Source organism: Takifugu rubripes, chromosome 18, assembly GCF_901000725.2.
Source record: "Takifugu rubripes chromosome 18, fTakRub1.2, whole genome shotgun sequence".
Classification (NCBI taxonomy): Eukaryota; Metazoa; Chordata; class Actinopteri; order Tetraodontiformes; family Tetraodontidae; genus Takifugu; species Takifugu rubripes.
Window position 1 is genome coordinate 8,622,407 of NC_042302.1, and position 68,512 is coordinate 8,690,918.

Consider the following 68,512-nt stretch of genomic DNA (forward strand, 5'->3'; position numbering starts at 1 on the left):
CTTGTTCCTCTGTAGAGGGCAGATCTAGAATATTACAAAAAATCTACATAAATGCCCAGTCTGGCAGTGTTTGTGTAATTGAACAAAAGCCAAAACCGATTTTTAGACCACTTTTTGGGAGAGAGTCGGCTATAAAATTTCCACTAGCTGTATCGCCTAACATGTCATTTCTAACGTAGGATTTAATAAGCCAAATAGCACCGTTTGAATGCTGTATATCTATTTTGACTTCTATTTTTGAGCTCATCTTAATTAGATTCATATTTATTTCAAGCAACCATGTTACCCATAATTAATCTCTTCTCTTGTTTTATAACTCCGTCAGTTGCATAAGACCCGCACGGTTGTGCAACCCTCTAGAAAATACGGGTTTGGGATTAAGAGGTTTATTATGGGGTTCCCAATTGAATGCAATGATGGGATTTGAGAAATCTCAGCGGAGGTGCTTTCCTGGTAGACGTCTGAAGAGGATCACTGGACACTGTGTGGGTGGATAAAGACAAAAGTGTGCGCACAGTAGTTAACAAAAGGGAATCCCTGCGAAAGAATTAGTGCTGTTGCTTACTGGAGCACTGCTGGCATCACAAACCTGTGCGCAGGTTTCAATGGGAGCTTACAGTCTTTACAGATCAGAGAGTTTCCAAAGATATGACATCTGCTTCTGAAATAGGAGCCGCAAGATCCTGCGGCTTAAAGAGGCAGGTGATTCAGGGATAGGTTTCAGATGCTGTCCTACCAGGACAGGGTATTACCGAGAAACAGCCACGGTGGCCTTTAATTCACAATTCAGCCTGCTGTGAGTTTTTGAATGAGGTTGTCATGGTGAAGTGGAAAGTTGAAGGCCGAGACGCGACCGCAACACTGCCGCCTAGTGGTCACAACATAAACGCAATTTGTGTTCCATTTGAATTCTCGCTGTGGTTATTTGCATATATTTTCATTTCACAGAAGAAACACGTGAAAAAAGATAAATTTTATCTGTCAGCTCAAAGGCTCTACACATTTCTCTCAGGCTGTTTCTCACAAGTGGAAAAACTGGCTCGTGATCAGAGGATGGACAAAACTAGGACGGAAAGGTTGGTTTGCTGAAAGTCCTGCATTTTTTTGTGCGTGTCCATGTCAATTAATGTACGTCTGAGTGGTCCGAGTAAGGATTAATAGCCGGAATTCCTTTGTATGTTTTCATTTTGTTGGTTCTGAGTTACTAACCTTCACTTAGAATACAGGATACAGAATTTTAGTCAGCTTTTTCGAAATATTTCTGAACGCTTGGTTATTAATTATATCACGGTTATTTAGAGCCTAGAAAATATGCTATTACTGCTATTACTACAACAAGAACCACCGCCAAAACTAATTAGTAATAATAAAAGTGAGAAATAACCATTTTCTCTATGTAGAGTTGCAGGAAAAGAGTGACAGCCTCAGTTATTAAAAAAAAAACAACTTTAAAAGTTCACTGTGCAGTGTTTTGTAATTGTTCAGAAAGGTACATCTCTTCTCACTGTTATCCAACTAGGCCTTTATCCCTCGTCCTTGGTCCTATTCATATTTGTACTGCACCTTAACAAGAAATTCCTGATCGTACAGCAAAACTGCGCACTGAAATTGTAGTTCTGATAGACTGCGGAATTCATTTAAATGTGGTCATAATATATTTTCTTAACAATAAAAATACTACGGCTGTGTAGCATGTCAGAAATATAGTTCATGATACAATACAGGTGATTCTCAGAAACGCGGATTGTTGAACCGACTGCGACACGATTAGAGGATGTAAAATATTTTCTTACTAATATTTTAATTGGTTTACGACAGCTAATGTAAAGCCATTGTTTACCTTGAAATGAGCTAATGCGGGGGGCTGGCCACAGGGGGGCGCTAAAGAGGGGGCGTTTCCACTACGTCACATGTCCGCACCATCCTTCGGAGTTGACGGCCCCTTTAAGAAAGCAGCTCCGGTTCTGGCTCTGGTTCTAATCAACAAGCGACGAAGACGACCGAGCTGGTACCGACAAAGTCTGGGCCGAGGAGGCAGCTCACCTCAACCGGAGGTCCGCAACGGAGGTTTTTCCACCGCCACCCCCCCAGCGTTAGACAGCGTTGCCTTCTTAACCGGAGGAAAGAGACTATATTTCGTCTGTGTCTGCAAACGAGCGGATGTGGCCGGGATGGATGCACCGATTGAGCGGGCTTCACCGTGACTGGCGCCCGGAGCAGCAGGTGTACTGACGGATAAGAGGACCAAAGGCAATCTCGGGGTTCATGAAACTTTGCTACGATTTACGTGCTGGGTAAGAAGCACATTTCCCCCCCCTTTTTTTTTTTTAATCCGATTTGCGACTATCTGTCGCCAGAGTAAATTAAAGGTATTGGCCTGATTGTGGCGAGAGACAAATCTGGGTTTAAATGTGGGATCTGCTTCTGTTACAGATAAAAATAAGTGTCAGAAATGCGGCTGAGATGGGCCTGTTGTCAGCTGCAAGTCAGTCTTTCTGCAACCCGAGTCACGCTTGCATGAGCGATCAGAGCCCTTTTCAGCATTTCATCGGTTGGAATTGGGCGCAAAGTTCGCTTTTTTAGCATCAGTTTAGTCTTGTTTTACTGTCTTCATCAACTCTTAATATTTCGCTTTCTGACAACTGCATGCAACAGCAAACACGTGGGTTTGAAACGTGTTTGAACGGTATTGACAGTAACGTATCCTAAAACTTTAAAACCCCAAACCCCAGCCATGCGGACATCTCCTGAGCTTAATAAATGCTCGTTTATCGTGGATACCACCTTGTCCTCCCGTCCCACAGCAACTGATAATTTGCTTTCACTTTGCTCTCAGCCATCATCACTGAAGGAAGGGACAGATTGACCTGTTGTTGGGCCACTATTGAGTCCCAGTTTATGCAACTGCTCGGTCCAATAACCCGAGCAGAGTCGGATGGAAGCTGCAGCGAGGACAGAAAGAGCTGAAACCCCAAGGTCCAAATCACCCAGGACACGTGTCCTTCCTGGTGAAGACAGTGGAAGACGGAGACGTCAACAGGTGGCAGCCTGAGAGAAGTTGTCTGCACAGAAGCCTTTATCTTTATTTTCCTGCAAAGGGACGCTTCGGATTTAAAGCTGTCGATCAAAGTCACAAAAGTGAATCGATGAACTTGAAATTCGGCATAAAAGCCTTTTTGTAGCAGCCGGTTTGTTTTTATCACTGATTTCATTTTCAAAAAGGAAAGAAAAACTCTTTAGTTCGTTTCTCTAAAAGCTTCCTGTTTATCGTGTGTGTGTGGGGGGGTGACCTTTAACATGTCTTTGCATGGAAACCTAGCCTTCATGATTTATCCTCGTGGGTGGAATTGAAGACGATTCTGTTGTATCTGAACGATGTTGGACCTTTCTGTAGCGCTCAGGGTCCCGACTGTCCGTCGTCCACTGTCGTTGGACCGTCCTGCTGGAGCTCCTGCAGACCGTGTTCTAATCAACGCGATGCAGTTTTTCCACTGCTCCCAGTTCCCGTTCATGCATGGTTGAGGGGCATCAGTTGTATTCAGGGTAATTATAGAAAGAGCTACTGGACCACGACCCTTCGGTGTGGACATGGCCACGGGCGTTGGACAGTAAAGAGCACCTGACCTGGAACTATAGTAGTGTTGCTGCCCAGCTGAGTGTATGTTGCCCGTCGTTTGTTAGAGCCTTTAATAATGTGCAGGAAAGATCAACGTCTTGCTTTTTAAATGCAATAATCGCCTGTTACGTGAGTTGTTGTTTATTTTCTGACCCTACGAATATTCCAAGATCCTCATTGATTTTCCTGCAGTTTCAATGTTAATAACCCTTGAATGGAGTTTTAGGGCCAGTTTTTGCTGCTGCAGGTGGTTCCTATTTTTGATGAGTGAGCTTTAAACAGGAGGGACGGTGGTTTATGGCAAAGGCTGCTGTGATCCAGCGTAACCTCCTGCCGGGGGGGTCGTTAGCAGAAGCTAACAGTCATGCCAACGACCAGCGGACACACAACCGCTCAGCTGCTAAAAATCCAACATTTGCGTGGTTTTGTTGGTCGTCCGTCCATCGACGGGTTGAATCGGTGCAACCTGGCGGAGCTGCGGCGCCAACAGGCCTGATACACAATCAGGGGGCCATTGTGAGAACAGACGTCCCCCTAAGCAGGTGTGTGGACACAAGCAGTGGTGGTCAGTCAGCTGCCACTCGGAGTATTCTCACGCTTTTAGCACCTTATTGGTGTGGATTTTCAACGCGTTAATGACCCTCTGTCTGCCTGTATTGGCTTCCATTGGAAGCCCCAATGGGGGCGTTAATCCTGCTTTTACTTTAAATAAAGGGGAGCTCCGTAGTTTAAGAATTGTTTTGGTTCTGTCAATATTCAAACAATGTCAGCAACTATTCTAGCGTTTCAATCACCAAAACCAATAAGTGGGCTCGGCTTTGGGGCGGTTAAAGGACAAATAAACTTCCCTGCAGTTTTAGTTTGTGTCCTGGAGTCTTGCATCCAAGTGCTGTTGTCCCATAAAGTCCTGTTGTCCCATAAAGTCCTGTGCTCTCTGTCTCCACAGGGTTGCCGTCCACCATGTTAAGGTAAAGCCCAGGTGCGCGGTGTTGACCATGCTAAAGCGCCTGGACAAGATCCGCTTCCGAGGCCCCAGGACGCGAGACGACTTCCCGGATCTGGCGGAGTCGCCGCCCGCCTCCGACAACGAATGTAGCGACGACGTGCAGCCGAAACCTCGGACTGTGCGAGACACAGAGGACCTCCTGCGAGACCCTGTGAGCGTAGTCCTGCGTTTTTATTTAATTATCAAAACACAATACCCAGAAAATGACTCTGATCTGGAGTCAAGACCGATCTCTCTAATTTGCTTGTATTCCAAGGAGAACGCCTCGTTAATGGAAGACGAGGACAGGAAAAAAACATTTATATGATAGAGGAGAAAATTAGATTGAGCTGGCAATAAACAGGGGAAGTGGAATCAGCGGCGAGATGGAGAGACGGGGGATCGTTGGAAAGAAAAATGGATTAAAGGAGAGGAAGTGATAAAGGAGGTTAGAGGACCGGAATGGTGCCTCGGATGATCGGATCTCTGGAGGAGAGGACGGTGATGAAGAGATGATTTCCAGATGTCCGCGTGTTCCTATTGCGTCCAGTGAAATATGTGTAAGCGTGTCATTACGTCTGATGGCCTCGCAGCGAGGTGTAATGCTGGTGGATCCATGCCTGGATGAGAAACATCCCTCTTCTGGATCCTCTCAGTGTTTAGGTGAAAGTCTTATTGTGCAAAGGCGGGGGAAAAAAAGCCTTTTTGATCCTTTTAATTTGGCGATCTACCCCCGTAACGTGTCCTGCGAGGGCCCGTAATTGCTTGTACGCGTTCTGCCCCCATAGGCGCACCAGCGCGGGAGCCGAGCTGGTGTTGTGAGTCTGTGCGTGCGCCAGTGTTTGGCTGCACGAGCTCATTGGGGAGGCTTCTCCCACATCATGGCACTGATGAGTCACGCTGCTGAGCCCTAAAATAGATCCAGGCTGGCTTTTATCCCTGCTGGGACACACACACATGCATGTGCAGCCACATACACCATGCATGTGAAACATGCGCTCTATTTCCTGAGACGGAATCATTATTTTGGTCGATGAGATCATTGATTTGGGTGTTATTTTCACACCTTCATCACCCCCTGTATTAAAGGAGGACATGTTTCAGCCTCTCCTGCTACATCAGAGCCTCCCTCGCCGTGTTTGCCGTGGTTTCCCACCTCATCATCCATAATAAAAGATGGGGATCTTTGATGCTTCTGATGGAATTAGGAAGAACCAGATGTTCAGAGGGTGGGGGTGGGGGGGGTCTGTGTATATGTTTAGTTTCTGCTGTGTTGCCCTTTTGAAAGAGCATCTTTGACACCGTTTATCCAAAAGGAGCCCCAGGTTACAGCCTCGCTGCCTGTTGTCTGTCCATAAACTCTGGCTGCAGTTCAGCCTGTTGCTCCAATGGTTGGATGAGCGATCGGGAGAGAGGGCGGCGACGTGGAGCAGCGACCCATTAAGGAGGAATTGTAAAAGGCTCCGTCTCTCCTCTGAGCTCAGACGCTTCTTGAATGTGGGTTTGTTTTTTAGTCTTGGCGGTGTTTCTGTTGCGCCGGATGCAGCTAGAATTCAGTCGACGTAGCATGTGGTCCTCTGCAATACACGGCGGTTGACCCCACGCTGTTGCGTAAGAGCGTCACATCAGAGAGGAGGGGGTGGAGTAGGGGTGCATAGTAATTAATCATCTGATAATTATGCTGGTCGTCGAGGCTTGACACACTCTGATAATCAGGAGGTGGGGATATTACATAAGGTGCACTTCCATTATCCGCCATCTTTAAGCCAAACCAACAGCAATTTGGATGATTCTTCAGTCCAAGCAGGGACAATTAGAATCTGGACCCTTCCAATGCAGCAGAACCTCTCCTCACTCCCAACGTCCGCTCCTTTCATCTCCCGTCTGCCTTCCCTTCTTTATCCTCCCGCCTCTCTTTAATTCTTTGAAGCGTCCTTATAGTCAGGGACACCCTCTGAGTTTCAAGTGTCTCCCCACCAGCCCGTCCTCTAAAGCTTTGGGCCGTCTCCCAAAGCACATTTTTTCAGGTCAGTGACAGTTTTTTTCTCTGTCATTCTCCTTCCTGCAGAGCCCGAGACGTGTCTACAGAAACCATGCTGCTCTCTCTCTCTCTCTCTCTCTCTCTCTCTCTCTCTCTCTCTCTCTCTCTCTCTCTCTCTCTCTCTCTCTCTCTCTCTCTCTCTCTCCTCTCTCTCTCTCTCTCTCTCTCTCTCTCTCTCTCTCTCTCTCTCTCTCTCTCTCTCTCTCTCTCTCTCTCTCTCTCTCTCTCTCTCTCTCTCTCTCTCTCTCTCTCTCACTCATTCTCTGTCGAAGCTGCTGCAGCATGACTCGTTTTTTTTTTTTTTAAAGGACCCTGGATGCAGCCTTCCTCTCGCACAGCCGTCACTCGTCCCCTTTCATCCCTCCTTTCTCCTGCAGTCGTCACCTCTTAATCATTTCCTTCCGTCTACGTTTATATATGGCGATGTTGCTAGATAAGCGTGTCACGGTGAAAACCCTGTTGTCAGTGCTGTGACTCATCACTGAGGCTCCAGTCAGAAGACGGGGATTCTCTCTCTCTCCCCCCCCCCCTCGTCTCACTCCTGCTGGACCTATTCAGGAGAGGGGACGTTGGTGTGAGTCACGCTAATGTTTGCATCGGCTCTAAAGGATTCCGTGCTTATCTAATACACGTTTTTTCTGAATTTAATCCTAATTACTTTTCATCCCGTGACCTTTGTTCTGCGTCTACATCTGTGTCAGTAAGTTGTGTGTGTGTGTGTGTGTGTGTGTGTGTGTGTGTGTGCAGGCGGGTTCGGGGTCTCCCACCATGGCTGCTAACAACCAGGACTTTCAGAGGTCGGAGTCAGACAGACTCAACGAGGTTAAAGGTCACTTGGAAATAGCCTTACTGGAGAAGCATTTCCTACGTGAGTATGCATTAAATCCCCATTAATCCCATCCCTTTAAAAGGTTAAAGTGCCTTGTTTATTGTCGTTTATTTATTAAGAGTTGTGCTACTGTGATGATGTTGTGGTTGCTGCTGTGACCTTTACTTCTGGTTCCATCTGTGACCAGCCTCAGACTCCTCCCACTCTACTCACACTTGTCACACCAGTATCCTTTACTGGGATGCTGGCTGTCCTATACTGCGCGGGGTATTAATAGTGTGCAACAGACTGTGAAGTCCCCCCCCCCCCACTGTCCAAGAGGGTGGGAGCCTGTGAGTGTGGAAAAGAGTACCTCGGGCTGTTTCCTTTCTCTCTGCCTCTGCTGGAGCTGCAGAGTCGGGATTCTTTGTCATGTGGCCGTCGTGCGCTGTACAGTAGATTGGCTCTCCATTCTTGGAGCTACCTTCATTTTTTCTGTCTCTACATCTCATCACTTCTCGTATCCAAGTGTCTGCTTGGCAGAACCTGCTGAAGTAAAACACCTGAGTGTAGATGCACTTTAATAAAATATGCCTCACCATCAACCGTGAGGAAGCTGGTTCTAGATCTTCTCCGTGTGAACTCTCGCAGCCTCCTCCTGCTCCATTATGCACTTTTCTCAGTTTTGTCCACCTCTAGTTCTGTTTTCTGGAGTAATTGGACTCAGAACACTGGTGCATGACACTCCATTACCACCTTATGGAGTCTCAGACTGTCTGCTCCGGCCCTCTGCTGTGAATTCTCTTACTACAACTTTCTTTTCCTTCTTAATTGTGTTCATGCTTTATTTTATGTGGACTCTTTATTGTCAGTTACGTGTAAGTGGTTGCATTACATGCTCGGCTATAGTTACTTAAAGATAAAGAGATTAGTCACGGGGGACAATAAGTTTGTTGTTGCAAGATGTTTGGGGTTTATGTGTTGTGTAACAGCCTTTCTGGAAAATGCATAATATATGTACACAACATGTTTTGAAAGGACAAGCCTGATTAACTCCAAGGAACTTGTGTATTCAAAGGCATATGTTTCTCAATGTTGGTAGCATTATTCAACTAATATATATGAGCTATATATGAGTGACTATAAGCTTGTTTTTTAATCCTCTTTAAGGTAGCAGAAATGCATTCAGTGGCTGGCGACTCCTTCACAATAAAAGCCTCCAAGTGGTTTAAAAAGGTGCAAAACCATGAACATAACAACCAAAAACACCCTAAATATTTCAGGACCGTGGATAGAGGCGAGTGCACGGTGGTCTGCTTTATTTATTATACTGACACGGCCTCGATTGATGAGATGTCAATAATGTTGGAAAATACTTCAAAGATCTTAGCTGCCTGCTTTGATTTTGTGCTTATTCATTGAACGGCTCGTCAGTGTTCCTTCAGAGTGAGCTTCTAAAGCTCCTTGGATCTCTTTCACACTTGGAGTGAGCAGAGTGTGGGCGTGTTTCTGCTCTCTTTCACGCTCCCGCTGACGTCTGTCTCCGCACGGCCTAAAATAAAGCCGGGGCCCACGCTGTAGCCCAAAACAAACACGCTGCTTAAGTGTATTGTCTCCGGCTTTCACAGGAGGTGTGAGTTTCCATTCCAGCTGGTGCGGGCGTGTATGTGCTGGGGCAGGCCTCTTCCCCGTGCATCTGGTGTGATTGACCAGTGCTATTCTGAGAACTCTTTATTGGTTAATTTGTAACCATGTTTCTGGCTACGAGGTCCTAGAGTGGCTGGCTTACACCATAGTAGTGAAGGTGATTGGGGTTTTTCTTCCTCCCTTCTCACAGGCCCTGGTTTAGTCCGGAGTGTTTGCATGGGGAGGCTGTGGGCAGATTCAGTGTTTTTTTTTTTTTTTAAATCAACCACTTGTCAGTGAACATTCTCATTAATTAAGAGAGAGTCAATATTTCCTCATGACTTGGCACAACTGTTTGTGTGTGTGTGCGTGGGTCTGAAGTAATTATTTCAGTGTGACGGGTTTTGTGCCTCTTTATTCCCTCTGTCCTACGTAACACTGGTGGAAAAAGAATAAGCTATTCATTGTCTGACTATAATGGTTGTAACTGTACAGCTGTGGGATGTACATGTTAAACTGATGAAGACCTCTGGGTGAACTGGTCGTCCAACTGGGGCTAAAATGGTACCACAAGATCTCAACTCATGTAATCACCACAAGGCCTAATGTGCTAAGCTTCTATTGCTTTTGTTCTTTGGCTTCTCTTAGTTCCCACTGGCTTTTAGTCATTTTTGCCATCCTTTTCCCTTTTTTGCTCTTTTTATTAAGGTGTGTTTTTGTATTGCACAGACCAAAGTTGGCCTCTGATCTACTGGCACGCGTGCAGGAAACTAAACCAATATCTTGTTCTGTTTATCATTCACAGCCTTATTCAGCAGACTACGTACAGATTGTCTCATTGCACTGTGTAATAGTGTAATAGACATGCCCGGATTTAATTGCCTTTATTGGATTTACCACTACGAATCCCGCAGCGTATGAGTGACCCACGCTAGAGAGAGAGCGTCTCCTCTTTTGAGGTCACACATCGAAGGTCACTGCAGGGAAACGGGCCTGGATCTGTGCAGCACAGGGACGGATCGATACGCTGTTCTAGCTGCTCTCCCGCTTCACATTAGACATAGATACACAAACATGCAGGCAGGCATAAAGCCACAGAAACGTAGTTATGTCATGAACTGTCCTCACAGCACATTTCACCACGAGTGCTGTGAAGTCCACGTCTAATATTCAGTTATAATGCATCAGTTTTTTGGTGGAACTGGTCATATGAGGACTGCTGGACTGCCTCACCGAGTCATTACATGATTGGAAATGATCGAGGAAGTGATTGAGTTTTCTGTTCACGAACGGTGATTAAGACTCATTTTCCACGGACGGCTGCACCGTGAGGAAAAGCCTTTTTTTAGCACCAGCTCGATGGTGTGTGAGGCAGAAATGACCACCAATGGGTTTCTTTAAATAAAAGTCCGTGCCGCTTTTACTGATTAGCAGCAGAGCAACAGGCTGTCATGTGGTTGCTGAGATTAGCTTCAGGGGCACGTTGACAACGTGTTGCTGTGTGTCTGCGTTGGAGCAGCTCACAAATGTGAGAGCTAGCCTTTCAACTCTCATTGTTCCCCGAATAAACAGTCGCTGTTGCGAGTAAGAAACTGCTCTTAACCAGATATCTGTGTTGTGATTCCAGCTTTCTGCACAGATGTTCTCTTTCCCACTAACTCATCACTGGATTATGCAACCTGTTATTTTCTTTGGATATTTATTACATGACTCTTTCCAAACACGGAATTTTCAAATGCAGAATCTCGGCCATCCGAGGCGGGAGAGGGTGAATATAGTCGGAATTGTCTCCACAGGTTCCCTGTCAGGACGTCTGGCTCTGTGCCCTGTAAGGAACAAGCAGTCGGCGACGAGAGCAGGAGAGGAGAATCCCGAGTTTAACTGGCAAATGAAATCGATGCACAGACAGAGGAGGACAAGCATGAACAGTAAATGAAATCGCTCTGGAATATCTGGAAAAGAAGGAAGCCCGGTGGACAATAAATTGAAGCTTTAGCTCAATTAAATAGCACCGCTCGCTTTTTAGCATTAGGCTTCATTTAAATTTCTGCACTTTCAGCGTTTTGAACTGGAACTTTTCCATCTATAGTTGTTCCATTTCTGTTTAGAAGTGAAACAATGTGAGGCCAGTATGATGCTGTAAAGTCCGTCTCTCCCTCCCTCCCTCTCTTTCTTGCCTTTGAACTCCCGTGCCCCCACCTTGTTCCAATGAAAGGAGCCATTGTCTCTGACCCGGATAGAAAAAAACCTCACAGTGCTTCTCTTTGAGGTTTTAAAAACACGGCCTGCTTACACAGAGAGCGATTTGCCCGCTCGCGTGTACAGTACTGACGCACGCAGCCGCGTGTGGGGGCTTCAGTGCCCCAACGTCAACACCTGCTACACCCGTACCGATGGTCCCACGCACACGGCACCTAAACACAACTAGAAATTCAATCCACAACATGAACACGAATAATGTGCCACTGTTAATGTGCTCAGAAATCAGATTCCCAGCCCTCTCAGCCCGCTGGTCACCCAGGAAAGCCCCACCTCTCCCCACTTCCCCTGCCCTCCTTTTCACAAAGTGGACTAGGGAACCAATGCCGATCACTGACCATCACTCTCGGTGTAGTGGCCCGGCAGAACAGTTCCTTTTGTTGCTTGTGATTAGTGGAGGGGATCCGGTCCCTGAGATCTGCTTGGTCTTCAGTGAACATGGGTCAGATTGATCTGGTTTAACAAGCTGGAGAACTTCAAGAAGCTCCAGCAGAGCTGGAGAACCTGCAGCCCTGGCTCAGATTCAAGAAGGAACCAAGGCGGCCGCTCTGCCGTCCAGCACCTTTGCACCAGGGTCCGAACGGCTGAGGAGGCGGATGGGTTTTCTCAAGATGGAGGAATACACCATTGACAGCTTTGAGCTGCTTTACAGTGGAGCTGTGGATAAGATCAAAAGCCACAAGAGTAACCTCAACCTCAGTAAGTTTAACGTTACAGTGGACCTGTTAGTTTGACGTCATTACCTGCTGAACGTCGGACGCATCAGCAGCTTCTACCACGACTTCCAGGCGACCAAACCTAACGTGAGATGGACTATTTTATGGTGATGTAAAGAGGCACTTTAAAGAGCCCTTAATGCCGCGTGTTTTCCCTGCTGTTGGCTAATATCACATTCTGCATGTGATGGTTACAGACTGCTCGTGCTTGTCACACACTCGCAAATCCTCACTTCCCAAAACATTTTTTTTTTGCACAATCTACGAAATAGAAAAGGGAGATTTCTGCTTTCAGCCAGTTGGAAGTTGGTTATGTGAAAAATGACTTGATCATTTTCTGATTTTGCTGTTGGTAGATGTAAACTTGTATTTTGGGTAGATCGATTATGTAGTTAAATAATATATTTATATTGAGAGCCGCTTCAGGACATAATTTCAATTGAATTTGCATTTTTATGCCCGACGCTTGATTTATGTGGCGCAATTCTCTTCTGTGATCACACATCTGCAGCTTTTCCTCCAGTTATTTGAGTCCAAGAGCTGATAAATACATTGACAAAAGAGATTCTATGTTGCCATTTGTCAAACTTGGTCTGATTAGTTTTAATCAGAATTATGGGAATGTTTCACACAAGACTGGGGCTTAAATATCAGACTGTGACCACTCAGTGTTTGGATTCATCCACCCTTAAATATTTCAATGTAATAGAATCTACTGTCGCACCTCAACAGAGCAAGTGCACCACATTAGCTTCCCTCGGCTCAATCATGTCCTTATTCACAGATTGTGGGTTGCTTTTCAACATTTATTAGCAGATTTTTAAATATATTTTTCTCAGATTAACATGGGAGAGATGAGCAGTTCTTGTAAATGACACCTCCTGGCTCTGCAGTGCTTAATCCCATCTCTGACACTGATAAATAGTGTAGTTACGAGGTTACGTAATGGCCAAAGCTGCCTTGTGATATAGTAACACAGAATGGAGAATTAATTATAGAAACACCAGTGAAGAGCATTCCAATTTTAGATACTAATGGGCGTGCTGACACAATTATTAATGTGGTGTTTTGATGGAGAGGAGGAACAACTATGCTCATTGTTCTTTGTCCTACACACATAATATCTCCCCAAAGTATTAAAGAACCCTGATGAACCTGAGGAATCTCTATTCCTGGTGTTGAGGAGGAAACGTTGGGTGGAAGGAAGGAAACTGCTCTAGTAGAGAGACGGATACATTACCAGGGCAGGAAATTGAATGTGTGCAGGAAGTGAGCGCTAATTAATGATAGCGCGATGTGAGAAGGGTGGATCTTGTGTTCGGTTTAGGGCTCTATTATACCTGATATTTAAGGAATAAACATATTGCTGTGTCTACTGTGTTATCACTCCAACTTTGTTGTTACTAGAGTGCCACTGGCACGCCATCAGTGTCCTTCATACATTCATTAAAGCGCCAGATGTCCCTTACAGTCTGCACCACCCAGGGTGCATCACTGCTACTGATATCCATTTGTGTAATAGGTTTATAGTTGGCCTTGTATTTCCTGGCACAGGATAACCTAGCCAGTGTTAAGCTGCTTAGCCCATAGCAACCTTTGGTTAGCCTTTCTCTCTCTGGTCTTGCACACACTGGCTCCCTCTGTCCTGTCCTCATACATAAATGATACAGTCTTACTGTAGCAGGCATCTAGACCCAGGCAGATGGAATAAGCCAGTGGAGCTGGGGGCGTGAGAAGAGTCGTGTTACACTGATGAATCAAGAGGATAGAATTATACTTGCACTGCAGTTCGCAGTAAATGCATGACTGTCTGTCTGCATTAGCAGGACCAAAAAGCAGTTGCTGATTTGTTAGCTGCTGCGATGAATGTTTCATTATTGCAAATTGGTGAGAGGAGGAGTGATGTAAGAAACTCGCAGCTCTATATGCAACTCTTCCTCCTGTGATGCGGGGAAGATGTCAAAGGTGGTCTGAAATCGAGCGCTCCTCAATCTCCCTCCAGTTTAGTAGCAAACCAACATGAGACAAACGCCGTGTGTGCTGTGATGTCTGCCTGCAAAGGTTCACGGTGCCGGTCTGTGTTTGTGTGGTCGTTTAGAGGAAGAGCTGAGGAAGCTGCGAGAAGAGACCAACGTGGACTCTCTGCGACAGGAACTGGACAGAGAACGGAGCAAGAGACTGGAGCTGGAGCAGAAGATGAACGAGGTGGTCAAGTCCAGGTGAGAGAGCGTGCACGCCGAGGTCTCGGCCTGGAAGTCAAGTGAATATTACCCGAACCGCTCGGTGACGGCCTCTGAAGTGAATCGAGCACCGCTGGTTTGTAGATCAGCTCACTGAAGAGGATCATTTAGGACTAAAGAGCATCCTCAGAGTGCCAGGAAATTCCTGCTGACAGAGCAGATGACGATAACCTTGATGATCATGATTGTTCATGGTGACGTTCGTAGAAAAATAGTCATTCCAAGATGCGATTTCACAGTCTTAGATTTTTATCATCATGACTGCGGTGTAGTTATGCAGAATACTGACCCAGAGGAAACGACACAACACTTAATGTCTGTATCTGCACATCAGCACCACACCAGATGTTGCTATAACAAGGTCCTGCTTGACAGGCTGGTAGGTCACAAGGTGGAGAGTGTGTGTGTGTGTGTGTGACTGAAAGAGCAACGACAGAAGAGTCACACACCTTCTGTTTCAGCAAGTTCTCCCTGTGGCACCGCAACTAGGCCCGTGTCAATAAAAAAAAAGGGTTTACCTCTAGATGATGCACCCTTCGTTTGTGTGTGTGAGATCAGATCAGATGATGCTTCTCTGTCTGCCAATGGGAAATTCCACTGGTGCTCTCCAAATGATTACAGGCGCGTAAACACGGCGTGAAGAATGCAAACCCTTGGAAGAGTTGAACTAATGAACCACGCTGTGGGAGTTTGCTTCAGTTCATCTTATCAGCGGATCCTGTGCAGCTCGATACAAGTGTTTACCTTCATAGCTCCTGTAAGAAAATGCTTTAAAAGCCAAGTGCTGCTGAATGATGTTAAGAAGGTTCCCTGACGTGTGTGTGTGTGTGGGGGGGGGGGGGGCGTGGGTGTGTGTGGGTTGAAACTGTAAAAATTGCCGTTAAACAGTTGTTGCGTCTCTTCCCTTCAGGCTGGAGGACTCTCCACCACAGCCTCCTCGGAAACAACAGTCGCCCTCCAACAACGGAACTGGTAAGAGGCCAGTTGAGACGGAGGAAGGGTGGCCAAAAAGGCTGGGTCACCCAGGATGGGGCTGGCAGGAAATGAGGGGAAGGAAGACCTTGACGTGTTTTGGGTGTGGGAGTAAATCAAGTGTGTTTGGAGGGGAGGGGAGGTTGTAGCTCCAGGACATTTGGTGCATGAAGGTGTGGGTCCATTTATCTGCTGGATCCAGAACCTCCTCTTTGCCATAAAAAAAGTGTCCGACATGCAGAGACACAGTTTCATTAATCACATCTCATGACTAAAGTCCTACAGGGCTTGGGTTCCACCGGTACCGAAGAGGCACAAAAGTTTTGGACATCGACTGCATTCGTCTATTTTGAGACTGAAGTTGGTGTCATTGAATATCAGTCTGACCTCCAGTGACCTCCAGTGCCCGTGTGTGCAGACAGTGTTGGTTTTAGAGAGAGGTCCAAGGGGGAGCCGGGGGCTAATTTAAGAAAGTGGGTTATGCAATACATGTGGACCACTTTATGTAGGACAGACATCTATCTGCTGGACTCTTCTGGTGCTGCTGGGTCCAGGAGTGGAAAGAAGTGGGTTTGACATTCACGCTCTCAGCCCAGCATGACAATCATGTGGTTAGCAGACGCCCGCTGCTCACTTCAGCACTATGGCGTCACCCCCTTCCGAACCCCCGGTTCTAATTTGGCCGCATTTGTTGTTCCTGTTTAAAAAGGAATGGCTTGTCCTTATCAAGGCTAAGCAAAGGTGATGTTTCTGCATCTTTCAGCAGATAAGCAGCAGAAGGAAGTCTGGAGCTCGCGGCTGCAGAAGTGGCTGCATGAGCGATTTGGGGTTTATATTGAAGACTTCCGCTTTCAGCCGGAGGAAAGCACAGTGGAGGCAGAGGAACCGCTAAGTGCTAAAAGGTGGGTGAGAGTTGTTCTTGAAAAACAACGTTAACGTGCGCTGCCGGCTGTGTTACGCAGCTTCAGAGCCGCCAGCGGAAGACGGAGGCGCTTTTCTCCTCTCCAAAATTCCCTTTTTTCCCCGTTTGTAAAGACGAGTGAGTCATGTCAGACAGCTGAAGGCCGAACCGCCCTCCTCTCCTCCAGCATACGATGCAGCTCGGCTGAATGCGACTCTGACCTTTACTCTTTGTTGCTTCGTTCTAGGTTAACAGAAAACATGCGGCGGCTCAGTAAGTATTCAGAACAGGTGTACAGGTGTAGTGATGGAAGGACCAGTCACGGCCTGAACGTGACTCTGGTTTATCCTCCTTCCAGCTCAGTCACACACACAATGCAGCAGTTCTAACATGCGTCCCTTGTTTGTCAGAGCGAGGAGCCCGACCCGTCACCAACTTCTTGAGGAACCTCTCCGCCTTATCTAACTGGCACTCTGTCTACACATCAGCCATTGCCTTCATTGTGAGTGTGCACCTCATTTTCCCAGTTTTTCCCGTGGATGTGCTGTATGAAAGCGCTGTGATGCCGCGACTGTGCGTGGAGACGGTGCCGGTTCGTCGCTCTGGGCCACGAAATATGAGGAATCGTGTGTAAATGTTGTCTCTCCTGCCTGCAGATCTACATGTACGCCGCCTGGCACGGCTGGGCGGTCCCCATGTTACTCTTCCTGGCCATTCTGCGCTTGTCTTTAAATTACCTCATTGCCAGGTAAAAACCCTCTGCAGCTTTAGCAACCGTCGTGGTCATGTTGCTGTTGTCATGGCAATTTTACCCGTGAGATAAAAAATCCTGTGTTGTCTTCTCAAAACTTTTATGATGATGTAAGGTCCGCCCTAATGGTTGCTATGGTTGCGCGCCTTCTCTATTCTTTCTAAAAGCCTACATGAGCTGCCGCCTTTGCACAGCCGAACCGGCCAAACCTCCGTTAAAACGCACCTTGTTCTCTTCCTCTTCCTGTGTTGCAGAGGTTGGAGGATCCAGTGGAGCATCGTGCCTGAGGTCTCTGAACCCATGGTACGGTCCCCTTCCCGTCTCTGTGTCAGGAGGAAGCCCGGCGAACCTCTAACTTCTCTCCTTGTCTCACTCAGGAGCCTCCAAAGGAAGATCTGACAGTTTCTGAGAAGTTCCAGCTCGTTCTGGACGTTGCACAGAAAGCCCAGGTAGGACGCGGCTCCGGCACCAGCGCTCACACACTCGGAAGCATCACCGGCTCATCTCCCGCTTCCTTTCCTTACAGAACCTCTTTGGCAAGATGGCAGACGTGTTGGAGAAAATAAAGAAGTGAGGACGGAACATTGCGTAATTGCACTGGAGTAACCTTTGACCACTTGTTTGCTTTGCCTTCATCAGCCTGTTTATGTGGGTGCAACCTGAGAGCACCAGGAAACTTTACATCTGCTTGTGGGTGGCTTTCATCACCTCCTGCGTCCTGCCCTACAAACTCATGGGCTTCATGATAGGTGAGACACGCTCACACAAACCTTCTTTTGCCTCATGCGAGGCCCTTTTAAGCTTAGATTGTGTAACTTTTCGTGTGTTTGCGAGCGGCTGCTGCAGGCTCTCAGCTTACTGGTCAGCTGGTTTCAGTTACACCTATTTTCCAATAATGCGTCTCACTCGCGAGCCTGCGTAAGATGCTTAAAACATGACAAACTTAGGGCAGAGTATTATGGATGTTTTGTGCAGAAATTCACATGATTGTATTTTCCTTCTGTTAGGCTCATTTTTGTGTTCACTTGCAAGAAGGTTCAGAAGGAAACTTGTTTGTCTACGATAGAGGCTTTTTTTTGGAGTTGTTGTCGGATTTGCTGGGCGGTAGCTGACTGTTCCTTTTCACCTGCGCTCCAGGTCTGTACGGCGGCATCAAATTCTTTATCATAGACTTCCTGTTTAAGAGCTGCCCGAAGCTGCGAGACAAGTACGACACCCCTCACATCGTGTGGAACAGCCTCCCCACAGACCCGCAGCTCAAAGAGAGGATCAACGCCACCGTCTCGCGACGGGTAAGAGGGCAGGAACACACGGGGAGCATTAAACTGAGGGTGTAACGTAAAAATATGTTTGAAATGCAGGATTATCTCTGACATAATGGAGTTCTATGGCCTACACGTGGCCCGCTTAATCTCCAAAGGAGTCCGTGGAGGACAAATTTGAGCATGTATGTAACAGAAGCAGCGGAGGGGGTAAAGTTTGAGCCACAAGTGGCCCCGATTAGACGATAACAAGCAAGAGTTATGGGTGTTCTTCGCTGGTTTGGGTTGGACTTTCTGTCCGAATGATGTTCGAGACGTTCAGGATCGTGAAGCGAGGGGGCGGTGATCTAAAGCTAACGCTGAGTTTTAATGAGCTGGTTTCAAAGAGAAGCGACGGGGCTTCTGTCAGTCTCATCCGTCAGCGATTGGCCACAGCACCGTGCGTCGTTCACACACCCGTTTGAACATGTGAGTGCACGAGTGCCTCTGCTGTGTGACAGCTGTGCTCTGTTGTTTCTCTCTCAGCCCTCAGGCATTGAGAAGGTAGGGGCTCTGATGTGTCTCCCTTTGATTCCCATGATGCACCTGGGCACGACGCTAGCTCGCCTCGAAGCGCGTGTGCTTGTGTGCGCGTGTGTGTGCGTTAGATTGTGTGAGACACCTTCAAGCTGACCTTCAGTGTTTGTGGACAGAATGGATCAAAATGTCACGACGATGTCGCCCGTTTTATCCCACGAAATCTGCTACACGGAGACTTTAGGTGACATTTTGGATCCATTAACATAGTTGCTGTTTGAGAAGTAGCAGCGTGTTTGCTGAGTAGTTAGAGCCCCTGTAGAACACAGTAACGTAGCGTCAGCTCAATAAACCCACCCTCTTCTGGATTAAGTGAACAATTGCTTTTAAGAATCACTTATGTGCCCTAATTAATTCAGCTAAAACTTTGTACAAGTGAATTTTTAATTTTTAATCAGCCACAAACTAAGGATTTGCTGCCTTTAAATGCATGTCAGGAGCTGAGCTGCAACACTTTGCACTTCCTCAGAGCTGAGACAGATCGTCACACCCTTCATCCTTCTCCTGTCCCCCCCCTGCTCCGTCTCCCCCTCCAGGTTCAGCCGGTGGTCTCCAGGAGCAGCCTCTCCACTGTCCCATGTGGGGTGAGCAGAGAAGAAGAGGCGGGTCGCTCTCACAGCACCAAAAAGGGAGCCTTCCATGAAATCTTCAACCTGCAGGAGTCAGAGCGCCCACTGGCGGGTGAGTGCGGGTACTGCAGCTCATGGTAAAACAGAATTAAAAAAAACTGAAGCGACTTTTATGTAACAGATTTTATAAAACTTGTATGAGTGTGTCTATAATTTCTTTGCTGTGTGTGTTCAGTGTGTGAGAATGGCTGGAGGTGTTGCCTCATCAACAGGGACAGGAAGATGCCCACAGACTACATCAGGAACGGAGTTCTCTACGTCACAGAGAAGTAAGTAGGACTTGTCTCTCAGGAGGACAGGTCTGATCTTTAAATCTGCGCCTGCAGAAGGGAGACAAAGACTCCTGAGGACTCTTTAGCCCAATATTTACTGTCATTCCATCCCAGTTTTCTCCCTCGTGTCAGTCAGTCGCTTCGTTCTGAGATTTAATTTCTTTTTTTCTTCCAGTTTATCTTTTGGCTCTTTCAGCTGACGTTTATTCCCTTCTCTCCGTTAGTTACCTGTGCTTCGAGAGCTCCAGTTCCAAATCCAGCAGCTCCAAAAAGAATAAAGTGATCAAGCTGATGGACATCACTGACATCCAGAAGGTAAAGCTCCAAACATCCCTCCGGGAGTGGACATGAAGTAAATATCCACAGGCCACTTACGCAATTCTGAAATTTCCAGTACAAAGTGCTGTCAGTCCTTCCAGGAAGTGGGATGGGTATCTCCATAGCAACTCCTTCCACACAAAAGGTGGGTTTCACCCTCCAAATGAGGAAGACGCTAAAGATCTGGGACGTTTTGAAGACGATGGCTCTTCCTAGATGTTTCGGTGACACACACCCGTTTGGTTTTTTCAGCCGTTGGTGTTTGGTGCCATGATTCACAGAGACGAAGCCTTCGAGGCCATCTTCACACAGTACATGAAGATCGTGACCACCACCAAACCACCGGCCACCACCGAGCTCTAGACCACGTCCCAGGATGCTTCCACAGCTGGACGGGGACGGCGGGGCCTCCGTGGACGCCAGCGGACTGGAGGAGGTTCCCGCAGTATCGTTGATGAGGCCTCCCGTCTCTCGGACACGGGCGTGCACGGTCGTGACGTAGCTGCGGCTTCTAAGACGAGCGAGAATCAGTGTTTTCTATCGGCAGCCGGTGAGGAGAGCTGGTCCTCCCCCACCTGACCACGACTGGTTCACTCGTTTGTGTTTGGGCTCGAGAGAAGCTCGTAAATTTCATCAAGTGGCTCTTTTTCCTTTTCTTTTTTTAAGCCCTTCAGCCAGTGAAGTAAAGACGCGAATATCATGGAACCACTTGCAAGATTAACAGTCTGTCTTTTTTTTTTTAGATTAATAAATGAGAACGTGTGACGTTCCACGGCTGCTGTAATCCCTGTTTTTTGGGGGCTGTTGCGTTATAGCTGTCGGGATTTGGACGTGCGATCGCTTTAAATATGTAGTGACTTTTTTTTTTTCTTTTTCAAAATTGCCTTTTTTTTAAAAAAAACGGTCTGCATCCGTCGGTTACTGTGACGACGCACTCGCTGTTAGACGTCTGTGTCGCCGTGTTTGGTCGTAAAAAGCTCCGTTTCAGCCGAGGTCAGTGTTAGCCGACAGTTAGCCAGCGCAGGTCACATCCGGCTGGTCAAAGCACAGCATATTAACGACAACCATCGAAACTGAGCGTAAACGGCGGTCCCTTCGTCTCCCGGTGGATCTCAGATAGTCGGAAATTCTGGATTTATGAGGCTTTCTAACGGGAAGCCTGAATCGTGAGCTGGGACGTGGTTCAGCATCACCACTTTGGTGTAGAAGGAGAAGAGCCGCCGGTGTGGACGGAGGATTTAATGCTCAGATTGTTGTCGGCGGCGACGGTGGCCCGTGGCAGCACATCCAGACAGGAAATCCTCAGTATTCACGTCCAGTTTGGGAATATTTATCCTCCGAAAATGAATTGTTTTGTGCCTAAAACCAGCCCAAATTTGCCCTGATTGATACAGAAATCTGGTCGAAGGTGTCAGGAGACCTTCAGCCTGCCGCCGCAGACGAGAACGTGGCTTTATTTCCCGACGCCGTCACCGAGCACAAAGCTGGTCTTGACTCTTGCGCAACAGGCGTGCGTGTGTTTAATGCCAAACCAGACGCGTCGGCGTGTCCGGCCTGGAGGACGGGCTCGCCGTTCCCGTCCACGCTGTAGTTTCACACCTGTGAATCCAAACCCGAAGGGAGACCTTGGCATTGACGTTGAAATCCTGCTCATTTTAACGCCTTTTTAGTTCCCTCGCTCGCTGTTCAAATCTCAAGGTATCTGACAGTCTTCTGTCATCGTACTGGAAGAATCTGCCCGGCTGGATATGAAGTTGCCTCAGAGCAACGGACCAGTTCAGCGACGCTACATTGGTTTTTCTTTTGATTCATAGATGGGTTTTTTTCTGCCTTCCCAGATGTGTGTTGTTATTTTTTTGTATTTGGGTTGCTTTTCAACCATGAATGGACTCTTGAGCAGGTAACATCCCACCTGCTGCTGTCGTAGTCTTACAGCTTTTACCTGAAGCCTTTTTGGAATCTGTTGATTTTTGAAGAACGGCTCCGAAGAGCTGCAATCAGAACAAAGCACAGAATGTATCACCGTCTAATTGTCTTGCTTCCTTTTCCTCTTTTGCCAAATCTGCCATATTCTCCTTAAATTGTGTTTACAGATGGTTGTGCGTTTTGGGTTGGTTCTTTTTTCTAAAGCCCAGTTTGAGTTCCTCTGGCTGGAGTTATGAAGACTGGACCGCTGCTCCTGCCTCGTTGCCCCGCAGCTCATGGTCCCCGCACCCTTTCTGCCCCCTTTCGTCCCACGGGGACCCGCAGGGGCAGCAACAGGAGCAGTGATTCCGACTCCATCCAGCATCTCAAATGTAGTGACGTGCAGAGGGGAGATGGTGGGACAGGAACCATCGGTGCTTTGACGCAGTGAGCACTTATTAAAGCACCTAATAATAATCCCGACAGCCCACGCTGGTTACGAGAAAGGGCCAGAATCATTTCCAGCCTCTAATTTCGCAGAACAAATTACACAGGGGTCAAATTAATCACTTTTTGAAAAGGGGAGGGGGGATGTGGCCCCAAAACACCGCTTCAACGTGGATGCAGATTTCCCAATTTTAAAAATCCTTCAGCTGCTCACACACCTGCCATGATGATGATGAAAAGAGGCATTGGCGATGCTGCTGTTGTCCTGTTGGTGTTGTTGCTGCTGTATTACCGCTGTAACTGTTGAGTTAACGCTTTTGTTGGACTCTCCCGGGGCTCCTGTCGGGCTTTTACACCCCCTGTAATGATCCATCTTCAGGCTGCCGTCAGCCGTCGTGACTGGAACTCATTTAAACTGATGAAATAAATGGAACTGCAGTTATATTTTCCGGACTGAGACGGTCCTGCTCAGACGCAAATGGAAGCCAGGAAATTGCAGAGTAATTTCATCATCTGTGAAACTAATTTCTTTTTCCCTCCTTTTTATGTCTGAATTTGTACACAGTTTATAGAAATGTACAGTGAGGAAGAAAAAAAAACTTGACTGCAGTTTTTAAGACGTCTATTGTGAAGGATAATGTGATGTACATTTTTTTAATTTAAGTAAATGAATTTAACGTATTGAGCCGTGCCTGGTTTTGTTCGCCCGCAGTACCGGTGCGCTGCCACTGGGTGGCAGTGTTGGGTCGCGTAAGGACACCACTTTAAATGTTACACGTTAAAATGTAAAATGTTATAGGTTTATTTCAGCGCAAACAACAAAAAATCGCATTAATTTATTTGATTTATCAATCAACAATAAAGGGGGTGTTAAAGAATTCAGGGAACCTTTTCATAATAACTTGATAATTGTTGCTTTTGTGTTGTTTGTTGAATTCAAGATTCAAGGTTTACTTTATTCATCCCCGTAGGGAAATTGAATTGTAGTAGCAGCCTACACATGGAGGAATATAACTGTATCTACAAAGTATAGAAATAGAATAAATAAAACACAAATAAGATTAGAACGTGGACAAGAATAAATTACTTTTACTAAAATCCACCACCATCTCCTTGGTCTTGGTCACATTGAGCTGCAGAAGGTTCTCCCTGCTCCACCTAACAAAACTCTCCCCAAGTTCCCTGTATTCATCCTCTTGTCCATTCTCCACACATCCGACTATGACTGTGTCATCCGGGTACTTCTGGAGGTGACGTGTCTCAGAGTGGTACTGGAAGTCAGCTGTGTAGGTGGTGAACAGAAAGGGGGAGAGCACAGTTCCTTGAGGAGCTCCTGTGTTGCTCATCAGGGGGTCGGACGCACAGCTCCACAGTCTCACAAACTGTGGTCGACCTGTCAGGTGGTCCTCGATCCAAGAAGCAAGGGGATCATCCATCTGCATCTTCTCCAACTTAGCCCTCAGCAGTCTTGGCTGGATGGTGTTGAAGGCAGAAGAGAAGTCGAAGAACATGACCCGCACTGTGGTGTTTAGTCTGTCCAAGGAGGAGTAAGCCCCCTGTAGCAGGTATATCACTGCGTCATCAACCCCCACCTTGGGCTGATAGGCAAACTGCAGAGGGTCCTGAAAGGGGCTCACCAGAGGTCTGAGGGGTGTCAGCACCAGCCGCTCCATGACCTTCATAATGTGGGAGGTCAGTGCTATTGGCCTGTAGTCACTCGGTGCCACAGGTTACGCTGAAGCTGCTGGAAGGAGCCGAAGTCTTGTGAAGAAAGCTGGTGTCAGAGTCTCTCGGGGGGTGAGGACCATCGTGAGCGTGTAGCTCAGGTGTTTAAACATACGGCTGTGCTTCTGAAGGTTCCTGGTTCAAATCCCTCTTCCTACTTTTAGAGTAACGAGTGTCCAATTTGAATGTCAAAAGTCCCATGAGGACATCAGCTCCCAGTCCCTGACGGCCTGGTGGGAAAGAACGCGACCGTAAGTCGCCAGTGGTGCTGCGTCTGGTTCGAGTCCCGTCTGTACCTGATGGGGATTAAGGGAGGGGGCCGTGTCCCCTCCCGAAGCCCGGGTCCATAAATGGAGGGTGTGATGGGCAACAGCTGGAGTTTTACACCACACTGGGAGTTGATTAATTAATGCATGTTAGCTTAGCATGATCACACAAGGAAGGAGGGATCTGCTGGACAATTTTGATTATGTTGAAGAAGTAACTGGGTAAAAACACCAATACATTTTATTTTGAAGACATTACTTTGTTCCAAAGTAAGAACTGCTTGTTTTCGGTGTTTTGGTTTTTTTTAAGCGAAGCTACAAGGTCTCTACCTCACACATAGGCAAAGAAGTATCTGTTCCAATCATTCTATCAGAGAAAAATCAGATTTGTAGAAATAACTGGAAACTCAAGACAGCCATGACATTATGTTCTTTACAAGTGTATGTAAACTTTTCACCACCACTCATAAACAGCATTTTAAATGAATCACACTTCTTGCAGGCTAATATGGACCTACTGTACATCAGAGAAGGTTTCAGTGGTTTTGTTTTTCGGGACTCGAGGTTTGGACGCGATGAGTGCATGGCGGGGGGGTCGGCGCGGGCTCCACTTCACCACAGGTGCGTTTCCCTGATCTCGGCCATCACCTGGCTTTCTGCAGCACCTGCCGAAAAAATTACCCAAACGATGAAACGGGCCGTAAGGAGTAGTTCCGGGCCGTAAGGACGCCTCCCGAGGTCTCACCTGTCGGGGGACTCCTTGGGCCGCTGGGCCATGTCCTCAGACTCGGTCAGGAGATTGTTGAGGATTTGGAGATCTGCCTGATGAGCTCACTCTGGAGGCTGTCCTTCACGTGGTTGACCAGGAAGAGCATCATGGCCCTGGGAACGCTACCACACGGAGGGTACGATGGCTGCTGAGGTCTCACCCACCAGATGGAGGTGTTGCCCCAGAGAGCTCTGGGGGGGTAGCGATGACGCCAGAGCGCATGAAAACTAATGCGACATGATGATTTTGCTGCAGAACAGCTGCCCAATTGTTGTAGCATTTTTGTAGCAGAGGGACTGCGAGGTCACGGGGGGACAGCTTCCTCCTCAGCACATGTTGAAAACCTGCCTCAGCAGCTATTTTCTTCACAAAATCTTTGGTGAGTCCAGCCAGTGGGAAAAGAGGCATCCTGGGAGATCTGACTGAGGAAAAACGTCCGGTCTTTGAGGTGATCTGCTCCTTTGTGCAACCTGACAGCTGAGCAGAAGCCAAAGGTCGTTAGGATCATACAATTTCACCGCGAGCTACACGAAACGATAGAAGTCAAACAATAGCATATTTACAATAGTCACAACTACCTAAAAACCTTGTGCCAGTACTCTTTGACATAAGACACTTGATTGAAGGGGAGGTCCAGGATCTGACAGACTTTGTAGGCATCCTCACAGTCTTTTTCTGTGGTGCACACCCCGCGTTCATCCAACGGGTCCCAATTCTTCATAAATACTCCCGTGACATTGTAGCCTTGATACAAAATAGACAACATTTGCAATCTAAACTACCATTAAGAGGAAGGAATATGTGCGTTTGTTGCATTTTTACTTGTTCAGCTTAATTTTTGTATCCATCATTAGCAGGTGACATCAAGTGTGTGTGTGTGTGTGTGTGTGTGTGTGTGTCAGGGTTTATCTGACCTCTTCTCTTTAGTAGTAAGGCTGCAACGGAGCTGTCAACGCCACCGGACATGGCGCACACGACGTGTCGAACAACCCCCAGGTTTGAAATATAAACGTCGGGGCATTAGTATTATTTTCCCAACTGTAGATAATTAAATGGTTACCCCGTTCCCATTACATGAGGAGCCATGACAGGGTGCGTTTCAAAATAATGTCCGGAACGATACATGTCGCGACGCGGAACCTTTGTTGGGGGAATCTCAAAACTGTAACACCTCTCGCATAACAGAGCTCGTTTCACAAAACAACTGGGAAAGGTAAAAACTAAAGTTTATCATTGAAAAAAAGTTTAATTCCAATTGCACGTTTACTCATAACAAATTAAAGCAAATAATATTCTTTGTAGAGCAACTCGTGCTCGATCACATGTACTTGCAGCAGCCTAGTCGAACTGTGATTTTCTGTTTGGAGTGTGTTCTGTATCTTGTTCTTTAGGTGTGAACCCTTAAAATAATAAAATAAAAACAGCAATAAAATACATTTTCTACAACTTTGAACTTTTAGATATCCAAAAGTAATAAGACATATACTATTTAGAAAATGATTGCCCCAGATCCCAGATGGGCGAGGTGTCTGCAGATGCTGTCACGCTGAATCTTTTGAGGGAGGCCAGGGAGACTGTGAGAAGCAGCCCCATGGGTGTCATCAGCACCCCCATGATCCCCTGGTGCCAGACAACCCTGCCTCTGGACATCCAGGGCAATGTCCACATCAAGCTGGAGAACATGCAGAGAACTGGTTAGACTGAGCTACGTTGTTCCTCATGACCACATTTTCTGTTGTCTAATGAGGGTTAAAGCAGTGTTGCATTTAATCACAGGATCTTTTAAGATCAGAGGGGTGGCCAATCAGTTTGCCAGGAGGCCGAGGGGTGGTCATTTCGTAACTATGTCAGCTGGGAACTATGGGAAATCTTTTGCATACGCTGTAAAACTCTATGGAGAAAAGGGTAAAGTAGTGATGCCGGAAACTGCCCCAGTGTCTCGATCGCTTCTCATTCAGGTCAGAGCACTGAAAAATAATCATCTTGCAACGACCACAGGTATCCTCAGTAAGAGTTGGTTTCTTCTGTAGAGTTTGGGGGTGGAAGTTGAGCGAGTTCCAACCTCCAGTCTGATGGATGTGGTGAACCGCTGTGTTCAAGAGGACAACATGACCTTCCTGCACTCCTATGATGATCTGGATCTGATTGCTGGACATGCCAGGTACCAGTGATGACAGCGTACCTGTGATTCTCCCTTGTATTTAATATCTACTCTTTTCTTCACTGGGATGTATTGAACATGGTCAGGAGAGAGTTAAAGATGTTTTCTTCTCTTGTTGAATTCTGTTTTCACATACATCTACACATATTTTGCCAGTTTTAAGTAATTGACGTTGAAATATCAATAAAGATGAACTTGTGATTGTGTTCAGTTTAGGTCTCGAGGTGCTGGAAGTGATGCCTGAGCCTGATGTGGTGGTGGTTTGCTGCGGTGGGGGGGGTCTGCTGGCCGGTGTAGCTGCTGCCATCAAGCTGTCAGGCTGTGATAAGACCAGAATCTATGGAGTGGAACCAGAAGGAGGTAAAACTAGAATAAGAGATCAAAATAAAAAGAGTATCTTATTGTGAAGATGTGATGAATCTGAAGCGTTTGTTTGAAAACCAGCCTGCACGATGTACAAAAGTTTCATTGAGGAGAAGCCAGTGGGCATGGACAGCAAGAGCGTCGCCTCGGGGCTCGCGCCACCTTCTGCAGGTATCATTTAGGCAATTTCATTTTCTTTTTTAGGTAAACTCACATAAACTGAGAACTTCACATCAAACATTGACTTTTCGACTGTCACCAGATGTTACATCAGTAGAGGTAAAGAATTATTTAGCAATATTCACATCGGATTTACGGCCAAACCATTCTTAGAATTCCCGATCTTGTTTGATTGTTAAAGCTAAGCAGGGTTGGACCTGGCTAGTACTTGGATGGGAGGCTGCCTGGGAACACCAAGTGCTGTGAGCAAGGTATCTAACCCTACACAGGGCCCTGTGATGAGCTGGCCAGGGGCGTCCTTGGCATTGCCCATACGTAGCTGGCAGCCCCCTGTGGCCCCGAGAGGGATAAAGCAGTCAAAAAAAGAAAATCTGTCCAGTAATTATTTTGGTGCCATCTGAAAACTGCGTGTTGCTCTTTCCTGTTGCATTCCAGGTGCGCTCCCCTTCAAGTTGTGCCAGCGTTATGTGGAGTCGATCATCCTACTCAGCGATGAAGAGATCAAGTCCGCTGTGTCAATCCTCTACAAGGCTGGATTAGTGGTGGAGCCGTCAGGCTGCGCGGCGTTTGCTGCAATTGTCGGCAAAAAGATACCTGATCTGGAGGGGAAGAAGGTGGTGTGCATCCTGAGCGGGGGGAACATTGGAAAAGATGAGCTTGCTAACTTCCCCGATGAATAGATGCACACATCAATAATGGGACCTATGCAGGGCCACAATAGGATGTATTCTTGTTGTCCATGTCGAGTTTTAATGCCATGAATAACAAATTGAGCTAACAGGATATTAAAGGAAGGATATTACAGCTCATTTTAATGTATTTTTATTCCCCAAATGTGGTCAACGTGATTTTTCCCAGAGTGCCTTTGATGTATTATCAATCACTGGTGGTTGGCATGAGGCTGACTTTCAGGGACCAAAATAAATGGCACGACATAAGACTCAAAGAAAACAACAAAAATGCCACATAAACTAATAATCTCAACCCTTCTTTCATGCCAGTTTGACCCATACTTCAATCGATAATGTGAGCAGAAAGAAAAGTGGAAAAATAGGATTAAAAATGTCTTCTGTACATAATATTATGTTCTGATTTGGAAAAAAAAAATAATTACAGGTTGATTCTTTTGATAGCTACAAGGCATCTTTGATGGCCATCCTGCACACAACTGCGTCCAGCAGTGTTCCACACTTCTCCTCTTGTGGAGTGACTTTGTAGAACTAAAACACAAATTTCAGAATGAGATTAGCATAAAACAGTTCATGAAATGCTAGTTAATTGTTCAAAAAAGACAGAAAATGGGATTCCGCTATGATTCTATCTTGTAAATGGTGTCATTTTGGATGAACAGCTTTGTATCTAATCATGTGAGCCACAAAACATTGAAGAAGGTAAACCTTTTTGATTTTTTCCTGATCTGTCAGCGAGGAAACATCTTCCACTGGAACTTGCTGTCCGTTCACCATGCTTTTAATGTCTGCCAGAAGCTGCGATTCATCCTCACTGTGGACCAGAACCAGCAGGACGGAATCATCACCATCAGCGATCCCAAATCTTTTAAATGCTTCCGAAATCTGAATCAGGAATAAAGAAAAATTCATCCACATGTTTAGCATAAATGGCCGCTTTAGATACCAGCACAGTGTTTTTATATTAAAAGCGAATACAGCCACGGACGTTTTGGTTACTTACGTTATTTGTTGGTGATAGACTGAAGATTATTTCCGAGTATAAACTTCTTGTTTTCATTTTTCCCGTTTTCTGTAAATGAACAGCCTTGTTGGCAGCTACCAGCACTTGGAAACTATTTACCACCTGTAACAACAGAAACAGAAAATTAAAGGTGACGATTTAAATCGCTTAAACGATTGATTTTCGATCATTTCGTATAGACTAATAGATCGTACTAAAACAGTTTGGGATAAAGATGCTGTAAGAGGTAAAAACCTCACCATTGCTGGCTTGATCAAAGCGGCGTTTATTTTACCAGCTACTGCACTCTGCCTTAATTCGGCGGCATTTTTGACGTCCTTGAAGAGCACCTGTGTTACTCTGTGGTCGGGGAAAAGCTCCAACTGATGGGTTAAATGCATTCTGTCAGATTTTCTTATTTAAAGCTTGCAAGAAAAACCCAAAATCTGCAGTCGGTAGCCGCTTGAAAATCTGCGCGCATGTGGGGGAACAATAACACGGTGACACTGCAGAGAAGAAAGGTTCCTGGTCAGGGCATGTGTTCAATCACGTACGCACGGACATGTTTCTAAAGCGGACAGCAGTTCGCAAACATTTCCCGTTTGTCGAAACCGGACAACCATTTTTGCCCCTCAGAATTGTGATTTATAAAGTATTTTACACATGAAAGGAAATGCGGCTTGATCAACGTTATCATAGCTAGAATTGATTGCGCTTCTTACATCGTCGGATTGTGCCATCGACCATGGAGAGATTTGAAAGCTATATATTCATTGCCCTCTTCAGCGTCAACTTTTTGATATCGTGTCTGATATTCTCAGGAATCACTCGGGAGCAAAGGAATCCATACATGGACGAGATTTTACACGTCCCACAAGCCCAAAAATACTGCCACGGAAAATTTAACGAGGTGAGGCAGCTGTGAGGAAGTGGGAACGAAAGTAGAGTTGTCATTGTTCAACAGATTAAGATTAGCAAACTGTCGTTGAATCTGTGTCTCAACAGTTGTTTAATCCCCTCGTATAAAGACTGACATTACTGATGTCTGAAGTATTATGGTAAATGCATGGTGGCCTGATCCATCATAATATCTGCAGGGTTTTTTTCTCCAAAGGATGTATCTCAATGTATTAAAAGTAGAGTTCCTCTTGAAATTGGTGTTGATCCTTCTGCAGTGGGACCCGATGATCACGACCCTGCCGGGACTTTATCTGGTCTCCGTGGGAGTCATCAAGCCTGTGGTTTGGCTCAGTGGTCTGACGGGCAATGTGGTGTGTTCCACAGCCATGCTGCGCTTCATCAATCTGCTGTTCAACTGTGGCAATCTTTACTTGCTCTATTTGCTTATCTGCAAACTGCACCACAGGGAGAAGGTATTGTTCACTGGTAATCATGTTAATCTATTCTTGTCAGTGTCTCGTCGTTTTACAACCTGTTTTTCTCTCTTTCAGACACAAGCGACGCCACGCAGAGTCCTGTCAGCTTTGTCCCTGTCCACCTTTCCTGTACTCTACTTCTTCAACTTTCTCTACTACACAGACTCTGGATCAACTTTCTTCATCCTCTTCACCTACCTCATGACGCTCTATGGCTGCCACAAGACCTCTGCATTCCTCGGGGTCTGCGCTGTGCTTTTCCGCCAGACCAACATCATCTGGGTGGCTTTCTGTGCAGGCACGTTGGTGGCGGCCAAAATGGACGAGGCCTGGAAGGCAGCACACACAAAAAAGAGGGATGAGAAGTCTCTGACAAATGTGCCCTTGACCTTTAGCGGCGTGAAAAAGGTGATGCTTTTCATGTTCACGTCACTCAGTCACGTGAAAGCAGTGCTGTTTGTTGCCTGGCCTTACGTCGCGGTTGGAACAGGATTCCTGGCGTTTGTGGTGATGAACGATGGAATAGTAGTGGGCGACAGGACAAGTCACGAGGCCTGCCTCCATTTCCCCCAACTCTTTTATTTCTTCTCCTTCGCCCTCTTTTTCTCCTTCCCCGTCTCGCTCTCACTCAGCCGTGTTCGTCGCTTCTTGGAGGCCCTGAAGAAACGGCCTCTTTTTTTCCTCTCTCTCACATGCATCGCCCTGCTCCTGGTGTGGAAGTTCACCTACACCCACAGTTATCTCCTGGCTGATAATCGCCACTTCCCTTTCTACGTATGGAAGAGGATCTTTCAGAGGCACGAGCTGGTGCGTTTTGTCATCGTTCCAGCGTACGTGTTTGCAGGGTGGAGTTTTGCAGACTCCTTCAAGTTGCGTTCACTGTTCTGGAATTTAGCATTTCTGTCCTGCCTTGTGGCTGCTACTGTTCCCCAAAAGCTTCTGGAATTCAGATACTTCATTGTTCCTTACCTGATGTACCGCCTGCACATGCCTCTCCCCTCTCTTCCCAGACTACTGTTGGAGTTCCTGCTGTACACTGTGGTTAATGCTGCCACTCTCTTCATCTTCATCACCAAGACTTTCCACTGGCCAGGCAGCACTGAAACCCAGAGGTTCATGTGGTGAACAAAACCATCCAAATATTTCACGTGACATCTCGCAATAACTGAGCGAATGGGGAAAAAGAACATTATGCCATTTCTGCTGAAATAATATCTGGGTAAATTGTGCGAGATCTACTTCCAAAACACGAGGAGAGCTTGAATATCATTTATGATGTGACTAATGGTTGGATAACATGCAGAAATATCCACACAAACTAAAATTATCCTAAAAATCAGTATATCTAAAGTCTGACTTTGTGCATCAAAACACAGCATCGCTGATATCAGACAGACTTTGAAGTGTACTCCCGCCGACCACTAGGGGGCACCCCTTCCTTAATAATTCTTGCTTTGACTGGACAGGCGTTGGTATTTACTTTTTTTTTTCAGATATTACAGTGTTGGTGAAAATAAAGTAACTGTCACTAGCTGTAATTATTTTGTGTTGATTTATATGTTTTCATATGTAAATCTATTTTTCTTAAAAATGTTGACGATGTTCCTTCTTGATATTCAATCATATTCGTTTTGTTGATGTAGATTTTTACAAAAGCTGCAATCAGAATTATACCAGAAACAATGGCCATAATGTTAACTTTGAAATTTTCTCATGAAGGGAACAAGTTTTGTAGTGTTTTATAAATATGTGCTCCTGGATAAGGTTCAGGCTTATTGTACTCGTACACGACGCAGTGTGTAAGATTGTATCGATCCAAATGAGCCAGCGGTTAATCTTCCTCTGTTATCTTGCCCTATGTTTTTGCTTTTTACTTTTTTTTTCCCGACTTAATTTCAGTCAATAACAGCACCTCAGGGCACGTGGTGTTTTTTTCCCCTGTTGATTAAACATTTATCGCTTTAATGATTGGATTTTAAAAAAGGTTGTATCAAAACCTCTTTCCTTCATTGTGTAATATTTTGTTTAAAACCAATTTCCATCCAATAAAGTCCTGTGCACACCCTCTTAATTAAATTTACTTTTTCACACGTGTGGTCTTGCATGAAAATCAACATCAGCAAAGCTGACTGTGTAACAGAAACAAAGACTTCATCTAAAGACTGATTTCGATTTAAATTCCACAAACGCTGTAATACCATAATTAGTCGCTAGACATGCGGGACAACATAAGTTATTTCGTATGCAAAGATGGATTATTCCAGCTTAACTGCAAGATAATATCTGATAAAACGGCATCTGGCATTTTGAAAGTATTTTTGTGAAAATCATGACTTGCTGGAAAAGACCTCATTATGGAAATAAACGAAAACGAGAACTGGTGATTGTTCTCCACCTACCGCAGTCACTACCTTCCTGTAATGTCCCAGTGGGTGTACAGCTCAGAAGGCAATAGTCAAACTGAGTAATTAGTCTTTGACGCTCGAACTGAGTTATTCTGTTTTTCATTTGTTTGTTTTGTTTTAAATGCCATGTCAGATGCACCATTTTCACAGCAGGGGGCAGCAGCGGCGGTACCATTGAGAGATGTACGATGTTTTACTTCGCGAAGAAGACAGCGTGCTAGCTAACTAGCAAAGCTAAAAACAAACAAATCAAACATGGTCGTCGTATAGCTGCACTAATTGATCCTGGGGTTAGAGAATATAGTCATGACTATAGGAGATAAAGATTCACCATACTAGATTTTCTTTTTAGAAGGATATATTGTGGTTTTGTTGTTTATTTACCGCTTACATTTCAAGACCGAACAAATCAAAAGACGAATAATACAGTTGCGAGACGATGCACGGCTACTACACTGGAAATATTAAATTCCTTCCTCCCCAAATTCAATTGAAAGCTATGTTTCTGTTGCCTAGGTAATGGAGCACATAGTTAATGCTGCTGGCACCCGTTTTATGCATCTCCTAGGCAACGTTCTAAAGGTTAAAGACGGAAAATATATTGCCGGTTATCAGGGCAATATGGTGGAAAACAATTTTATTGTTGCGAACAAATGTACGTCGTCATTTGTAATGATAATGTGCATTGTTTGACGAGTGAATTTGATTATTTTAGCGAGGGCAGGAAAGAATCCCTTTAACCTGTTGAATACCGTTGCGCAACTGATACCCCCAATTTACAAGAGTAGCCCCCACCTTTTTTTAAACTGTGTTGCTTAGAAATGAAGAGGCTTTAGTTCGTAATGTTACTGACCAGAAATTACATTTCAAAAATGAACCTGTCAAGTGCACCACTTCTAGTTTCTAACATTTCTTTGGAGGTGCGGACAGATCTGTGTATAAATCTTAAACTCGATGCAAGAAAATGCCAACCACCAACATCATCCACGGTGATAGCTTTGTCTTTCAACCTCTAGTTCTCACATGCACACACACACAAAAGTCTGCAAAAACTCAGCAGCATCTTGTGATTCCGCCTCCTGCATAATGCAGCTGCAATTAGTGAAAACACCTTGTCACGCTGGCATCCCAAAGCTCAGCTGGAGTCACGTGGAAGCATTCAGGTGTGATGCATAATATATTAAGTCAGACGATGAAGGATATTGACAGATAATTGCTGTTCCATGAATAAATGCCTTAAGCAAAACTATTTTCTTAGTTTAGATGATAAACAACAAACTAGAACACTATGTGCCGTCTCTTGGCCCCTTTACAGCCAACAACAGCACACAACAAAAAATGCTCTATTTATATGGATTTGTAGGAGTTCAGCAGGCAGAAATGCCAAAGCATATGTTTTCCTGTATTATCGCCAAACAGTAATTATACAACTTACCTACATTAATAGCAGTATTTTCCAACAAAAGCGTGTTGATAATGTACAGAATGAGAGATTAATGACTGAGAACTGGCCACATGTCTGTCATTATTTACATTAACAAAGTTTGTTTTTTAAATTTAGAATATTTAAATGAGATCCAACTTTAGCTCTGTCTCTGCGGCAGGTTGCTAAGTTACAGCCCTTGTCAGGAAGTGACAAGAGAGCATAATTACATCTCTGGTTGACAGACAGCGACCACAGTGTTTATTAGGCCTACTCAGGCATTAAGACATCAAGACTTTCACTGGGAGAAAAAGGGGCCTGTAAACCCCTGCATTACTTTTTGTACTGACTACCACTTATTTGGTGAATAAGCATTTAAACAATTAAGAAGCAATGGAATTCTTATTCAATTCCCACTGTTTTAGTTATCTAAATGTCAAGGTACATTTGGCACAAAATTACACATTAACAGTCTGCAATTAAACCTCGTCTTCAAAATGTTTTATTGCTCCCTCCTGCTCTTAAATGCTGTCAAATTGCATATTGTGTGATGGTAATATTGTGCAGCATAATGTCACCTTACAGCAAGAAGGTCCTGGGTTCTAATCCCCCGGGGCAAAGGAATTTTCCATGTGGAGTTCTCCTGGTGTCTGTGTAGGCAGTAGTCAAGTTTTTAGGTGGCTCTTCTCCTCATGTAGAAGGAATGGTCAGGGAATTTGGCCAACACGTCTTTGGCGAACTGTGCCATGCTCAGGATGGTCTGTGGACGAGAAGGGCATGAGCAGACTCCACTTTCTGAGGAAACTTAGATCTTTGAATATGTGCGGCAAGATGTTGGAGATCTTCGACCAGTCTGTTGTGGCCAGTGCGCTACGGGAGCATCATTGGAAGCAGCGATGCTAACAGATTTAACACCAGATAGAGAAGAATGGCTCTGTCATTGGCTGATAATGATTCTGGATGCTTTTACTGTGGTGGCAACGAGAATGAGAGGAAAGACTGTTTATCGTCGTGGTTAACATCCACACTCCAAGACCAGCTGCACAGAGAGCGAAGCACCTTCTCCAACAGATGGGTGCAGCTCCGTTGTCACAGGTACAGATGCATTGATGCCCAAACCAATAACCCTCTACAACAGTTCCCCTCTGGCCACCAGAGACCTCCCATCCTGATGTCTGTCTCATTCAGCCCAAAGTTCTATTGAACTACACCGTCACCCTTACCAACTATATTGCACATTAATAATGATAATCTGTAAATTTAATCTAAAGCTACAACGTGTAATTGCACATTAGATATTGTTTGGGGGGCGCCATCTAGCGTTGGATCGGTACAATGCGACCCACTAACGTTGATTTGCATTATTTACCGGTATTTAGGTCTAGCTGACCAGTTTTTTGACGTTTGAAAAGCCACATTAGACATCAACAACAAAATGTTCAGCACACACCTTTTTCAGTGTAAAACCGTTTTATTTTACTAGTTTATTGTTATTGTATGGCTTTGTAACTATGCTGAAGTGAATTAGGGGTAATTAGATATTGCCAATATTTGCATAATAGTTTAAAATAAAATCTCCTGACACTGGTGCCTTAGAACACACCTGTCGTCAACTCTGCCTCACAAACAGAACATTTACCGTGTTCCACTGTAGCCACAAAGCTGATGTGTGATCTTCACAATCCCTTTGCAACCAACAAACCTGTTGGACGTGTTTTGCCGTCTCTTCCACTCTTAGTGACCCTCGTGTTTTGCGCTGGTCTCTTGTTACTTCGTGGTCAGAAATGTCCATTAGCTCCATTAATGCAGCATGAACGCTGCGCCGGTTCACACACCTGGTTGTCATGAACGAAGCTTCCGGGTTCGAGTCTGTGTCCTCCAGATGCGGGGTGGGGGGTCCTCAGCAGGACTTGTCCTCTCGATGGAGGGCCGAACCTCAGGAATACGAAGCCCCCCCCTCAAAACTACCGGACCTGCAACGTGCACGTTTACAGGTTACAAACCTTTGGTTTTGTGCAAACCATTTTATCCTTCATTTTAATTAATTCCTTTCAGATAAATAATCCAACTAATATGTGAATTACTGGAAGAAAACTGAAATATTGAACTATGAAAGCATGATAATGCAGCAAATGTGTTAAATATGAATTTTTTATTACAAAAAAGTTTTCAATACAGAAATAGTCCTATATGTCTCAGACAATCGGTACTCCAGCCATGCTTTCTCTGATTAATCACAGTTTCAAAAAGTACAAGATATATATATCTATATATATATTTGTTGCTGTCTCTATTATTGAACATGTGCAAAGAAGTTACACTATAAAGCAATAGAAACACCGACCGAAAAGAGTACAATTAATAGTTTTAAATACAATTTAAATACAATTTTTGTATTTTTTCTTTCTTTTTTTCCTGAAGGCGTCACACAATTCTGAGAAAATCAGTGAAAGTTTAAGGCCATTTTGTACAATTAATATCACATCATATAGAACTTTATATTTCAAAACAATCTGCTTTTAACAAACGTACTGGTGCATCATTTGTAAAACTGTACATGCAAACATAGTGCACATTGTAAAGATATGAAAAGCATACATCATATTATTTGGATAGATTTAGTAAACAAAGATGGAATGTCCCTCAACACCTCACATGGTCTATGAGAACACTCTCACAAAGGTGGCACAGAGGCACGCGCACACACACACACACACACACACACACACACACACACACACACACACTCGTGCATCAGCACACATGGAATAAAACATTCATGCACAGCCACAAACACATGCACACCTTCACTGGGCAAAATTAGTGAACTGTTGCATGATTAACAGAGGAAAAAAGTAAAAAAAAGTGTCAATAATTGTCATGGTGACAGTGCATGCATGTTTATGTTACTGATGTGTGATGTAAATTTAAGAACGTGGCTTAAATGCTCCTTTCTGAAGGTAGCTCGGGATTAGTTTTGAATTGATTTGAGGAAATAAGCGAATGCATCCTTTCTACAAATATGTCAAAGGGCGTGAAAATCTCGGCTGGTTCTAACGACACATTCAAAAGCTCTGGACTAAAATGTGATAAATTCCATCACAGATCACAGATAATGAATAAAACTAGTCATTAAAATAGAAGGTGGCAGAATTTGCACAGAAACACATCCTAAACCAGTAGGTAATAAGAACTCTTGAAAGTCAATCGGGAGTATGTAAGAGGTGAATTCTTGATAAATAAAATCTATTTTTAGTACATTCATTTCATGTGATAGCTGTTAGGATAATCCATGCTAAATCCAGACAGACTTTCTCATCTTGCTTTTCCCACAATTGCAGTTATTCATGATTTACTGGTTCCTTTTTAGTTTTATTGCACCCATTTTTACAATAAAGGATGGATGCTAATTTAAGAAGAACAAAAGCAGTTTAGCTACAGTTACGCCATCGTTCCCAGCATGATGGTGTGTCCAGCTACACCGACAACACAAAAGATGGCTGCTTCAGCCTTATGTCTGACAGATGCCGTCCTTCATACGGTGGGTTCAGATCTATCAGCATTGTGCTACAGTCTGACAAATTAGGAACTGTGAGAAAGTAAATATAAAAACAAACAAAACATTTTTCATCACATCTCAGATTCAATACGGACAAAAAATATATGACTCTACAAAATCAAAAAAAAAAAAAAATATATATATATATTAACAATTTAAATCTGTGCAGCGTATAAGACTAATGTAGCGTGATTTGGCCTTGTAGAATTTCATGTAACTAAAATGCTTCGTGTCGGTTTTTGACTATTCCCATATGTTTATACAAAAAAACAAAGAAAAAGAAACCCCAAAAACATACGTCTTAATTAAGTTCAGGTGATTCACAAACTTCAAGAAACTGTTCCAGAGCTTCTAAATATCCCACAGATGCCTTGAATAGTGTAGCGCTTCGCCGCGACTCACAAATGCTCATTCATAAATGAAACACTTTAATGTAAAACTCACAAAATCACAAAACTCATCCTTCCGCATGACTGGCACGTAGTTGTTAGACAGACATATCAAAAAGTTATATCAAAGCTTGAGGTGCAATTAAAAAGACACACCTAAAAAAAAGAAAGAAGTGGAACAAAAGACCACCATTGAAGGTGTGTTTTTGTCTGCATTTTTGACCACTGGGCTCTTGATGCTCAAACACTATTTTGTTTGAGGGCAGCAGCTGACCTTTTAAACATGGGGTGTAATATGGCACAAAACACATGCTTGGATACTAACAGAGACGGAGACAGACTAGCTATGTTTCCAATGACATGTTATCTTCTACTTACTGATCTGTAGAAGCACTTTTAGGAATGCATGTGAGTCGCACTCCACTGACGGGCCTTCAACAGATCCATATGGTGGAATTCTTCTAATTAATGCCCCAATTATCTATGGTAAATCTACCAACCTCAGACATAGGTGATTAAAAGAGTGATTCAACATGAAGACAGATCAGAAAGCCAATTGGATGCTGTGATGGAGTGGTCCATGAGGGTAAATGTCTAAGCCACTGTCACTCCAAAAACAGGTTAAGAGGAAAGGAGTGTAGATGTGACCCTAAAGAAAGCCAGCAAGCCTTCAAGTACAAATGTCTTTGCATTCTAGCAAAGGGAAGCATAAACAGACAGTGCATTTCAAGGTTCACTTCTTGTATTTTTCACAATAATTCCTGGGGTTGAAAGAGATTAAATGATTCCCAGCTTGGACTGCTTGTGTCTCCGGGCTCTGCAAAAATAAAACTACCGGTAACCTGACTGAAAAGTATGAAAATCTCCCAATTAGTACAAATTTTTCAATTACAAATCTGAGAAACACTAAAAACAGTGCCATACCTGCTTAGCTCGATAATGCAAAGATGGATGGAAACACAGCTAGTAAGAAAAATAGTGACTAAATTAGGAAAAAAAACTGTTGAAGCAAGACTGACTTATCAGGCTTGTGAATAGGACATATGGACAGAGTGAAGTGACAGACTGGAATACAGAGCGATGCCCTATAGACAGACAGACAGACAGATGTGTAAGAGGTAGTGCAGGGTCACTATATGCATGCACTTGACTGAGGCTACACTCATGCAAAAAGGTTATTACAAACACCAGAATACAGTACGGTAAGGTACGGTACAGCACAGTACAGTACAGTACGGTACAAAAGGGCTACCAGGACCTGCACTGCTGCTACCTGACAGACAAGCCAGGAAAGAGAGAGAGAGAGAGAAATGCTTTTGATATAAAAGTATGGACAGTAGAAATTCTCAATTACTGTAAACAGTGAGTGATGCAATGGAAAGAGAGAGAGAGAGAGAGATAAGTAAAAGACAAAAATGTAGTTATTTACAAAAAGGTCAACTTAAAATCAAGCTTCCTTTGTTTTGTCTGGAGACATTCTTCCTCCAGTGTAAAAATGGTCCTTCGTCTCTGTTTTTTTTAGCATCAGAACTTCCTTTATGCCTCAGCTTGATTTGAACTCTCCACATGGTCTCCAGGTTTTCCGGGCAATGAGATATAAGACAAAGAAAGAATCCAGACACCAAGAGGAATGCTTGACAGTGGAAGTAAACAGACTTTCATTGGCTTTTCCTGTGCTGAAATGTGGCACTCTCCTGGCCGACACACACCTTCCTGAACATGAGAATCGCCACCGTGATCCAAGACGGCAAGGCATGTAGAGCTGCGTAGGGAAGTGAAAGTATTCTGCACGTGGACTTCAACCCCCAAGTCCATATTTTCCACATTTTAACCCCTCATATCTGAGTTTGGAGGGGTTGCCCTGGGGGTGTGTACGGAGGTGGCGCTGGCGATGGTTTAATCCCCCGGGTCCTCATGTAGGACAAGAACTGGTCAGGAATCTCAGCCAAGACGTCCTTGGCCAGCCGGGCCATGCTCAGGATGTGATTTCCAGTCCGGTCAATATAGTCTCTGAATGGGACAAACTGAGGAAAAAACACATTTGAATTTATATTTTCAATAAATCACCAGATGCAAAGATATCAGGGCTCAAGGCTGTCAAGTTCTTTTTCTTGGTTACATAAAAAATACTGTCAAAATTGAACATTTTTTCCCCTAGGAATTTTAAAACTTACCATTCTGCTCGCTGTCACATAAATTAGTGGCGCTGGAGTCTGTCCCAGCTCCTTCTCGACATTTGTTCAACTTTTAAATTTATCAAAATGAAATATTTTTAGCTTTTGTAAAAGTCTGGGAGGAATCTAAACACAATATAATATTGTACCCTCAATTTAATTATGTGTTCTGACTGTAATTGACAGAGTTCCCAGATGAAACACCTACACTCTAAATGTATGCTATCGGCTCCTTGTTTCGTCAAGCAAGCTCGCTGTCACTCATCATTTACATCCCCATACTGCCCAAGATGGCTAAACTGGAGATGCGAATGTCTGTTTCATTTACTTAATGAGCTATTGTCACCTACTATCACACGATCATACGAGAGGCCAATTTATGCCTGAATCCCTCGCTGTGAGAAAATAAACCTTCTCCTGTCACCAGAGGACATTAGCCTGCAGATAATGAGCCTACAGGAGGAACTAGTGCGACAGTGTACTGAAACTTTGTTGTTATACCTTCTTTCGACTTTCCCTTTCTCCGAGTGTGCGCGCGTGTGTGTGTGTGTGTGTGAGAGAGCGCGCTAGCTAAAAAAGCTGGCTAACGAGCATGTTTCTCTCGCCCACGTGGCTGCAGAAATGGCAGTAACACATATAAAGGTCATTGGAAAAGCCAAAAACAAACAGCTCCCTCAGAATGTTTGTATTTTTCCTTCTTTGTAATGATGGCAGATGCCAAGCAACATGTTAATATTCGAGAAAACAAGCTGGATAAATAGCTGGAATAAATGAGGACAAGAAAAGAGCTCCGATTAAAGAAAAAACATTGTACCGTAATTCATTATGTTCCAGGGTACAGGAATAAAGAGCTTATCTAAAGAGCCCACGGGCCCCGCTGGGTGCAGCCGTAGTTGTCAGGTAAGACTTGAGGTCATCTGAACTCCCAGTATAATGAGAAAAAGGCAGATCGGTCAGACTCTTCACAGATACTGGGGCCGTGCCATTTGCTCCGCATGTGTGCATGGTGCCATCTGTGGTCCAGAACGTCCAGGGGTCGAGGTAACCAGGTGACAATTCTGAACAACCCCCTGACGGGACTCAGATGTTGTTTTGGCTGTTTGCCGTAAACGATGCAGAACTCTTGGACACACACTGCCCTGTCTCTCCAAGTCAATCCTCCTGATATCAGATGGCTTTCTAACCCCCCACTGTCTGGTTTTACACTTTAGTCAATTTAAAAAATAAAAATGTTTCAAAACGGCTTCTAGATTTGAGGAAAGGACACAAACTGGTACCTGAACAATGTCCCTCTCAGCATATCTTCCTCTCGAGGAAATTCTGATTTCATCACCGTCCAACTCGATCATAGCTGAGGTGGATACAAGCAGAATCTAATTATTTACAGCAGAAACAGTGTTATTACACTAATCGGACAAGTTCTTTTGTGACTGACCATCAAACTCTGCAGGTCCCACCCCCACGATGATGATCGACATTGGCAGACAGGAGGCCTAAAGTACAGAGGAGGAAAAAAGGTTGAATTTATTTAGGAATTGAATGGCAAAGTGAAACACCTCATCTGTGCTTGGCCCACTAAAGCGAGGCTGCAGCGAAACACGTGGGTATTTAAAGACCTCAGAGAATTCACAGGCATGCGCCTGTTTTGCCGGCGAGCTGCGCGTACAATATATGTAAATGTTTGTGTGAATCATGTTTTCTGCAGCGCCTCCTCGGGTGCTGCGTGGGCTGGACACATCACAGTGGATAACATTGGGATGGGAGAATCACCGACGTGGCCTGAGCTCACTGACGGCTTACGAAGGACATGTGTTCGGGGAGTGTGCCACAAACCGCGTAATAGAAAGAACGAGCCTGTGTGTGTCTGAGTAATGGGCTGCCCCCGGGGGCAGCCAAGAAATGGATGATGTTATCACAACATGTCATTTCTTTCTACCCTCCTCTGTAAAGGTCTTCTATATGTCTCTATTGCCCTTTGCTCTATTTTATGGCTGCTTCCTTCGCCTCTCTGCTTCTCAGTGGCTGCTTTCAAAGGGCTAAGATGGATCACTGCCTTCACAAGAACAGATGCCGTTCACTGCTCAGGTTTTTTTGCATTCTGTGCCACGCTCAGGGTTCCCCAGTGGTGCGCGCTTTGACTTGACAGTGATGGAGAAGAAGGATGGGGGGGTGAATAACAGACTGTCAACATTGAGGGCTGACACAGCAAACACTGGGAAAAAATACCATTAATAAAGGCTGCACAGTCAGAGTGTGCTACTGGTGCACAAGGCTGGAAAGATAATTCAACTCTATTCTTGAAACAATCTACAACACACACAAATAGCAAAGCCTAATGTTAAGGTGAGAAATAACTTACTGTGTTATCCTGTCAGGAAATGAAAAAAGAAATATTGTAGTTCAAGTTCTTACGTTGACAATGGACTCTTTGGTTTGAGCCATGTCTGAGATGACTCCGTCTGTGATGATGAGGAGCACAAAGTACTGGGAGCCATCCTTCACCGAGGCTGCATACCTGCACACAAAAAGACACACTACCTATTGTTGTTTTTGTGTTTTTCTGTTTCTTTTCGACCCACATTGGGTCTCTGCGTTTCGCAGATGATGTGCTTCTTTTGGCTTGAGCAGGGTATCGGTATTAAGATCCTGCCCCAAATGGAGGCGTTAAAGTATCTCAGTCTTGTTCCTGAGTGACAGGTCAGATCAGCAGGTGGGTCACGGGTCAATCCTCTTTTCTACCCTCACCGCTGGTGCATACTTTGTCTGGCTCTCCCTAAGAGAGGGTGAAAAGCTTGTTGATCTGGGAGGGGCTCAGAGTAGAGCCGCAGCTCGAATCAGGGTGGCGTGGGCATCTGGTTAGGCAGCCTAAAGATAGTAATAACTGCGTGATCTACAGACATTAAACATCACTTAGAATTTAAAAGCCCGCCTGAGTAATATCAATCTATTGTTTCACAGTATAGATGAATTAGTTTTTGTGCATCAGCAAACACCTTTTTCATGCTTCAGTATGATATTGGGAACTAAAGGGTGTGAGGCTTCACATGAATCCTCTCATAATGAGATTTTCATGATTTTTGCAAAGATAGAGCGCTCGGCTCCATGGAGACACAAATCATGCAATCTTTTCTCTGTATGTTTCCATCTCTGAAATGCTGCCTGGCAACACCTGCAGCAGGAGCTCATTAAAAAACCCAAGAACACACGCTGAGCGTCAATAACAGTGTGAAATGTATGCAATACTTCACATTTAATCAGAGGATTTAAAGTTCATTGCATAAGCAATGAGAGCGAAATGTGCTGTAAATGATAAAGATGAAGATGAGACAAAAGACCAAGACGTGACTGCAAGAAGTTAAAGCATAATTGTGTTACCTCGCCACGTGGTTGATGACTGGGGAGAAGTTGGTGGGTCCATAAAGCTGAACTGACTTCAGACTCTGGTAGTAGGCTTCCATCACCCCCTCAATACCAGCACAGTATGGATTCTGAGGATTTCCATTCTACGCAGATGAGACACCACGGCTGGTTTAAATATCTGCATCACCACTCGGGGGCTCAAGCCCTCGTCTTACATACCAATGCAAACTCGTGAGAGATCCGTCCATCAGGTGGCAGCTTGGCTCCGAAGCCCAGAGCAGGAAACATTTTATCACTGTCGTAGTCCTGGATGATTTCTCCAACCGCCTTCAGAGCCATGGCATAAGCATTCAGCTGGTAGGGGCTCATGTAGTGGAGGGAGGTGGGCTGGGCTGGGTTACCTGGACAGAAGGCGGCTTTCTGTTAAATTACAGCCGACAACTTCTTAATAGAGGCACTTATTGCAGATGTGCAACTGAAATATCCGATCTGAAACCATATGAAGTTCTGAGACTTTAAGTGGAATATTAATGTTGTATAAATGGAATTTTCTCTGCCTGGATGGTCACCTGAGCTAGATTTCACATTTTTTCCCTCTGTTTGTAATTCATCAACCCAGGTAGGGACTATTAAAAGAACATTTTAGAGGTTTGTTCGTTAGTGGAATACAGTGTTTAATCAGGCAGTGAAGCATGTTACAGCACTCAGCTGTATCTGCCAGGTGTGATGATTCCAGAGAGGGTTATTAGATGTTCTCATCTGCATATATATTTGAATAAATGAGAGACTGTGTGTGTGTGTGTGTGTGCCTGTGTGTGTGCATCAGGTGTCTCACCATTAGAGGCTGTGAAATCGATGGCCACGGTGAAGTTAATTTGAGTCCTACGAAGACATAGTGGACGGTGAGTGAGTCATTAATCCATATAGGAACACATAAAACATGCACATAAGCAGATGTCCAAATGAGAATCAAACAGAAGAACTGAAACACAGACTGGATCAAACTCAAGGCATCAATTCCGCTGAACAAATCAGGTTCCCACTGACCTTCAGCTGTGTCCTTTTGTGCATCATGTCCCACCTCAATAGTGACAGCTAACAGTTTCAAGCTGCACAATCTCTACAAGACGAAAATGGTCTACTGACTCTTCCTGGTCTCATTTATCTTTTGACAACTTTATATGTAAATGTAAAGGAGTCAGTCACATCTTTGATTAGGTTGTGATAGCATTGTAAAAAATACGCCAGCAATAAAGTGAGAGGCGGTTGTGGAAAATAGAAAGATTCCACTGTAGCTGAGTGATAATGTTTGTCTCTCTCCATCAGTTTGAACAACCCTTTCTGACTTTTTAACCTGCAGGAATATTATGTGGTTAAGCGTGCTGTCAGCTGTCACATCTCTCTTCACCCCGTGCCACACAGAGAGCCCTCCCTGTCTACCTCATACACATCCTCTGTATGCAAAGTCAAACAGCCAGGGGCTCATCATAATTGTCACCTCACTCGACAACGTCAAGTGTGGGCTCAGTGGCCTCGAGAGGAAGCAGAACGAGAGGACAGGGCGGAGGGAGAGAAACGTTCATCGTGAAGCATTTTATGATGCGTGGAGATCAAGTCCTAGAAAACCCATCATTCAGTTTCATTAATGTTGCACTTCTAGCAGAACTAAAATCACAATTGTGGCATCTGAAAGTTTCTATACTTGATTTGTCTAATGCACAAGGATTTAAGAGCAGTCTGGTTTAAAACCCAAGCAAATACACCGCTGCTGGCCAAAGGACAAGCTGGCTCCGTTTGGATAAGACATGGAGCTAAAGGCTTTAATCCAACAGCGATACTTGCACAAAAGCTGTTATCTTGCTTAATAAAGTGGATAATGTCCTCCACATCATGAAGAAAAGCAGTAAATGTGCTTTTCTAGCAGTTAACTGCAAGAGGAACAGAGAGCTGAGTAAGTTCCGGTCCAGCTCACCAGGTTGGCACCAAGATTCAGCGGTGAAATAAATAATGCACGTCATCTTTCAGTGCACCTTATCACTTTATGTCACGCAAACCCAGGAAGTTCCAGAGATGAAGAAACCTTTCCAAAATGGCCAGCAAAAATGTCAAAAGATGTCGCGAACATGCGGGATAGCATCAGGACCAAGCAGTGGCTGCAGACCCAGGACCACTGAGTGCCTATTAAAGCAGCCTCTGCTGTTGGACTGTGTTGTTGTAACAGTGAGGACGTTAACGTCTTTAGCAGGACACCTCGAAAGTGAATGTCAGAATGTCTTGTTTTACAGTGACTCTCCGCCCGCGTGTTTGTCACAGTCCTCCGAATGGAGCAAATATCAATAAAGGGATCTGAATGCAGGACATTCTCAGAAAGGTCAACTCTCAAGATCCCAAACAAGTGCTTCACAGGATTCTAAATTATATTAATGCAAATGGGGCTGCGGAGGGTTCTCGGTTCAATTCCCAGTGTAGACAAAACATTGAAGGTGTTCTGGTAGGAAGGGAGGGTGCCAGAGCACCTTCAGGGTACTGCTGAGTACCCTTGAGCAAGGTACAGAACCCACCAACGCCTTCACCCTCCCCGTGACCCCAAGAGAGATAAAGCAGTTCAGAAGATGAGCTGAGACAAAGTTCGTAGTTTCAACTGGGATAGAAAAACAATTAAAAGAAGTGGGATGGAATGTTGCCAATACTCTTTATGCTTTACTGCACACAGAGATAAAATATCTGACTTTAAATAACTGAACAAGGCAGTTCAGAGTCCTGAAAAGCCCTGAGTTCTCCATATATTTCCTCACGTGGTACAACAACTCTCAACAGTATCAGTGACAACAAAGACCAACGTAATGGACTCCAACACATGATATAGTATGGAGCCTTCATGTGCTTCGCACACCTTTCATTTATCCACTTTAAACTCTTTACTGGTGCATAAAATACAGATAGAACCCACAACTATCTCTCAGATTACACAAAAATAAAGTCAAGCACGGGCCAAGCTAGTCATGACTAAACTCACCAGGGAATGAAAAGAACAAATATTGTTGTGAACGTGGTAAATACATTTATGAGGATGATACAGTAGGCAGTGAGTTATAACATGTATATCAAAATGTATGTAGATTAAAATGCACACAGCATCACCAGTGCAGCTCATTTAGATGTGCAGCAAAGCATTACCAGCACATTCATACATGCGAAGCAGCTATAGGTTCAGGCAGCAATGATAAGGACATTTCTGAGGCTGTGCTTCATTCCAGGAGGAGCAGATGGGAGCTTGACCTGCCTTTAAAAAACAAGCCTTATCACTTTGTGTCCTGGAGGTGGTACCTCAATCGTGTCTCATGTTGCTATTTCAGAGGTGATCTCGATTTCACTTTACCTTTTCCTCATCCTCTGGCTCCAACTGTACGTACAGTCTTTAGCATGGCCAGGAAAAGGAAAGCCAAGAAAGCCATCTGCCCACTAGGTGACAGATAAAGACAATAAATGCCTAATTTCCCCTCCTGATCTCATTTGATGGCTTCAGACTGTATGAGTTCATGTATTACTGTAATGCTAACACCAGGTTTTCTTCAGCTAACTTCCCAGAACTTTTACTGACATCAGCAATCCAATAAATTGCAAAGCTCTACATCCAGGTGGCCAGACTAAACAGGCCATTTAAACTTTATGTGAAAGTGTTCTGTTTATGGCGAAAATACATTTTAAAATGTCCACATGAACTATCCTTTCCTCTTACAGTGCCAGAGGGGGAACATATGCATGAGCGCACTGAGTGGCCTAAAAACAGCATCAGAGGTTGCGCAATGTGACCTCTCCTGATGATGTGAAAACAGATGTTGCTGGTTGGAGGGTGTCCATCTGGCAAGAGGACGAGGAGAAAATAAGGTACATAGATTATAACTCCATTCCTCAAAAAGTGACATGGCTTTATTTAAATATTTGCCATTTCAAATCTAAATGAAATTGGATCGTAACGAAACCGCTCTGGTGGATCTCGAGCTGAAACTTTCCTGCCTTCTCTTTTGTTCAATGCTCACATCACAAACCAAAACAAGGGAAACAATATCTGTCACTGTGAGTGACAGGGCTGCTTTCAAAATCAAAGATATAGCTGACTATTCCTCCTTTTTTATCCTGGCACTCATGAATAGGAGCCTCTTTGTTGAAATCCTCGGGTGGTTCTTGTGCTTCATCAGAGCTGCTGAAGAATAGGTGCAGCAATGCAACGGATCGAGAAGGACGGTTTTGGAATTACTCATTTATGCTAATGCTGCCAGAGGATCATGTTCCTAATTAGGTCCAGGAGAACAATTAGTTGGGTTGGTGCCACAAAAAGGGCTGCCAATCAGAACTGGAATGAGCAGCATGGAGGAGAAAGGAAATAGCTGGGGTGACTCACCTGTGTCAAGTCAAGAGGGTTGATAATAATACCCACATAAGATGCTAATGTATAGAGAAGGATGCGTGCTTGCATCTGCAGCCCCACTTATGCAGCTGGAGAAGGTGCAACTGGACCATTAAAGTCCATTTAGGCATCAAAAAGTGCGACAGTACTTGGCACTTTATTTAACCAAACTAGGAACAAGCTCCCACTCCAAAAGCACAGCCAGAAAAAAAAAGATTAACCGCATCTGTGAGCATCAAAGTGCTTTTTGACTGACTGCGTGTGAGTGTGCGTGCGTGCGTGTTCTTTAAGATGGGAAATCTCCATTAGCGGTTAGCAATTCAGTGTTGAAACATATGCTAAGCCACATGGTTAACATGTACATACACGCACACACACATACACACAGCAGGCCAATGCCAGCGCTCAGACACGCTGTCATAAATTACTAACTGCAAAATGATCAAAAATGACGCCTGTTTATTGCATATAAACTATCCGGCATTTCAAACATATTATAGCTTTATTATTAGAGGAAGATAATCCACCATTTTGGGACCCTCTCCCAGTCATCACCAGAAGCAGGGCACCCACCTTCACACACGCCACGCCAATCAATATTCTGTGAGCTCTATTACCTTGTGCTGTGGGCCGTTAATTATTTTCAAGCTCCGCAGAAAACAACAACTCCAGCAATGATGGTGTAGACGGTATTATTTTCTCATGACAGAAAAAGGTTTGTCCTCTTACTATTTTTACCTTAAAAGTAAGGGTTATATAGAACACAAAAAAAGACCAATGATGAATTTTCCTTCAAAAACAGACACACACACGCCTCCACAGCAGCACCTTCCCTCCATTGACCATCTCCCCCTCTGTAAGTCTAATAAGGTAGAGTGCGTAGGCGAGGAGTCGCGCCGCGCCTGACTGCACACGGTCAGGTCTACTGAACATTTGTGCACGTGCACAACACACCAACAGAGATGCGCACGTCGCTACAGCTGCTGAGGCACAAAAAACTCCAGTCAGAGCAGAGCCACACTTCGCACTGTGAGCCCGACTTCAGGCCATTCCCTCCGCCTCTCTCTCACTCCGCCTCGTGGTCTCTCTCTCACTCATCCTCTCACACGGAGGTGGAGACTTTCCCATCCTATGGGCTCACCCAGAGATCATTATCTTTGGCATTTTTGTGGACACAGACTTGCGAACAGGCTGTTACTGAGACTGTGGAGTCTTTGACTTACCCTCCCTTGATGTAGTCCAGGAAGGTCACTTCAACGTCCACCAGAAAGGAAAGAAGTGTAACCTGAAAGTGATGGGTGTTTAAGTGATCAGTGCTTTAAAAAAATGTCTGTGAAGAAATAAATAAAGCTGCAGCACAATACACAACCTGTCTGGACCCACTGCAGCTAAAGGTTACTGTACACCTGAAGGATTAAAGACTTCTTTACCGTTCCAGAGTTGAGGTAATTCTTCTTCTTCACTTTCTTCTTTGGATTTATCACCTAAAAAAGAAACATATATATATATATATACACAAACACATACATTCAATCAACATTGTTTTAAAATCATTTAAAAATCATTGAAAATAGAATGTGCTCACCTCATAGACGTTGAACTGGCTCTGTCCTCTGGACAATTCTCTGTAACTGGTGCTGAACTCTCCAATAAAGTCATGGCTGAATTGAGAAAGAAAGGAGAAAAACCAAAGAAAACACATTTAAAACCCCATCATAAACATATGCAGAGCAATACGTGTGTCTCCTCCTACTGGCGGTGTACGTAATTACAGCACGGGCAATGTTTTCAGGACATAAACTGAATTGTTGTTCTTTCACATTTATCGGTTACAGTAAATGATAAATCAAACAACAGCATTATAAAGAACTAAGGCCCACATCTACCAAAAAGCTTGTTCAAACCGCATTTCTCACCTCTATTGTGGGAACATCAAACCAACATGTCACCGTGTTCTCTTGATCAGATCGACTAAATAGATTGCCAAGTTTAAAGCGCGGCGAAATAACTCGCTGCTCAATTACAGCTTGACAAATGTCATTCGTTTCTCTTTTCTGCCTGTCAGCGCTCAGAATCCAGACTCATCATTAAGCAGTCAATCAGTTCTGCTCTGGGCTTTCTTCCCTACTGGAAACAGAGACGACTGTCCGTGAAGTGTGATTCCAATTAGATTAGCTCCACGGGGGAAGCCGCCTGTACCGCGAACAAACACTGGGAAGGGAATTCACTTCATAAACCATCTTGATTACATTTTAGGGGTGTGTAGGTACATGAATTTTGGTTTTACTGTCAAATGTTTCTAAAAAAAATAAAAGCTTCTCTTAGAATACAGTGTCATAATACATTGTCTTGGTTATTTTTCAAAAAAAATAAAGCTGCACCAGCACCAAAAAGAAGAATTACCTGCCATCTCTGTCCCAGTCATACACCTCCACTTTGATTGTTCTGTTGAGACAAAAATAAGAGTCTGCTATTAAATTTGTTTCCTTCCCAAACTAAATTTAGCTCGTTCCCGTTTGCGGGGTTAAATCAGAGGAGACTGGTTCTCCCTCGAACCACTGTCTCTTACCGGAATTTCATTTACAGGAATAAAGTCACAGAACGTTTTATATTAAGTAATAAATTATATGTAAATGTCACGTCTAACACTTCGGGCATTGTTGCTGTGAAGCTATTAGGAGAAGCTGATCCAATCTACCACTTATCTTCATTCCAACACCCTATCTGGTCTCCAGTAATGTGCTCTTTTCATTTTCAAACACACCTGCTCCACATTGCGTTATATCGTACAAAGAAATGGGAAAGGTAACGGAATTGTCAGAAAAAAGTGGATATGCTAGAATGAAGGGTGAGTCTAAAGGCAAAAGGGAACAGTGTGCAGAGAAAAGAGGAAGATGGAGCCTCAAGGACATCAAGACTCTTAACAGGTGTGGAATCAGAGAAATCTCAATCTGTGGAAGGTATTAATGTGAATTCCGTCTTTACCAGCCCTCAGAAAGGAACTGAGCTTGGAAGGTGTGACGACTCCACTTGTTAATTATAAAAAGGCGTGTATGCATGTGTGTGTAATCACTGGTGAATCAGATTACCTATTAGCAGACAGACGTGGTTCCTAATGGTTTGCCAGGGTGAGCTCCTCCTTATCTGCTCTGCCGGACTGTGGCTACCGATACCGATTGGATGTGTGTTTTGTGTGTGTGTTTGTACTTTATGTACGGGCTACTTTGAGTCTCCCACAGATAAAACATGCTGTGATTCCACTCCACTAATGAGCTTATTGGACAAAACTTCAAATCAATGCTGCTGTCTGGTCACAAAGCCAGACCCCATTGTCTGCTCCTAATTCCACAAAAAAGAGGAGACTTTTTTTTTGGTAAATAAAGTAAAGTTGGAAGGTGAACTATCTAAACACACCTCCAAGTCTATATAAGAGAAGCCAACTGAATCGATGTTAAGGATTAATGATTTTCTAACATACCTAGTTTGAGTATATAGGCAGTAGTTTTAGTAGTTTTAAGCATCATATTTCATTTATAACATGTTCTTTAAGAAGAGGAGCCACCTGTCATAATCTCCATTGCAAAGAGCGCGCACGGGGATCTTAAAGGCCTGCCAGACGGGGTTCAACGTATTCTTCACCACCTCTGTCTTATGGCAGATGGTAAACCTGTAAGAGAAAAGCCTGTGAGAAGGTGGTGAGAGTGGGGGGGGGGACCAGCATTGACCTGAACCGGTTGGCGGTGAGAGAAACACAAGTATGAATAAATCATGTGATTTTGAAGTGTGTATGAGTAGATGGGATTTGCCACCCTCGCTTTACCGAGTGTTTAAGTGAGAGGCTGTGAAAGCGTTCACACGTGCACAAAAACGCACACAGAGAGGAAAGGGATAATTTCATTAGTGTCTTGGCTGGCAGGTGGACTTGCTATCTTCTGCCCTCGGAGCACAGGGTCTTATCTGACTTGTCATACACTGCAGGGTGGAAAAAAGGCAGGGGCTGAATCCAAGACACACACACACACACAAGCCCGCACAGCGCAGCCGCACACAGATATCCACGGTGCCTCACTCATTCTGCGGCTAGGTTTCTGCACGTGGTCCACACAAGCAGCCTGGCTTTTCCATCTGAGACAAATCAATGAAAGCAATTTCCTCTGGATGCACCACAGGATTACAGCAAACATGAAAGAGGAGACGGAAGGACGGCGGCTCGGGGAAAGGAAAGAAGAGACTCACGTGCCATCCTCGTTGCTCCTGTAGAACACCAGGAAGGGGTCGGATTTTCCAAAGAAATCCTTCTTGTCCAGCTTGTTTCCACAGAACTGCATCATAACTGATTCCTTAGAGGAACAAAACAACATGAGACCTGATTTACAATAATGTGCACAACAAGTCAGCAACATGTTTTCATAATAAAAGATGCACAGAATTCCGGAAATGTGAATCCATACTGACCCTGCAGTTGTTCAGCTCCTCTGCTTTGACGATAATCGTGCCACATTTCTTCCCCTGGATGCCTCTGCAGCAGCAGCACAACATGGAAACGGTGTTAAGAGATCACACGGGTGGTTTGTTTGGAACCTCCGTCTCAGATTATGAAGGAAAACTGCACTTGATGGCACGGGACAAACTGACGTGAAATATTCTGAAGACCAGAGCATGTGGCTTTTAGCAGAGTGTTGATTGAAATCGTCATTTTGAAAGCGTCAAATGTGCATTTATGCTATTTAGTGTAAACATGTTATTTTGACCTTTTATAGACCTTATTTCTAAATGTTAAAAGGACACACACACACACACACACACACACACACACACACACACAAGGGCAGACATCTAAAGCCCTGATTTGTTCTCTCTTTAAAGAACAAACACACAAATCTTTTTACAGCCCTGTGGCCAATATTACCCTAAATTTTTCATGCAGAGCCTTCGGAGTCATTATTTATGTTACTGAACAAATTCATTTTATGTTCATTAATTGATTTTTTTTTTTCCTTTGGTACAGAAATAAAGGTGACTGAACCCAAAATTGAACTAAAAAAAACCTGTAAATTACAAAGACCAGCTAAGGAAATCATTATTATCACTAAGTCTGTGTTGCAGGTTCTAGATTAGTCAAAACCAAAAATGATGCTATTATTTCCTCAGGGTGAATGTTTTTAAATGATTATAGTGTCCATTGGTGACCGTCCACCATCCGCGTTTTAAAGCAGCGCTCGACGCGCATGAGGATGAATGGCAGATTATAATTCAGTGCTACTTTTGAGAGGTTGGACAAAAGGGTCTGTCATGTGAGGAGCTCCATTCTCACTGGCAGAAATTGACTCAGGCAGTCATTTATACATCCTAGAATTGGGGTCAAGAACCCGTGCATGAATGCAATCCAAGCCGCGTCTGCTGGAGGGAACTGGGGAGCTTTTAAAAAAGGCAAGCAGGCAAAATGAAACAGACAATGAAACGGAGGCTTTGCATTGAAGCGCCAGCTTATTTTTCCCCAGTTTCCTTTTCTCTTCACTTACAAGTGATCCAATTTTCTCGCTTTTTGTCATGTCCTTTTATTCCTGGTGACACTTGCAGGGCTCAGATTTTCTTTTAAGAGTCAGCCATTTACATTTGCAAAAAAAACCTCTGCTGGCCTTCCAGGTATTTGTAGCTAAACACATTAAATAATATCTGGACTTGAAATTCCAAATTTTCTATGTAAACCAGTATCATTCTTCAGGAATATACACAACTAAGGTCCCCAACTGGATCTAGTCCACTTCCACTTCCACCTTTTTAATCTATATTAGTAATTCAGCAGTTTTTATTGTGAGGGTTACTGTGAAATGTCACTTTAACTCATCCCCTTTACTTTAATTGTTACACAGGGTCAAAGAGCTCAAATCTTGCAAAAGCAGAATCCATGTTGGCATGACAACTCTGCTGAGCGAGGAACCCCCGCTGAGGGAAATCAAATGGGATTCCGCTGCTCGTTATTATTTCGATGTGCCTCCATTTGTTAGACAGCCTCGGTCATTATAGTGGCAGAAAAATCTGCTTTATATGGATACGAGGACGGTGACCAACAGGGGGAGTAATGATCTCGCCCCCCTCAACACACACGTATAGAAATACGGACTCCTGCCTTCATTAGTCTTGAAAGTCTCGCTGGAAAAACTGCATTTTCTCCTTTCAAACTAAATCAATTAAGAACAACTATAGAGGATCGCAATTTTTTATATGCAGATTCATCACTCTTCCAGAAAGAAAAAGCACTCCAACATGTAAGAATGTGTGTGTGTGTGTGTGTGTGTGTGTGAGAGAGAGAGAGAGAGAGAGAGAGAGAGAGAGAAAGAAAAAAAGAGAGAGAGGAAATGCTGTGAATCCTCTAATCAAGAGACATGGATTTGCAATCAGTATCTAGTCAGAGGCTGGTAATTAAGTCTTGCCCATGTCTGGGCCACAGTGAGACGCACGCTTGCACAAACACGCGCACCGGTCGTTCATTACACTCCAGATCGCGAATACCTGAATGTAATATCAAGAATAATTACCAAAGCAGGAGAATCATCTACTCTTGCTGGCGTTTGCACAATCATAATTCTCTCCCTCTAAGGGACTCTCATTGACATTAAATCCATGACCCAACGGGGGTTTCTCCATCACACCTTCATAATCTGCCATGCAGCCACTGATATCAGCTGGCGAGCACACGTGCACGCGTTCCTTCTCCCATCTTGGCTGTATTTACCGAATAGCTGTATTTCAAAATAAAGCACTTGAAATAATGCGGAAGGGCTCCTCTGACACATGGAAACTGAACACTGAGAGAAGAGACAAAGAAACTAGAAGGAAAATGATAATATTCAATCAAGGCCAGAAGGACCCCGACCGTGTCATTTCAATTTTAGAGGACACTCCAATTTACCTTTGAGTTAGAAGCTTGAGAGCGTTTAAATCACCTTAAGAAGTGGCATTGGCAGCAACATAAACCACAAATATTACAGAAAAACAGGGTCAAACAGCATCCCTTCCATACTCTCCACTTATGCTTTACATACTGTCATTGTGTTGCAGAAGCCTCCCTCAATGTTGCTATAACAACCAGCCACATTAATGAGCTACTGACTGTGGTGACAAAGTGCCTCCGAAGCCAAAAGTGAGCGGAATTGAGCCGACTGGAGGGAAGTGTGACAGGGTTGGGCGGACGTGTGCCTGTCCCTGATGTCACATCTGGTTTAACTGTGATAATCTCAGGTGAAATTACAGGGTGAGATACAGGTGCTCCACATGGACAGACCTCCACATTAAGTCACCAGTTCGTCTAAATTAAGTGAGATCAAACATCAATATCCATTAGCTGCTAAATTGGAGTTTTCCAAAGTTGAAACGGTGTAATTCCACTCTTGGAAATGACCAACGGGGATTGTATTTTTCCAGCCATCCTCCATGTTTGTCTCTTACACACATTCAGACACACACTGCTCAACACCCACCACAGTTTGATTGAACAATGTAATTAGGGGTAATTAGTGCTCATTAAAATTGTTAAAGATGCCCCCTGCGTCAGGATGCAGGTGTGTGTCACACGCACACACACACACACACAACCATCAACAGTGGCAGCTGTGGCTTTGGGACTTTTGGTATTAATAAAATTTGACAGCTTTCCTATTCTTGCAACATATTAATTAAGACATCTTCAAAAGCATACATTACGATTAAAAAATACCTTCAGAAAATGTATTATTACGACTGTATCTTTTATGAGTGATTATTTACAGATGACCTCACTTGTTTGACAATCCTTCAGTCACTGACGAGAGCAGATGGTGGCATCTTCAATTAGCTTTGAGTTGCTAATTGAAGAATTAACGATTAAGACTCGGAAAGGGTGAAAAAAGACATGAAGTTGACAGCAATGGCTAACACTAGCTTAGCATCATCAGTGATGATCGTTTGCTTTGGACTTCTCATCCTCAAAGTGAGGACCTGTCAAGAGTGAACTTGAGCGGTGGCTGTGGTTAGCAAGCGCATAAGTGTGTGTCTGTACGTAGGTGTGTGTGGGGGGGAATCTTGATTGCCCTTCGGGGGAGAAAACATCATATTGCACTTTAGAGAAGACCCACCCCCTCTATGAGCAGCAACACTCCACAGAATTAACACAAGGAAGCAAAGTGAAATATTGTAGACACACACACACATGCACACACACATGCACACACATAAACACACACAGCAGGTGGTTGAGTGAAGGAAAATGCCAGGTTGACTATTTCCTCCTACAACCCCCCCACCCCTACACCCCCAACTAAAAGAAAAATTACACTTTAAGAATTTCCATAATACCGATGACTGTAATGCATTATTAAAAAAAGTTGACACAAATTTTATTCTTTAATTGCCTTTAATTGTCTGTAATTACACTATTATAAGTCATACAAACCTACGGACTATTAAGGTCTTAACGTGACAGATATTAGCTGGTCACTTGCTACATTTGCCAAAGGCAACATGTATAAAAATTCTTTTAACTTGCCGTTCGTCTCCACTGGGAGCTCATTCATAATCTGCTCATATCTTATTTAAGCATGGAGTTAAAACCTCCTGTGCAGAACGTATTTTATCGTCCCCGCGATGCTAATTAAAATTTAAATATCGAATGTTTACGAACATGTATACACTGTACTCCAGATGAAACATGGTAAGTTACTTTATTTAATTGACATCATTAATAATCATGAGCGCGTTTCACACTCATTGCAAACGATAGCTGGATTTCTGTTAATTTGATTCACATAAAGTCTTTCAGATGAAGCTGCATCATTCTCCAAGTAAATGAGTATAAATTATATGGGTTTGCTCATGGGACACCTAAAAATGGGATTTTATTGCATTTTTCATGATAACCTCAGTTGTGTATTCAAAAGATTTTTAAAAAGGAGAGAACTTTCAATTAAAAGGAAACTAAATTGTCTCATATGACATCAAATTCACAGCACCTCCGTTAATTCCACACTGCAACCTTTTGCATTTGTAACATAATAACCGAAACATGTTGAACTGGTTCTGGACTGCAACAGTGATTCTGATAATTACCGATTAAGATTCAGGCTGCAGACACTCCTACTCACCCAAGAGCCTTTTCTGAGCGACTGCCCAGTGATCCGACCACCTCCCCGAGAGTGAAGTGGGCCTGGCCCAGGAAGTCCTGCGTGGACGAAGAGCAAGTCTGTCATTTATGACAAAACAGAGAAGTCATTTGAATCACTCCATAATCCCCACCGACCGACCGGCACACCAGCGGCAAATCGCCCTTCTTGCCACTTTTGCAGGGAAATGAAGACAATTCTGCTTATAAAATCTGTGCATTAGTCCTCAGAACCTGAATCCTCTGTACAATATAGTATGTTGTCATCTTTTTTTTTTTTTAAAAACCCCAAAAAACATTTTTACATAGAAATTGTGACAGATTGCTCTTCTCTAATCATTCAGAAGCTATTACAGAAACCTGCTCTTTTTCCCAGCAGGCAGCCTGGGGGGGCGACTGTCATCATCGGACGCCGTCTCCATCATCCTGTCTGGCCCAAAATAATGGCCTCTCTTTGCTCCATTGATCTTTTCTTTTTCTGTCTTTGTACTTGCTGTTATTCTATCTTACACCAACTGCATCTTCAAAAGTCATAAGTCTTCTAGCGACTGCTGATGGTGGCGAGTTGATGGGAGAACCTGGCGGTTTGTATTTATGTATGGATGAAACCATATACAAAAAAAGAGACTTATGGACAAAGGTAACTGTGTGGTATAGTTCCATGGAGTTAGATTCACGTCAAGTGGAGGAAAATGACTGGAGTGACATCAGGACTGTCGGCCGGAGCCAGGAAAGCTCAAAATTCATCCATCTAGTTTGATCAGATGTTGAACATCCTGATGAATGCGTGCAAAACGCAAAATCAGTCCCGTGAATTCTATCCCGTATACCGTGATCTCAGAAACAGCGTGATATGGCTCCCCTGGGTCAGAGCCGGCGCACAGATGCGCCTGTCTTGGAGTCCCATCTTGAAACACCATTAAACAGATTGGCTCTCGGCCCTCGCGCTCCAGCCCCAGCAAAGCACCCGGCTTTTCTTTGATGACGTTATTGATTATTAGAAACTGAGGCGAGTGGACGGAAAGAGAAGGACGGAGCCGCAGAAAAGCCGACGAGATGAGAACAAATTCAGCATCATATGAAAGCAAGATGTCGCCGATTTCCCTCATTTTAGCACATTTATCTGCCTGAAACAACATTTAAGTCGACAAGTAAAAGCCCAAAATGTCTTTTTTTTTTAAAAAAGGGATGTTTTTGCAGCAGCAGTTTCCTGATGGAAACCAAATAGAAAGGTTCCTGTTTCCGATAGAGGCAGCCCGGCAGCTACAGCTGCAATGATACGATGTCTCCTGTCACATCAAGGGACGGGAAAGCTATGTTTGGCAGAACATGTTTCCTGACAGCACAGGAAACATGTTTACAGCACAAGGCCTGAATCCCTCCTGATTTAAACCTGCTTGTTGAGAGCAGATGTGCAACAGATTTATTGACGTGCACAATTGGGTTTTCTGACAATGGTGAAATTAACCGAGCCGAAGCACCTGAACACGGCGCCAGCTGATAAACAAAAGGGAAAAGTTCTTTTTCTTGCTGTGCCATTCTTTTCAGCGACGGAGATGAGACAGCTTTAAAAGTGGTGACAAGGTGCTACAATTTAAAGGCATTTCCCCTTAAAATCAATTTAAAATATACAATACAAATCTAGGATTTGAAAGTTAACCCAAAAATAACAGATTAAAGGACCGTCCTTTAACGTCCTCAACAAAATCATTAATGGGTCAGTCACTTATCTGCCTGAACTGGTAATTATCACCAAAGGACAGGTGCTGAGTGCTGTTCAATCATCACTGCAAACGAAGCACTTTTTAGTGTTATCAAGCACTCATTAAAGAGGAAGCCGTAGTGCAGCCTTCTACCGCTCCAATAACCAAACCCGATTCAAACCTTCCTGGATTCTTGGGGAACCGGTTGGACTGAGAAGCAAACTGATCATTTGGTGCCTCAAGACAACGCAAAATGGAGGCCGCTGCTGCTCGTATACACCACAACAGCTGAGTCCCAATGTTTCCCACTTTGGTTTGTTTTATTTTACTCCCGTTTTTAAATGTCGAGGTATCGGAATGCCAAGGTATCCAGTCCCATTTACCTCATTGTCCTTTACCTGACGCCACCCACTTCCTTGTCTAATTAAACCATCTTCCATCCTGTCCTGAAGCCTTAAATCAACATTTATCTATATTTATTAATAATTATCTAGCTTTACTCAAACAGAAGGACTATTTTTGACATGTTTTACCTGTCTTAAAATATCAGATAATGTTTTTATTCCAGTCTACTTGCAATTGTCTGTAAATGCATCTGACAACTATTGATGAAATATACTCGTAAGCTGTCAATGGTGATTAAATAAACTCAGTCAGAAATAACTGTATTAATCTAAATGATAATAAGAGCGCCAGAGGGAAACCTCCTAGGGTGCCTCCTACTGTTTGAATTGCAATCCCAGGATGCAGCACACCCTATTATTGTTTGCAAAGAGCGAGCCCTTACAATGTTGTTCCTAATTACAGCAGCGCTAATTACTGCAATCAATACCAAAAAGCGGGGTGGACGAAGGAAATCGCTGCTAATTTCTTTCTCAATGGATTTGACACTGCAGTGGATTAAGAATATATTTATTGTAATTGAAAGATTACTGTTCTGTGGCTGTAAAGAGACCTATAATGGCTGAAAAGAACCACAAACATCCATTTCAACCCAATAATAAACCAGCAAGTCTGCAGAGATGAAACCAGACATGTGCACCTTCATCTGTGCACAGAAATTGATGTGATCAAGACAAACTTTTGGCACTTACGTGTTTTGACAGGTTGGCGCTTTTTGAGTCAACATCGTACCTGCAGAGGGAAAAAAGAGAAGTGTGAGTGAATCCATTAGGGAGCAAAGATGAGAACACAGATGGAGTCAATCAGCAATGGGCCAAGGTGTTTCTCACCGTCTCACTGGGCTGTGGGTATTTCACTTACCCCCCTCCCAGGCATTCACCATTAAACTGACACTAAATGGAATAATTGGCACCACTGTGAGGATACAAGTGCAAGTGATAAAGTGAGAAGATGCTGTGTTGGGGAGTAAATGGCGAATAACTTATTTATCCACCGCTGCTCATGTCGCAGCGATAGAGCTCTACACTAATGTTAAATAATGCAGCTACACCAGCACAATCAAACAACTAAATACAATCCCCAGCTTAGAGATTTCTCTATATCATAGGTCACAATTTCTGATCATTTCAAAGACTCGGCTGATATCAGACGGCACTTAAAGTGATATATGGGCCAATTGCAAGGAGCAATATGGTTACTGCATGTGTGTGTGTGTGTGTGTGTGTGTGTGCAACATGCTTTGATATGCTGTGTGTGATGCGCTGTGTTTTCCCTGTCACTGAAGATAAGCGCTCAATGCGGATGACCTTTGACCTTTTTGTTGATTGTATGGAAATGCAGCATGCTAAACACAGCTCAGCTAAGAGCTCAGATCAATAGTGGCAAATCATGTTCCTGGCAATTTAACATCATGTCTAGCACCTTAGAACTAACAGCACATCAATTAGTATCACATTAGCATTTGTTCAAACAAAATGGGCAGAAAAATAATGAACGTGCTACATGAACACCAAATGAAATGCTGATTTATTTAACTTAGCGCTGGTCAATTTTATAACCTTCTGATTTGGACCTTCATTATCTTCGCCCTTGTGCCAAATAACTTTGAGTATTTTGAGTAAATCACACAAGCAAGGTCGCGCTAAATTAATTGAAACTCACCGACTTTCCATTCATTTTTGTGATGACGACATTATTCATCCTGTAAAATCTAGGACAACATTTAATGTCGATACTATCTGGTTACTTAAGCTGATAGAATAAAGAAGAAAGGCTGTTCTCTGTGTGCTTTTTGTGGTTTTAGAGAAAGTGAAAATAAAAGCAATTATTCCTTAGCTGGGACTTGTGCAGAGGTCATTGTAGATTGTAGGTATCAGATCATTTTCATCAGAAAATTTTAATGAACCTGAACACAACGCAGAGACTTGCTGGGCATTCTATTGTAGGAAATGATTCGCAGTGGAGAGGAAAACTGTTTGAGAGCCTCCGCTCTGTTGCTGTTGATCTCATGCAGATTCCATCTTCACAGGCCTGAGGTAAGGGGGCATTCTTTCATTTTCGACTATATCAGACTGTTACTCCCCTGCAGGCCGAAAACACCAGCTTTCACAGCTGTTAGACATGAGAAGAGCAACTAGAGACACAAACACTTGCAGAAACATTCACGTAGAAAACGAATAACGTGCACGATGGATAGGATAGAGAGAAGAATACTGTCCTTTTAGTCTTCTCAAATGCTCATTTCCATTCAAATAAAACCGCAGTGAGCACAGAAGCACCCAGATGTATATAACCCAGAAGTAAATGAGGAGACATTAACAAAACACACAAGTTAAAGTCCTACAGCCTGCGAGTGTGTGATATTGTGCACTGGGTCATACATGGCGCAGTACACAAGTGGAGCAGGCAGAGTAGATGTGACCCGTTAAATGCTTCCTTTTCCCAGAAGGAAATCTGTCCAATCCTACACATCATCCCCTGAATCCCTGGTTGTTATGGTAACTAAACTGCGCCCGTGGCCGCAAACATGTCGCTGCATAAAGAAACGACATCGCTGCCATGTCTGTGCAGACCGGTGTGTGTGTGGGAATGCGCTTGGAAGGTCTACGTGGCCATTATGGGACATTTGACGTGAGCTGACAATACATGTGTGCATCGTGACGGAGCAGATCCTGACACAATGAGAACAAATAGCGGCTGTATGCTTATATAGACTGACGTGTGACCTCAGCTCGGCAAGCCAACCAAATAAACGAGGCCAATTTAATTTCAGATACGTGTAGTTAAGAGATTATGTTAGACTGGGTTCATGATGTAAGTAAACAAGCTACACAGATATTAAGGTTAGTGCTAATGTGCTAATATGTTTCCTTATTGGTATCCAAACCAACCAAAGCTAATGTAAGAACTGCAGCTGCACACAGACAGTCATACCTACACCCACACACATATGTGGACAAACTACTTTCACCAGAACCCACGAAAAGAGAACTTCCAGAGAGTTTAAAAGAGTTAAACACCTACTCTTGCATATAATTGCGTCATAACAGTGGAATCATGGGAGACGCTCAGAGGATACTATTAATCCTTTTAAGAATATTTTCATATCTAATATAAAGGTGTTAAAAAATGCAGGTCGTGGCAAAAAATGAAAACACGGGAGATGAAAAAAGGGTGATTTAACAAAACCAACATGAACGATACAGACAAGTTACTTACAAGTCAAACCGGAGGTTCTGTCGCTCTTCAAAGAAGTAGTCCAACATGAATTTCCTCACAAAGTCTGGGTTTAGCGTGTTGTCAATCACCTCAGTTCTGCCAAACTACACGAACAGAGGGGAAAAGTTGCATCACACGCTGGAGTCGCGGCAGAACTGATCTCATTTTTTGTCATTTTAATCATCCCCCCAAACTCAAACTTTAATTTAAAAATTCATTAACTTTTCCAGTCATACATATCCAGCAAATATTGTAAATCCCTGGTTTGTACAGCTGCAGTGAGACGAATGCACCCCAGCTGAAGTAGCGAGACGAGGGGGTCAAGTAGGCCCCTGGTTTGGCATTTAACTTCATTTATTAATAATGCATGCAGACGACGGCTACTCAGATCTCCGAATAACTGTGAATGATTGGAGCTGCTGGAATTTACATATATGAATATTTATGACAACAAAACACACGTCTGATTACACTGCAGTCGTATGTGAATACACTCACACAGGTTTGGGGCCAATGGCACAAAAACAAGGTTTCCTATCAAATGAAGTCATTATATTTATCACTGTGTGTAAGATGTAGGTTGGTGCCGGGGGGGTGTTGTGGTGCTCACCTCTCGCCACTCTCGGTTACCCATGCCTTGTGTGTAGAGAACGCAAACTGTGAAAAGAAAAAAATTCAAATAAATTTTACAGTAAAAAAATCATATTTTACCTCATCTTGGGCAAGAGTGGACTAATAAACATAAAAAAAGTCAGAAGTAGATGGAAGGACCAGGTAATCGCTGCTCATCACAGCCATCTTCATTAGCTTAAACCAGTTTCTTACTTTGAATATCCCAACAATCTTCACCTGCAAAAAGCCCACGCTGAATGTTGAATTATGTTTTTCCTTATGACATAAACAGCATATTCGGCTGTACTTCCCACTGCCTAAAGGCGTTCACACATCGGCCCAAGACTAACACTGGAAATGCTGTAGGCACCGTTTCATGAAGTACCACATAATAAAGCTCTTCAGAGCCGTTAAAGTAAACTTTGCAAATGAGCCGTGTGCTTCCTGTCCCCTGGCATTAACGCAATAGAGGTCATGTATATCTATACGTCTATAGGGAGAGTTTTCTCAGTTCTTTCACACCTGAGTCAGACCTGCCTGCAGCCAAACGTGCTCACACAAAGATCGACAGACGGACTGACTGACTTTTATTTCTCCGTTGTGTAAATAAAACTTCTAATCTGCAATTCTTTTGTCTTACAATCTCATGTTTGGGCTTCGTAAATAGAATTTTAATTACCTTTTTAAATATATTTGCTTCTAGCTCAAATTAAAAAACTCATCTTCTTTTAAATTAAATTAAAACAACTAAAAGTGGAGGGAATATAATTCGATTTTTGCTAAATTCAGAACCTGAGGATAAAGCTTCAGCAGGAGCACAAGCGCCATGGTCACGCCTCAGTTCTGTTTCTAACATCTGCCACAAATCTGAAGCAATTCAGAGAAATTCATGTGTGAAACAGACACAGATTCAGAAGAACAGGAAGAGATAATTCTACAACTTAATGCTTCAAGATGAGTTTCATTTTCGCTTTTATTGCATATTAGAAAGGGTTGTTAAATGCCTCGACAGATATGTTTGGACCAAAAAAAAGGTACAGTGGATCTTACTTGGGTCTGATTTGGAGAAGGTGTCTCTGTCCAGCAGGTTTCTGAGGAGACAGAGAAGAAAAAGCCAAAAACTTCTGTTAGCTATGATTGGACATGTTAACAGGTTGCATCTCCCTTCTTAACTGTGAGATCAGTGCCTCCAAAATCAAATCAATCTGGATGCCCATGAACACAAAACCCAGGATTCCTCTTGTGCTTTGGCACAATAACACTGAAGGACCCAGGTGCACGTGCTGGAAATAGAGCACATTTATTAAAGAGGTTTATTAATGCAAAACTTTCAGGATATTGAGAAGCGCAGGAGTCTTGGGAGTCATTCCAAGCACGCCAACAAATAACTCTCAACGCGTAGAACGGCCAATCAAATCAGAGAACCAGAATAGACCAGTCAAATAAGAAGATCCAACAGGGGAAGCAATCTAACAGAGAAGCATACCAATGAAACAGAGTGGAAATTTGACATTTGATGATTCAAATACTGGTGAGTGCCAGCACGTGGCAGCAAACCAGTGTTAAAATGGGCAAAATGGAAATCTCAAGTACGTCCAATAAATGACAAAGCTGCTCTTATCAGCATTTTTGTAACAGCAGTACAGTTAACTACATCAACTCTATAAGCTGGTTATAACATTCTTCCTGAAGAGACTCAGTGCTGCTGAGCCACCGCACAGCACAGGAGTGGACACCGGTTAATGGGCACACAAAGACTGTGAGGCTACACACAGCTGAGAGCACATCACACATGGTGGCCCTCCAAATAGGCTACTAGGCCCCCACCCCACTGTGTGTGTGTGTGTGTATGTGTGTGTGTGTGTGAGAGAGGTTTTCAGGATTTCCACTTCAGAGAATGATGTGAATGAGTCATCTCTCTCTCTCTTCTCTTTCTCCCCTTCCCTCTTTTCATCCAGAGGCGGGTGGCAGAATGTAAAGACCGCCACATCTAAGTTACAAGAAGGTCTGGGAAAGGTAGCCCACTAGTATAGTGCTTCTATTTTTAGAAGACTCTCAGGAAAAATAACGATGTATAAAAGAGCATTTTGCAGAAAAAACATTAATGTAGCCTAATCCTGAAGCTCCTTTTTTAGTGCTTCAGTAGAAACCTCTTTTTTTGCCCTTGTTTCAATAGTTTGTTATCTGCTCATCTACAATGTTACAAACGATAATCTGGAAAAAAATAGAAATAATATGAATTCCTGTAGTCATTTTAATATTTAGTAAATAGAGTAAACACAGATTCAGATCTGAATCTGAATCACACACATGCAGTGAATAGATCAGAACTGTTGAAATTCCAGGTGTAAAAGAGAAAGTTGGCATCAACAATTAGCTTTTATGTGCTTCAATTCGACAGCAGCAGCCAAAAAAAGGTGACGATGCCTCATCAGCTCCTGATGAAATAGGAAATTTGTGCATCAGTGTGGGGTCAGACACAGGGGTTATCTCCGCCTAAACACATGCGATCTGCTGACACACCTCCGTGCAAATGCTCAACGGGGACAGTATATCAGCGCCATAGGGACAGTAACCATGGCAACTGCTGCCACTCAACTGGGGCACCTGACTTTCTTGACTGACAGTTCTGTGTTGTTATTTCCACCCGACAAGCAAGCGACGCCGCTAGCGCAGCGGCATCTCTTCCCCCATCTCTCTCTCTCCTCTCTCACTCCTCCTTTCTCGGTTATTCCTCCTTTTCTTCTCTCTCATTTCCTGTTAATCATAAAGTCCTTAGCCCGATGGGGGGTTTACCCATCTCCATCACATTAGACGTGCTGAGTTTCCAGCTAAACAGCGCTGAAGTGCAGGTTATAAAAGCAGGTGCTTATTGTGTTCACCCTCCTTGCGCTGCTAATGACATAATAAAGTACTCTTGGAGAGGAAAGCCTGTAATGATCTCAGTCAAGAATGTTTCCTTCATTTCTTTTCAAGTTTTTTTCCCCCTTCTTCACAACAAAACACACAATTTCCCTGCAGCTTTCTCTGCAGTTGTCTAAAGCAGAGCGGGCGTGCAGGCTAAAAGAGGGATATTGTTAGAAGCGGAGCCCTCGCTGAGGAAACTGCATGAAAATGACCAAAAAAACCGCAAAGACAAAAGCTGGACTTGTGCTAGCTGACCCGCGACATCGATCTCATGCACATCTGTCTGCAAAACCTCCCAGCTCAGCTACACTACATACAACCTCCCCTGTACTGTATTCCAATTCCTCTCAGGTTTTCTACACACGCTAAAACTCCTTGACATTTTGACTCTCCTTCATTTCTACAGAACCGTATATTTCCATGCCTCTCAGGGGCACCGGGTTTTCTCAATGAGAGCCTGCAGCATCAGGTCCTGTTCTCCTTTCTGTCTGACTTGTTTCCCACCTTACTCGCTCTCTGTCTACTCATCTGTCTTTTTCAGTTTGACCGTGACCTGAATAAGCTGCACCACCATTGCACTGAACTAGATACTCACATCAAAGATAAGCGTGTAGAGAAGCAGACGGAGAACCTGGTGACTGATCTATACGTGCCACTTCAACCTGGCATCTATAGATACATGTGTGGCAGCCTGTAAATCCTTTTTGTAGTCGGCCAAGTGTCTTTAAGTTTGTTCTTGAGGGATTTTCAGCCTAGTCTTCCAGTTCAGTGAGATTGCAGCTCTTCTGAGGCCTGTTCGTGGTTTTCCAAGGCTGTCGGGGTCAGGAGATGGGGAAGGCCATGGCGACACCTTCCGCTTGCGCTTCTCGAGGTTTTCCATCATCGCTCGTCTGTAGAAGCCATCCTCTTTAAACAGGAGATGTGCGGGCGTTGCAGAAGAGTCTGACACCAGTTCAGACGTCCTGCCTTCCTGGAGGTTTTGCAGTCAAACCGGGATTCTGAGTTGCTTTTTTTAGCAGGTGTATGAGCGGTCCTCTCCGATATAAACCTTACCTTGACCCCACTGTTTCTGGTCGCTGCTCTTTCTTAAGTACATTTCAAATTGAGGAAATGGCAACCTGAAAACACTTTGCTATCTTCTTATAGCTTTCTCCTGCTTACTTGGCCATCACTCATTTTCATTTTCAGCGTGTTAGGAAAGTGCTTCGAGGAACGCCGGGCTGCTGATGGTGGGGATTGTCACCCGTCACCCTACGCGTGCGGATTAAGGGATCTTGGTCCGAGTTTTCTGACAGGTCACATCTCCTGGGCTTCCCATTCTTTTGCAGGGGCCTGTTTTCCCTTTTTCACCCCAGAGCCACCCGGAATAATGTTGTATATTCCTGATTTTAATCTTTAAAAAGAGAACTCGCCACAGACACAAACCTTCTGGCCTATTAAATCTTCTTCTGGTTTGTCTTCTGTCGCTAATCCTCTTCAGCTTCAGTATTAGTTTCTCGCACTTTGGGCGTCGCTAACAGAATCCTGTTTGTCTTATTAATCTTTCCTAAAGGTTAATCACACAACCACGGTGACCTCAAAGCTTAAAGGCTGAGGTGTTGTTGAAAAGGCCGTTCAAAACCAGCATCTCTGCCACCTGAGAGCAGCCTTTAAATACAGCAAATGCAGCTACATTTTACCTGTCGGGGTCAAATCGGTGATGTTTTCCTCTCATTTCCGTAAACCTGAAAATGATCTATAAATATGCATATGAAAAAAGCACAACCTTGTGTGCTACTTGTGTGCCCCCTATAGAATCGCGATGCTGTGCATTAACTTCCTAATAGAGGCCCTATATCCTTTTCACCTTCACAGGGGGGCTGTGTGCCTGCGTGTGTGTCTGTGCTTAGCAACAGACCAGAAATATTCCTGAGAACATGTGGAGCGCCAGGACTGCACTGAGCATGCTCAGATGTTGTC

General features: G+C 44.0%; 5 protein-coding genes and 1 long non-coding RNA gene across 14 annotated transcripts in view; 3 read left to right on the forward strand and 3 right to left on the reverse strand.

Annotated features, from left to right (window-relative positions):
* The first annotated feature begins 988 nt into the window (after positions 1–988).
* Positions 989–23,009, forward strand: gramd4a (GRAM domain containing 4a). Of its 4 annotated transcripts, none has more exons than XM_029825883.1 (19): positions 989–1,076; positions 4,563–4,773; positions 7,390–7,510; positions 14,150–14,270; positions 15,202–15,263; positions 16,030–16,165; positions 16,412–16,437; positions 16,575–16,666; positions 16,821–16,912; positions 17,170–17,218; positions 17,293–17,364; positions 17,442–17,485; positions 17,555–17,664; positions 18,053–18,207; positions 19,290–19,434; positions 19,558–19,651; positions 19,879–19,969; positions 20,049–20,117; positions 20,225–23,009. In XM_029825883.1, exons 1-19 carry the CDS (start codon positions 1,054–1,056, stop codon positions 20,333–20,335), a joined length of 1,824 nt encoding a protein of 607 aa, XP_029681743.1. In that variant the 5' UTR covers positions 989–1,053; the 3' UTR covers positions 20,336–23,009. The 4 variants fall into 4 exon arrangements, with proteins under 4 accessions (XP_029681743.1, XP_011615658.1, XP_011615656.1 ...); XM_011617356.2 differs by having other exon boundaries at positions 990–1,076; positions 16,027–16,165; XM_011617354.2 differs by lacking the exon at positions 989–1,076 and adding an exon at positions 1,943–2,294 and having other exon boundaries at positions 16,027–16,165.
* A 943-nt stretch (positions 23,010–23,952) lies between these two features.
* On the reverse strand, positions 23,953–26,184 carry LOC105418279 (uncharacterized). Of its 3 annotated transcripts, none has more exons than XR_003885704.1 (5): positions 25,999–26,184; positions 25,663–25,828; positions 25,061–25,561; positions 24,839–24,980; positions 23,953–24,279 (listed from the first exon to the last, which is right to left on the reverse strand). It is a non-coding gene; the product is annotated as an uncharacterized lncRNA (long non-coding RNA). The 3 variants fall into 3 exon arrangements; XR_003885703.1 differs by having other exon boundaries at positions 24,834–24,980; positions 25,999–26,183; XR_003885702.1 differs by lacking the exons at positions 23,953–24,279; positions 25,999–26,184 and adding an exon at positions 25,907–25,959 and having other exon boundaries at positions 24,870–24,980.
* A 20-nt stretch (positions 26,185–26,204) lies between these two features.
* Positions 26,205–28,592, forward strand: srr (serine racemase). 4 transcript variants are annotated; one of them, XM_029825472.1, is made up of 9 exons: positions 26,205–26,297; positions 26,578–26,778; positions 26,861–27,042; positions 27,115–27,245; positions 27,457–27,605; positions 27,690–27,779; positions 27,871–27,887; positions 27,970–28,039; positions 28,224–28,346. In XM_029825472.1, the coding sequence occupies exons 2-8, from the start codon at positions 26,601–26,603 to the stop codon at positions 27,991–27,993; spliced, it is 771 nt and encodes a 256-aa protein (XP_029681332.1). In that variant the 5' UTR covers positions 26,205–26,297; positions 26,578–26,600; the 3' UTR covers positions 27,994–28,039; positions 28,224–28,346. The 4 variants fall into 4 exon arrangements, with proteins under 4 accessions (XP_029681332.1, XP_029681329.1, XP_029681331.1 ...); XM_029825469.1 differs by lacking the exons at positions 27,871–27,887; positions 27,970–28,039 and having other exon boundaries at positions 28,224–28,592; XM_029825471.1 differs by lacking the exons at positions 27,871–27,887; positions 27,970–28,039 and having other exon boundaries at positions 27,115–27,209; positions 27,454–27,605; positions 28,224–28,592.
* Positions 28,593–28,594: 2 nt separating this feature from the next.
* On the reverse strand, positions 28,595–30,049 carry tprkb (Tp53rk binding protein). Its single transcript, XM_029825473.1, has 4 exons — positions 29,741–30,049; positions 29,481–29,603; positions 29,186–29,362; positions 28,595–29,008 (listed from the first exon to the last, which is right to left on the reverse strand). Exons 1-4 carry the CDS (start codon positions 29,879–29,881, stop codon positions 28,922–28,924), a joined length of 528 nt encoding a protein of 175 aa, XP_029681333.1. The 5' UTR covers positions 29,882–30,049; the 3' UTR covers positions 28,595–28,921.
* A 10-nt stretch (positions 30,050–30,059) lies between these two features.
* Positions 30,060–32,927, forward strand: alg10 (ALG10 alpha-1,2-mannosyltransferase). Its single transcript, XM_003977530.3, has 3 exons — positions 30,060–30,390; positions 30,656–30,853; positions 30,932–32,927. The coding sequence occupies exons 1-3, from the start codon at positions 30,226–30,228 to the stop codon at positions 31,979–31,981; spliced, it is 1,413 nt and encodes a 470-aa protein (XP_003977579.1). The 5' UTR covers positions 30,060–30,225; the 3' UTR covers positions 31,982–32,927.
* A 3,890-nt stretch (positions 32,928–36,817) lies between these two features.
* The window catches only part of LOC101074159 (copine-8), a 36,907-nt gene continuing 5,212 nt past the window's right edge, over positions 36,818–68,512 (reverse strand). The window contains exons 2-20 of the mRNA XM_003977538.3: positions 64,697–64,737; positions 63,645–63,691; positions 63,035–63,138; positions 60,508–60,547; positions 57,694–57,770; positions 53,030–53,093; positions 52,811–52,914; positions 52,137–52,241; positions 50,978–51,019; positions 50,160–50,235; positions 50,005–50,058; positions 49,798–49,859; positions 45,002–45,048; positions 44,386–44,567; positions 44,182–44,309; positions 43,219–43,321; positions 42,242–42,299; positions 42,084–42,157; positions 36,818–40,656 (exon numbers count right to left, since the gene is read on the reverse strand). Coding sequence (XP_003977587.1) covers positions 40,468–40,656; positions 42,084–42,157; positions 42,242–42,299; positions 43,219–43,321; positions 44,182–44,309; positions 44,386–44,567; positions 45,002–45,048; positions 49,798–49,859; positions 50,005–50,058; positions 50,160–50,235; positions 50,978–51,019; positions 52,137–52,241; positions 52,811–52,914; positions 53,030–53,093; positions 57,694–57,770; positions 60,508–60,547; positions 63,035–63,138; positions 63,645–63,691; positions 64,697–64,737 — 1,597 coding nt within the window. The 3' untranslated portion in view covers positions 36,818–40,467. The remainder of the gene's footprint in view (positions 40,657–42,083; positions 42,158–42,241; positions 42,300–43,218; positions 43,322–44,181; positions 44,310–44,385; positions 44,568–45,001; positions 45,049–49,797; positions 49,860–50,004; positions 50,059–50,159; positions 50,236–50,977; positions 51,020–52,136; positions 52,242–52,810; positions 52,915–53,029; positions 53,094–57,693; positions 57,771–60,507; positions 60,548–63,034; positions 63,139–63,644; positions 63,692–64,696; positions 64,738–68,512) is intronic.

Excerpts from the sequence above, each read along its gene's own strand:
- gramd4a (XM_011617354.2), top strand. The coding sequence starts at position 2,266 with ATGAAACTTTGCTACGATTTACGTGCTGG. Across the intron at positions 16,667-16,820 it reads CATCAGCCATTGCCTTCATT|ATCTACATGTACGCCGCCTG; the intron begins GTGAGTGTGCAC and ends TCCTGCCTGCAG. Across the intron at positions 18,208-19,289 it reads ACGCCACCGTCTCGCGACGG|GTTCAGCCGGTGGTCTCCAG; the intron begins GTAAGAGGGCAG and ends CTCCCCCTCCAG.
- srr (XM_029825469.1), top strand. The coding sequence starts at position 26,601 with ATGGGCGAGGTGTCTGCAGATGCTGTCACGCTGAATCTTTTGAGGGAG. Across the intron at positions 27,043-27,114 it reads CTCGATCGCTTCTCATTCAG|AGTTTGGGGGTGGAAGTTGA; the intron begins GTCAGAGCACTG and ends TTTCTTCTGTAG. Across the intron at positions 27,780-28,223 it reads GCTCGCGCCACCTTCTGCAG|GTGCGCTCCCCTTCAAGTTG; the intron begins GTATCATTTAGG and ends GTTGCATTCCAG.
- tprkb (XM_029825473.1), bottom strand. The coding sequence starts at position 29,881 with ATGCATTTAACCCATCAGTTGGAGCTTTTCCCCGACCACAGAGTAACA. Across the intron at positions 29,604-29,740 it reads CTTTGATCAAGCCAGCAATG|GTGGTAAATAGTTTCCAAGT; the intron begins GTGAGGTTTTTA and ends CTGTTGTTACAG. Across the intron at positions 29,363-29,480 it reads GTCTATCACCAACAAATAAC|ATTTCGGAAGCATTTAAAAG; the intron begins GTAAGTAACCAA and ends TTCCTGATTCAG.
- alg10 (XM_003977530.3), top strand. The coding sequence starts at position 30,226 with ATGGAGAGATTTGAAAGCTATATATTCATTGCCCTCTTCAGCGTCAAC. Across the intron at positions 30,391-30,655 it reads GCCACGGAAAATTTAACGAG|TGGGACCCGATGATCACGAC; the intron begins GTGAGGCAGCTG and ends ATCCTTCTGCAG. Across the intron at positions 30,854-30,931 it reads AACTGCACCACAGGGAGAAG|ACACAAGCGACGCCACGCAG; the intron begins GTATTGTTCACT and ends TCTCTCTTTCAG.